This window comes from Hyperolius riggenbachi, chromosome 2 (assembly GCF_040937935.1).
Source record: "Hyperolius riggenbachi isolate aHypRig1 chromosome 2, aHypRig1.pri, whole genome shotgun sequence".
Lineage (NCBI taxonomy): Eukaryota > Metazoa > Chordata > Amphibia > Anura > Hyperoliidae > Hyperolius > Hyperolius riggenbachi.
Window position 1 is genome coordinate 8906423 of NC_090647.1, and position 72089 is coordinate 8978511.

General features: G+C 47.6%; 2 protein-coding genes across 2 annotated transcripts; both read left to right on the forward strand.

Annotated features, from left to right (window-relative positions):
• The first annotated feature begins 26459 nt into the window (after window positions 1–26459).
• LOC137544565 (putative uncharacterized protein DDB_G0282133) lies at window positions 26460–29027 on the forward strand. The gene has a single exon (XM_068265664.1). The coding sequence runs from the start codon at window positions 26460–26462 to the stop codon at window positions 29025–29027; it is 2568 nt and encodes an 855-aa protein (XP_068121765.1).
• Window positions 29028–29054: 27 nt separating this feature from the next.
• Window positions 29055–36771, forward strand: LOC137544566 (uromodulin-like). The gene is made up of 3 exons (XM_068265665.1): window positions 29055–29289; window positions 29357–30083; window positions 36399–36771. The coding sequence occupies exons 1-3, from the start codon at window positions 29055–29057 to the stop codon at window positions 36769–36771; spliced, it is 1335 nt and encodes a 444-aa protein (XP_068121766.1).
• Window positions 36772–72089: the final 35318 nt, after the last annotated feature.

Genomic DNA, 72089 nt, shown 5'->3' on the forward strand with positions numbered 1-72089 from the left:
CGATTGGTGGCCAACTGTCTTTTGAAGATTACCCCAGCTTACCGGTAGAGCGCATACACCTTTTTGGATTATACATAATTAGAGATGGCCCGATCCTCCGGACTTCCGCAAAAGTTCGGTTCGCGCAAACTTTCGTGAACCGCAATAGACTTCAATGGGGAGGCGAACTTTGAAAACTAGATAACTTTATGCTGGCCACAAAAGTGATGGAAAAGATGTTTCAAGGGGTCTAACACCTGGACGGGGGCATGGCGGAGTGGGATACATGCCCAAAGTCCCGGGGAAAAATCTGGATGTGACGCAAAGCAGCGTTTTAAGGGCAGAAATCACATTGAATGCTAAATTGCAGGCCTAACGTGCTTTAAAACATCTTGCATGTGTATACATCAATCATGGAGTGTAATTAGAGTACTGCTTCACACTGACACACCAAACTCACTGTTTAACGCACCACAAATAGCTGTTTGTGTAGTGACAACCGTGCTGGACTGGTGCGCAACATGGCCAGAGTGCAGGCGATGGCGGTTTTCAAGTCCATATGGTCGCCGGGCTGTGGTAGCTCAGTGATAGAACAACAGTGACTGTCCAGCTGATCAAATTTGGTCTGTCCACAATGAAGCAATGACCTTATTATCTTGCATGTGCCCCCCCCCCCTTCGAGACACTTATATGGCCGGCGGTCATTGCTTCATTGTGATACGCAAGCCCCTTCACCGTGGCACTTCACAGCGGCCTTAAAAATTCAGCAATCTACCTGGAGTCCTGGACTCTGTTGGTGGCGGCGGAGAAGGCAGTCAAGCGGCCTGCAGGCAGAGATGCTGTGTGGGGACTGACTTAGTCTTGGGGCAGGCAGTCACACGGTGTGCAGGCAGAGATGCTGTGTGTGGGGACTGACTTAGTCTTCGGGTCGGCAGTAGCCCTCCGGGATCCATGCCTCATTCATTTTGATAAAGGTGAAGTACTGAACACTTTTGTGACTTAGGCGACTTCTCTTCTCAGTGACAATGCCTCCAGCTGCACTGAAGGTCTTTTCTGATAGGACGCTTGAGGCAGGGCAAGACTGAAGTTGGATGGCAAATTGGGACAGCTCTGGCCACAGGTCAAGCCTGCGCACCCTGTACTCCAAGGGTTCATCACTGCTCACAGTTAGTGTTGGGCGAACACCTAGACGTTCGGGTTCGCGAACGTTCGCCGAACATCGCCGCGATGTTCGGGTGTTCGCGCCGAACTCCGAACATAATGGAAGTCAATGGGGACCCGAACTTTCGTGCTTTGTAAAGCTTCCTTACATGCTACATACCCCAAATTTGCAGGGTATGTGCACCTTGGGAGTGGGTACAAGAGGAAAAAAAATATTTGAAAAAGAGCTTATAGTTTTTGAGAAAATTGATTGTAAAGTTTCAAAGGAAAAACTGTCTTTTAAATGTGTAAAATGTCATGTTTCTTTGCACAGGTAACATGCTTTTTGTAATGCTAACCCAGCACAAGCAGCAGAAAACGTGATGGAACAGGAGGAGGCGCAGGATGAGAAGGCCACGCTTTTTGAGACACAACATCCCAGGCCTTGGATGAGGACAAATAGCGTGCGGATATAGCAATGCTTTTTGCCGCCATGCAGTCATAAATGTAATAAAGATGAGAGGTTCAATAAACAGGGACCGGCAACGCTAACCCAGCAGCAGCAGCAGCAGCACATGTGATGGAACAGGAGGAGGCGCAGGAGGAGAAGGCCATGCTTTTTGAGACACAACATCCCAGGCCTTGCATGAGGACAAATAGCGTGCGGATATAGCAATGCTTTTTGCCGCCATGCAGTCATAAATGTAATAAAGATGAGAGGTTCAATAAACAGGGACCGGCAACGCTAACCCAGCAGCAGCAGCAGCAGCACACGTGATGGAACAGGAGGAGGCGCAGGAGGAGAAGGCCGCGCTTTTTGAGACGCAACCCAGGCCTTGCATGAGGACAAAAAGCGTGCGGATATAGCAATGCTTTTTGCCGCCACGCAGTCATAAATGTAATACAGATGAGAGGTTTAATAAACAGGGACCGGAAACGCTAACCCAGGCCAGCAGCAGCAGCAGCACACGTGATGGAACAGGAGGAGGCGCAGGAGGAGAAGGCCACGCTTTTTGAGACACAACATCCCAGGCCTTGCATGAGGACAAATAGCTGACTGGCAGCAGTACAGTGGCAGTACAGAAATGCTATACAGTGGTGGGTGAGTGGTGTACCACTATTCTCAGCAGCGACACAGAGCACAATGCTATACAGTGGTGGGTGAGCGGTGTACCACTATTCCCAGCAGCGACACAGAGCACAATGCTATACAGTGGCGGGTGAGCGGTGTACTACTGTTCCCAGCAGACACAGAGTGGCAGTAAACACAATAATGCTATATAGTGCTGGGTGAGCGGTGTACACAGAGTGGCAGTAAACACAATGCTATATAGTGTGGCTGAGCGAGCGGTGTACTACTGTTCCCAGCAGACACAGAGTGGCAGTAAACACAATGCTATATAGTGTGGCTGAGCGAGGTACACAGAGTGGCAGTAAACACAATGCTATATAGTGTGGCTGAGCGAGCAGTGTACTACTGTTCCCAGCAGACACAGAGTGGCAGTAAACACAATACTATATAGTGTGGCTGAGCGAGGTACACAGAGTGGCAGTAAACACAATGCTATATAGTGCGGCTGAGCGAGCAGTGTACTACTGTTCCCAGCAGACACAGAGTGGCAGTAAACACAATGCTATATAGTGTGGCTGAGCGAGGTACACAGAGTGGCAGTTAACACAATGCTATATAGTGTGGCTGAGCGAGGTACACAGAGTGGCAGTAAACACAATGCTATATAGTGTGGCTGAGCGAGGTACACAGAGTGGCAGTAAACACAATGCTATATAGTGTGGCTGAGCAAGCAGTGTATTACTGTTCCCAGCAGACACAGAGTGGCAGTAAACACAATAATGCTATATAGTGCTGGGTGAGCGGTGTACACAGAGTGGCAGTAAACACAATGCTATATAGTGTGGCTGAGCAAGCGGTGTACTACTGTTCCCAGCAGACACAGAGTGGCAGTAAACACAATGCTATATAGTGTGGCTGAGCGAGGTACACAGAGTGGCAGTAAACACAATGCTATATAGTGTGGCTGAGCGAGCAGTGTACTACTGTTCCCAGCAGACACAGAGTGGCAGTAAACACAATGCTATATAGTGTGGCTGAGCGAGGTACACAGAGTGGCAGTAAACACAATGCTATATAGTGTGGCTGAGCGAGCGGTGTACTACTGTTCCCAGCAGCGACACACAATGACTGGGGGGACCCTGGCTAATGTGGCTGGAGCGCGAACTACCCTGCCTGCCTACCCAAAGCTAAACCCACAGACAAATGGCGGAGATATGACGTGGTTCGGGTATTTATTTACCCGAACCATGTGACAGTTCGTCCAATCAGAGCGCGTTCGGGTCCGAACCACGTGACCCGTTCGGCCAATCACAGCGGTAGCCGAACGTTCGGGGAACGTTCGGCCATGCGCTCTTAGTTCGGCCATGTGGCCGAACGGTTTGGCCGAACACCATTAGGTGTTCGGCCGAACTCGAACATCACCCAAACAGGGTGATGTTATGCAGAACCCGAACAGTGGCGAACACTGTTCGCCCAACACTACTCACAGTGTCTACATCCACACTTAAGGCCAGGTAGTCGGCTACCTGCCGGTCCAAGTTGGTGGAGGGTGGATCCGGAAGGGCTAAGGCGAAGCGTTGGACTAAAGAATGTCCGTATGTCCGACATCACCATGAGATTGCTGGAGCGTCCTGTCCTTGCCTGCGTGGACATGGGAGGAGGATTACTGGCAGTGGTACCTTTATTGCGTTGTGCTGTGACATCACCCTTAAACGCATTGTAAAGCATAGTTGCAAACTTGTTCTGCAAGTGCTACATCCTTTCTGCCTTCAGGTGAGTTGGTAACATGTCCGGCACTTTGTGCTTATACCGAGGGTCTAGTAGCATGGCCACCCAGTACAGCTCATACCCCTTGAGTTTTTTTATACGGGGGTCCCTCAACAGGCTGGACAGCATGAAAGATGCCATCTGCACAAAGTTGGATCCAGGCGTACTATCCATCTCCTCTTGCTCTTCCTCAGTGACGTCAGCTAAGTCCTCCTCCTCCCCCCAGCCACGAACAAATACCACAGGAATGTTAAGCAGCACAAGCCCCCTGCGACGCCTGCTGCGGTTGTTCTTCTGCCACCGCCTCCTCCTCTTCCTCGAAAACATCTGTGAATTGATCCCACAACGCTTCCTCCCGTAACTGTTCCTCTTCATGCTCCTCCACGGCTTGATCCACCACTCTACGCACGGCACGCTCCAGGTATGCGTACGGGATCAAGTCGCTGATGGTGCCTTCACTGTGACTCACCAGGTTGGTCACCTCCTCAAACAGCCGCATGAGCCTGCATGCATTTCGCATCAGTGTCCAGTTGTTGGGCCACAACATCCCCATCTTCCTAGATTGCGTCCTTCTACTGTAATTGTACAGGTACTGGGTGACGGCTTTCTCCTGGTCTAGCAGGTGAGAGAACATGAGCAGGGTCGAATTCCAGCGAGTTGGGCTATCGCATATCAAGTGTCTCACCGGCAAGTTGTTTCTATGCTGAATGTCCGCAAAGCGTGCCATGGCCGTGTAAGAGTGCCTGAAATGCACACACAACTTCCTGGCCTGCTTCAGGACATCCGCTAAGCCAGGGTACTTTGACACAAATCTTTGAATGACTAGATTCAGCACATGTGCCATGCAGGGTACATGTGTCAGCTTTCCAAAATTCAAAGCGGAAATGCGATTGCTTTCGTTGTCACACACCACGTTGCTGATCTCCAGCTGGTGCGGGATCAGCCACTGATCCACCTGTTTGTTCAGAGCAGCCAGGAGAGCTGCTCCAGTGTGACTCTCGGCTTTGAGGCAAGGCATGTCTAAGATGGCGTGACACCAGGTACTGGCATGCATCATAGGCCCTGGGAAGATGGGGCTGTCTAGCTGGAGAGGAGATTGCAGCACCAGTAGAGTTGAACTGCCACTCAGCCAAGGAGGAGGAGGATGACGACAGTGAAGAGGATGTAGCAGGAGGAGAGGAGGTGGCAGGAGGCCTGCCTGCAAGCCATGGAGGTGTCACAAGTTGGTCCGCTGCACAGCCACGTACTCCCTGCTTGCCAGCGGTCACCAGGTTGACCCAATGGGCTGTGTAAGTAATGTACCTGCCCTGACCGTGCTTGGCAGACCAGGCATCCATGGTCCGGTGGACCCTTGACCCAACGCTGTGTGCCAGAGATGACACCACTTGCCTCTCAACTTCACAGTACAGTTTGGGTATCGCCTTTTTAGAGAAATAATTGCAGCCTGGCATCTTCCACTGCGGTGTCCCAATGGCCACAAATGTACCTCAGAGTCCACCAGCTGGTATGGTAGCTGTCAGATGCTGGGCAAGGGGAGACTGGCAAAAATTGGCTTCTTCCACTCAAAGATTTCCTTCACGGACACCTGGCTGCTGTGGGCAGAGGAGCAGAGCAGGAGGAGGGTGGCTGTGAAGGTGCAAGGGAGAAAGCGGCTGAAGATGATGCACCTGAAGGAGGAAGAGGAGAAGGAGGGTGGCTTGTCTTTTGTGTGCTGCTTTTGCTCAGGTGCTCTTCCCATTGCAGTTTGTGGCTTTTCTCCAGGTGCCTTCGTAAGGCACTTGTCCCTACGTGAGTGTTGGCCTTTCCACGGCTCAATTTTTGGAGGCACAGAGAACAGATGGCATTGCACCGATCTGAGGCAGACACATTAAAACATTTCCAAACCGCTGAGCCCCCCTGGGGTGTTGGCACTAAGGTGGCATCAGCAGCTGATGTTGAAGAGCATGTTGGCTGGCTGTACATAGGTGGCGATACATGGCGCCGGACACTGCCCCCAGCTGTTTCTGACGACAAGCTCCCCCTGCTTCTTTCAGGAACTCATCTCCTGCTACTCCTCTCTGACTCCCCCTCTGAACTGTCCCCCTGTTCATCTCCTCTATTAAGAATATACATGGGATCCGTATCATCGTCATCATCCTTATCAACCTGCCCAGCTTCGCTTGCCTCAGACACTTCCAAAACTGCACCAACAGCAGGTACTTCATCATCCTCCTCCTCACACGTTGCGTCCATAGTGTCGCCTAACTCAGACATATGAGGTGGTGTAACTTGCTGCTTAGCGCCTTCATCTGGTTGTAACAGTAATGGCTGTGCATCAGTGATTTCCCCACCAAATAACTCCTGCGAACTGTCAAATGTAGTGGATGTGGTACTTGGAGTAGTGCTGGTGGCTGCAGAAGATGAGGTGTTCTGTGTTAAATAGTACACCATATCCTGACAATCTTGGGAGTTGATGGGACGTGCCTTCTTCTGAGCACTGTACTTTGGTCCAGGGCCGCAAGAAATCACATCAGCACGACCTCGCACAGACCTGCTGTGTGGCCTTCCTCTGGGTCTGCCTCTACCTCTGCCTCTACCTGCTACAGTGACACTGCGTGCGCTCACATAGGAAGGTGGGTGCACTGAAGTAAACAACAGGTGGTAGGTATATGCAGTGATGGGTATTACAATGTGCACCTGTCTCACACAGACAGGTAACGGACAGACACAGTGACACTGTGTGCGCTCAGCTCACGTAGGTAGGTGGGTGCATTGTGAACAACAGGTAGTTATATGCAGTAATGGGTATTACAATGTGCACCTGTCACACACACAGGTAGTCACTGAATGAGCTGGGCCTGGTTGGCAGTGGCATGCACAGTAGGCATTACCAAGGCTTTCTATGCAACACAAGTGTCAGTGGGACACACACACACACACACACACACACACACACTAAAAAAATAGATCACAAGAACAAGATTAGCTCTCAAAAGAGCTGTTGAGGGGTGCCATTTTAGCAATAAGAATCAGCAAGGAGCAAGCTAAGAAGCCTACAAGAGCCTAACTAATCTTTCCCTATGAGAGTCTGCCAGCAGCTGTCCCTTCTCTCACTATTGCAGGCACACGAGTGAGTAAAATGGCTGACGCTGCCTGCCTTTTGTAAGGGGGGAAAGTGGCTCCAGGAGGGAGTGTAGCCTGATTAGCTACAATGTGCTAATCACACATGATGCACTATGGGCGCAAACTAAACTTCTGGAAAAGTTTGTGGTTCTTCGCGATTACGAACCCCAGGAAAGTTCGCCAGGGACCGTTCGGGCCATCTCTAGTCATAATTATCATCTAGGAGATTTTCCATTAGTAATAAGATTACCATTATAGCCTTATAATATCTTATATCAGTCTTCACGTGAAACCTATTAGTCTCTCTGACACAGAGGAGGTGTCGGTGGCTGTGAACATCTGCCCAGCATCATGCCTGCAGGCTACAGACATACGTCAGGTGAGAATACACCCAATAATGAAACAATTATCCTCCATTCTCTGGCCTCTCCCAATAACTGAATAGCTGACAGGACTCACCCATCCACCGATCAGCACTGTAACTCTATAAATACTGGGGGACGGGGACACTGCAGCTACTGGAGGAAGCCACGGTGACCACGCAGGGTGACAAGGTAGGAAGACCTGTTCTGGAATCAGTGATGCTTGCAGGGTAAAGGGGAGGGAGGATAATCTCAGAGGTCTACAGATCATGTTGAGGAACACAGATGTGGAGCAGAACAATAGTGAGAGCAGGAAGTGACCCTGGTGCATCTCTGCAGGTATTACAGTTACATGGAATCAAATAACTCTTTTTTTATAAAATGCTCACCTATAGGAGAGAAGGCTCAGGATCTCATAGAGCCCACCTAGTCCTCCATTCCAGCTCTGTCACCAGTCATCAGCTAATTACGATTATGCAACATTTCACGTAAATTTTCGTATTTACGCTTATACATCATTACGATTTGTAAATTCAGTTGATTTCGAATAGTGATTCGTAATTTTGCCTAAAATTTTGCGTAATTTTCGCGTAATTTTGTGCCGACTTTAGCAGTGAATAGCAACGCCCCCAGACATGGTAGTGACACCAATATTGCTACATAGGTTAAGGAGAATATTGGGTATCCGTGAAGAAAATAGTTTTCCAAAAAGACCTTGTAGTTTTTGAGAAAATCGATTTTAAAAATGCTAAGAAAAAATGTTTTTTAAACTAAAAAATGACAGTTTAAAAGCCATTTTTCTTTGCATACTTAAAATTGATTTTCCTAAAAACTACAATGTCTTTTTGAAAAATTCTTTTTTTTGACTTGTACCCAATATTCTCCTTAACATATGTAGCAACTTTAGTAGCAAAATCATGTATGAGGGCTTTTCTATTAACCGGCACAAAATTTCACGAAATTGCGCAAAAATTACAAGAAAAATTAAGCGAAATTATGAAATATAACTATTACATACAAAAATAATTACGATTTTCCCTGAACTTTTGCATACGATTACGATGCGCAAATGCGAATTTCGATGCACCACTGGATGTCACCCCCGTTTCAGGTATACAACTACCAGGCCAAATACACCTTCAGATATCGTGGTGTTACCGAGTACTTCTGATAACGGACAACTCCATTCTGTGCATGCGCAAACCCACACTAGCCTACACTCACACATGCGCAAACCCACACTAGCCTACACTCACACATGCGCAAACCCACACTAGCCTACACTCACACATGCGCAAACCCACACTAGCCTACACACACATGCGCAAACCCACACTAGCCTACACTCACACATGCGCAAACCCACACTAGCCTACACTCACACATGCGCAAACCCACACTAGCCTACACTCACACATGCGCAAACCCACACTAGCCTACACTCACACATGCGCAAACCCACACTAGCCTACACTCACACATGCGCAAACCCACAGTAGCCTACACTCACACATGTGCAAACCCACACTAGCCTACACTCGTACATGCGCAGTACACTAGCCTACACTCACACATGCGCAAACCCACACTAGCCTACACTCACACATGCGCAAACCCACACTAGCCTACACTCACACATGCGCAAACCCACACTAGCCTACACTCACACATGCGCAAACCCACACTAGCCTACACACACATGCGCAAACCCACACTAGCCTACACTCACACATGCGCAAACCCACACTAGCCTACACTCACACATGCGCAAACCCACACTAGCCTACACTCACACATGCGCAAACCCACACTAGCCTACACTCACACATGCGCAAACCCACACTAGCCTACACTCACACATGCGCAAACCCACAGTAGCCTACACTCACACATGTGCAAACCCACACTAGCCTACACTCGTACATGCGCAGTACACTAGCCTACACTCACACATGCGCAAACCCACACTAGCCTACACTCACACATGCGCAAACCCACACTAGCCTACACTCACACATGCGCAAACCCACACTAGCCTACACTCACACATGCGCAAACCCACACTAGCCTACACTCACACATGCGCAAACCCACACTAGCCTACACTCACACATGCGCAAATCCACACTAGCCTACACTCACACATGCCCAAACCCACACTAGCCTACACTCACACATGCGCAAACCCACACTAGCCTACACTCACACATGCGCAAACCCACACTAGCCTACACTCACACATGCGCAAACCCACACTAGCCTACACTCACACATGCGCAGTACACTAGCCTACACTCACACATGCGCAACCCTACACTAGCCTACACTCGTACATACGCAGTACCCTAGCCTACACTCACACATGCACAGTACGGAGCAGCCAAAGCCTCCTGAGGGGTCCTGGACGTGTCACAATTTGTCACAAGTATTGCTTTAAAGAGGAACGCCAGTGAAAATCATGTCATAAAAAAGTGCTTCATTTTTACATACATACATACAATACATATGTATTAATGATTTAATCAGTGTTTGCCCATTGTAAAATCTTTCCTCTCCCTGATTTACATTCTGACATTTATCACATGGTGACATTTTTACTGCTGGCAGGTGATGTCACTGGAAGGAGCTACTGCTTGCTTTTTTTTGGCAGGTGGTTACAGCTGTTATTTCCCACAATGCAACAAGGTTCACAGACAGCAACTTGTCAGCACCATGGTCCTGACATCACTCTGTGGGAGGGGTTTCACCACAATATCAGCCATACAGCGCCCCCTGATGATCTGTTAGTGAAAAGGAGTAGATTTCTCATGGGAAAGGGGGTATCAGCCACTGATTGGAATGAAGTTCAATTCTTGGTCACGGTTTCTCTTTAAGTAATATACTCATATATTATAATGTGCCAAATGTTAGCCACCAGAAGAGATTCAGAGTGAGTGTCAGATGTAAATTGTTATCTACTATTCTATGCTGAAGCCTGGGACTCACTTATGCCTGATGGCGTCAGGACTCGATGTCTCGGGTGACAGTTTGTGGCCAAGTCTAAACAGATACATTGCTATCACCGTGTTCTGTTGCTATGGAGAGGGGAGGAGGGACAATATTACTGCATGTGATGGAGCAGCACAGAGCAGCCAAGGTGAGCAGAACAATGTCTTTGGTCTCTCCTTGGCTGAGATGATCCACCAGAAGTAAATGTTCACCGAGGCACTGGGGGCATCAGGGCCACAGTACACTATCTAAATATTAGCAAATGTATGAGGATAAGAGGAGCCCTCAGGGAGGACAGGAAGATGTTGGTGCCCCTTTCTTTATTGGTCCTCCCGTGTCTGTAAGGGCTGCTCCCCTGGTAGTTATGCCATTACTCTGTGCCATCCAGCCATACTTAATGCCATCCAGCCACACTCAATGCCATCCAGCCACACTTAATGCCAATCAGCCATGCTCTATACCAAGCGGCAACACTCAATGCCAATCAGCCACACTCAATGCCATCCAGCCACATTCGATGCCAATCAGCCATGCTCTATACCAAGCAGCAACACTCAATGCCAATCAGCCACTACTCTGTGCCAACCAGCCATACTCAATGCCGATTAACCATACTCTATACGAAGCGGCAACACTCAATGCCAAGCGGCAACACTCAATGCCAATCAGCCATACTCTGTGCCAATTAGCCATATTGTATGCCAAGTGGCAACACTCAATGCCAAGCAGCCACACTCAATGCCAAGCAGTAGCACTCAATGCCAAGCAACCACACTCAATGCCAAGCAGCCATACTCAATGCCAAGCAGCCATACTCAATGCCAAGCAGCCACACTCAATGCCAAGCAGCAACACTCAATGCCAAGCAGCCACACTCAATGCCAAGCAGTAGCACTCAATGCCAAGCATCCACACTCAATGCCAAGCAGCGACACTCAATGCCAAGCAGCCACACTCAATGCCAAGCAGTAGCACTCAATGCCAAGCAGTAGCACTCAATGCCAAGCAGCCATACTCAATGCCAAGCATCCACACTCAATGCCAAGCATCCACACTCAATGCCAAGCAGCCACACTCAATGCCAAGCAGTAGCACTCAATGCCAAGCAGCCACACTCAATGCCAAGCAGCCACACCCAATGCCAAGTAGCCACACTCAATGCCAAGCATCCACACTCAATGCCAAGCAGCCATACTCAATGCCAAGCATCCACACTCAATACCAAGCAGCCACACCCAATGCCAAGCAGCCACACTCAATGCCAAGCAGTAGCACTCAATGCCAAGCAGCCACACTCAATGCCAAGCAGCCACACTCAATGCCAAGCAGCCACACTCAATGCCAAGCAGTTTCCATTTTCAGCCATATTGTATGCCAAGTGGCAACACTCAATGCCAAGCAGCCACACTCAATGCCAAGCAGTAGCACTCAATGCCAAGCAGTAGCACTCAATGCCAAGCAACCATACTCAATGCCAAGCATCCACACTCAATACCAAGCAGCCACACCCAATGCCAAGCAGCCACACTCAATGCCAAGCAGCCACACTCAATGCCAAGCAGCCACACTCAATGCCAAGCAGCAACACTCAATGCCAAGCAGCCACACTCAATGCCAAGCAGTAGCACTCAATGCCAAGCATCCACACTCAATGCCAAGCAGCCATACTCAATGCCAAGCAGCCACACTCAATGCCAAGCAGCCACACTCAATGCCAAGCAGCCACACTCAATGCCAAGCATCCACACCCAATGCCAAGGAGCCACACTCAATGCCAAGCAGTAGCACTCAATGCCAAGCAGCCACACTCAATGCCAAGCAGCCACACCCAATGCCAAGCATCCACACTCAATGCCAAGCAGCCACACCCAATGCCAAGCAGCCACACTCAATGCCAAGCATCCACACCCAATGCCAAGGAGCCACACTCAATGCCAAGCAGTAGCACTCAATGCCAAGCATCCACACTCAATGCCAAGCAGCCATACTCAATGCCAAGCATCCACACTCAATGCCAAGCAGCCACACCCAATGCCAAGCAGCCACACTCAATGCCAAGCATCCACACCCAATGCCAAGGAGCCACACTCAATGCCAAGCAGTAGCACTCAATGCCAAGCAGCCACACCCAATGCCAAGTAGCCACACTCAATGCCAAGCATCCACACTCAATGCCAAGCAGCCATACTCAATGCCAAGCATCCACACTCAATACCAAGCAGCCACACCCAATGCCAAGCAGCCACACTCAATGCCAAGCAGTAGCACTCAATGCCAAGCAACCACACTCAATGCCAAGCAGCCATACTCAATGCCAAGCATCCACACTCAATGCCAAGCAGCCACACTCAATGCCAAGCAGCCACACCCAATGCCAAGCAGCCACACTCAATGCCAAGCATCCCCACTCCATGCCAAGCAGCCACACTCCATGCCAAGCAGCCACATTCCATGTTAAGCAGCCACACTCAATGCCAAGCAGTTTCCATTTTCAGCCCCTGAGGTTAATATCCCTAGAGTTGTCCTAGTTCTCTTGGTGACCTCTCTTTCTGGTGGCCTCTCGCTGGTTGCCTCCTTGCACAATCTCCTAGAAGGCGCCACATGCCATCAGTAAGAGCCGTCACTCCCTGACACACCCGTCTCAGCTGGCAATGGCTGTGGATGGGTGTGTTGGGTTGTAGCAGGTGGCGCACATTGTTCCTATAGCTTTACGTGGATGAGATGTCCCTGACATCTGTGTTGTGTCACCCAGAGTCACAGATACCAACACCCGACATCCTCACCCATTCTAAAATAATAACAGCAACAACAGCTAACCTCTCTGATTAAAATACTTGCCGTTTGCAATTTATCTTTAGATAGTGCTATTTTGTGATGCAACCTGCCAGAGGAGTAGGTGGCCAGAATTAGTTGGCGATAGTTCATGGCTCCTCAGGGTGTCTTTTAATGAGGTTCCAAGTCACTGTCCTGGCCCATATGCAATTCACTTTGTCACCTGTTTTCTCCTACGAGAAACATTTTCATCTTCGATTGAAAACAACAGTTTAGCGCTTCGCAATGGAAAAAGTATCAAAAAGTAGGTAAAAAGTATCCAAATTATTTTAAGCAATTTTTTTGCTTGTTAATGGTTTAAAAGTCATTTTATTGACAAGTTTCAAAATATCACCTAGGAGAGAAAAGAACAAATTACATATTGGCCCTGGACTCTCCGGCTCCCGGTAAGGGGAGAAAAGGATCTTCTGTGTGGGAACAGGAAAAAAGGGCACATGTGGCTAATAGGGAGGATCAATGACATGCATTATTTTCCAAATGTATGTAAATTTTATGCAAATATATGCAGGTTGAAAATGGACCAATCAATATAAGCTCAGGTTTAAATTGATTGGTTAATTTTCAAGCTGCATATATTTGCATAAAATTTGCATAAATTTGCATCAACTCTGAAGAATTTGCCTATCTGTGATCATCCCTAATGGCAAAAAGGGCGCAATATAGGCTGCCATGCAAATTTCCTTTTCACTTATTTTATCATTTCACAATTCGTTTTCAGAAGTATATTACGTAAAATTTCCGTTTTCAAGCTTATTATATTACAAATATATCGCTGTTTGTATTAACCTTGTTTTCAGAATTATAATGTGTAAATTATAGTTTTCAGATTTATTATTTTACTAATATATCGTTTTTAATATTAACACTATTTTAAGATTTGTAATGCGTACCTGATTGTAAGGCTATTTATTCTATTAACAATATATAACTTTTTCTATTCATCAGGTTATTTGTAGTGAAGTATTTTATGTTATCAAATATATTATTGTTCCTATGTGTGTAAGGGTGTTTATGCATGGGGGTGGTTAGGGTTAGGCACCACCAGGGAAGTGGTTAGTGTTAGGCACCACCAAGGGGTGGTTAGGGTTAGGCACCACCAGGGGGTGGTTAGGGTTAGGCAACCCCAGGGAGGGTTTAGGTGGTTAGGTACAGGGAGGGTTCTGTGTGAGACTACAGCTATGTATAGTTGCAGTAAAATATCTGCAATATCTACAATTGTATTAGTATGCTTAATGCCACCAGGGAGGTGGTTAGGATTAGGCACCACCAGGGGGGTTTTAGGGTAAGGCACCACTAGGGGGGTTAGGGTTAGGCACCACTAGGGGGGTTAGGGTTAGGCACCACTAGGGGGGTTAGGGCTAGGCACCACCAGGGGGGTCTTAGGGTTAGGCACCACCAGAGGGAGGGTTAGGGTTAGGCACCACCAGGGGGTTTAGGGGTTAGGGATAGGTACAGGGAGGGTTCTGTGTGAGAGTAAGGTTAGGTATAATTGCAGTATATATCTGTAATACCTACAATTGTATTCCTATGCTTAATAGAAGTTTAAATATCGTTTTTTGTTATAGACAGTATTTTGCGTTTTCATTACAATTAATTGAACGTAGCACTTGATCTTAAATTATAATATAGAAATGAAAAATATTGTTTTACATAAAAACAAGATCCTCACGCTTCCCCGTTCCTAGGTAAGTATCAGGTTCACTTTAATAAAGTACTTAAAGAGTAACTGTTAGGCATGAAAAACAAAATCAATTCTTTATTTCTATCTGTCGATCATATGAAAGGAATGCTAAAAAGGCAATGCATAACTTTCAAATCAATCTTACTTTTTTAGTGCAGAGATTAATCCTCATGTCCCCAGCTCCTTAGTACGGGGGGAGGAGTTTCTGCAGACACAGCTAGTTCAGCCTGATTGGCTGCAGCCAGTGTCACTCTCACTCCTTTTCCTCTCATTGGCTGCCTCCATGACTGTCCGTGTCTGCCCCTCCCCACACTGCAGCCCGACAGGCATCTCCGCTGATTAATGTGGGCAGTGGCTGCCACCACCGCATCGCATCCATGGGGACCCCTCTCCCTGCTACCATTTCCTTAGGGATTCCCTGCATTTACAATCAACCCTGTAGCATCCCCGAGGAGGGGGGAGTAAGGGAGGAAATGACCTCACTATTGGCTTCAGCTGAAGGGAGTAAAGATGGCCATTTCCAGCGAACAGAATTCTCTCATTTACCTTTTTTTATTTTATAAAGTTCACTGAAATCAACACTTGGACCGTGCAATACACATGTTATGTAAGTAGAGCTAGTATTTATCTACTTATATATGTTGTTTTTATATCTGGCAAAGAATGGCTGACAGCTCCTCTTTAAAGGGGAACTGAAGTAAAAGGTATACGGCAGCTGCCATATTTATTTCCTTTTAATCAATACCAGTTGCCTGGCAGCCCTGCTGGTCTATTTCTCTGCAGTAGTATCTGAATAACACCAGAAACAAGCATGCAGCTAGTCTTGTCAGATCTGACTTTAAAGTCTGAAACACCTGATCTGCTGCATGCTTGTTCAGGGGCTATGGCTAATAGTATTAGAGGCAGAGGATCAGCAGGGCTGCCAGGCAACTGGTATTGCTTAAAAGGAAAAAAAACATGGCAGCCTCCATATACCTCTCTCTTCACTTCCCCTTTAACCTATTTTGGTTCCTGGACGTAGAAACTACGTCCAGGAACCATGCACGCTACCGCGCGCTCCCGCGGCCATTCGCGCGCGTGCACGCGCACTCCCGGCCGCGGATTCGGTAGCCACGGAATCAATGTATCGGGCTACGGTGCCCGATCACTGGTTCCTCTCCCCCGCTGAAAAGGCGACTGCTTCTCTCGGAAGCTGTGCTTTTTCTGGCCGTTGCCTCCCCTCTGCGTCACTCTAAGCGCGTGTTACGCTTAGAGTGACGTCATGTAAACAAACTCATGGCCGCCATCTTGTGGCCAAAAAGTAAAACTACAACTAAAAAGTAAAAAAAATTAAAAACAACACACAATTACATTATAAATCTATAGTTTACATCCCACCCTCCCAAAAATACCCAAATAAAATGTTTAATATAAAAAAAAAAAAATTACAATAATAAAAAAAAACATGTAAATATTTACCTAAGGGTCTAAACTTTTTAAATATCAATGTAAAGATGAAATATTTCTATATTTTTTTTATTTTAAACTTGTAAATAGTGATAGATGCAAAACGGAAAAAATGCACCTTTATTTCCAAATACAATATTGTCGCCATCTATTGTGATAGGGACATAATTTTAACGGTGTAATAACCGGGACATATGGGCAAATACAATACGTGAGTTTTAATTATGGAGGCATGTATTATTTTAAAACTATAATGGCTGAAATCTGAGAAATAATGATTTTTTTCCGTTTTTTTCTTATTCTTCCTGTTAAAATGCATTTACAGTAAAAAGGCTCTTAGCAAAATGTACCCCCCAAAGAAAGCCTAATTGGTGGCAGAAAAAACAAGATATAGATCAGTTCATTGCGATAAGTAGTGATAAATTTATCGGCTAATGAATGGGAGGTGAACATTTCTCAAGTGAAAACGACGGAACGCGAATGGGTTAAGGAACAAAGTTATTGAGAGCTAGGCAATAATTTCAGTAGCTGCCAGAGACTTTTCCAATCCACAATGTTAAAAGTAGTACTGATCTGTGTTGTGGTTTTTACCCTGGGCAGTGGCCATATCTTGTATATTGAACACTGGGAGACTGCAGGCAGCAACAGGATTGGGTGTCACAGAAAGCAGCCCTGATGATTACAAATACAGGTTCACTTTAATAAAGTAGAAACATTTTAGACATGACTTCACATTACTACCCTCCTCCAGAGTACAAGTCTCTCCTCGTGCTGTATAAAAGCTGCCACCTCATGACCACCAGAGAGATTGTACGAGACCTCCTCTGATCTGTGCTTTGTCTTCCTGCAGAGACCATGAAGAAGATGATGAGATACCTCCTCAGCCTGGTGTGTCTGGCCGTCTGCATCCACCTCAGCACGGCTCAGCAAAGTGAGTGACCGTCCTTCATTTCCCTTTAATGCAGGGACTTACCAATCTCCGCACAAGGTGGAGGACAACCAGAACTGAACACTAGCATTGATCGAACAGTACTCTACACTGTTCGTTATTCCCCGAACATTAGGGTGTTCAGGTTCAGGTCGAGCACAGCCGAGCACCGCGTGGTGCTCGGCTGCCCTGTTCAGTCTCCTCCCCTTACTTATTGGCGCCCCTGCCTCACCACTGGCAGCAGCCACAGTGTCCCTGCCTCACCACTGCCAGCAGCAGCCACAGAGCCCCTGCCTCACCACTGCCAGCAGCAGCCACAGAGCCCCTGCCTCACCACTGCCAGCAGCAGCCACAGAGTCCGTGCCTCACCACTGCCAGCAGCCACAGTGTCCCTGCCTCACCACTGCCAGCAGCAGCCACAGAGCCCCTGCCTCACCACTGCCAGCAGCAGCCACAGAGTCCCTGCCTCACCACTGCCAGCAGGCACTGCCAGCCCACTGCCAGCAGGCACTGCCAGCAGCCACTGTGCCCATTTTTTTTTGTTCAGGCCTGCTCGGGTGCCCATTGACTCCAATTAGGCTTGGTGTTGAGCCAAATATCTCAAACATCTGGACCATGTTTGGCCGAGTCGCAGGGACGGATCTAGGGGGGGGGGGCAAGCGGGTCTCTTGCCCCAGATGCAGTTTGTTGAATTCTTAAAAAGGCGGCAAAATGAATGGCAGTTTAGGCGCCAAAACCTGACCTTTAGGCGCCAAAATCTGACCTTGCCCCAGGCGAAACTTGGTCTAGATCCGTCCCTGCCGAGTCGACCCGAGCCCGAATATCTGGGTGTTCGATCAACACTACTGAACACATTGCATGGTGATAGCTCCATGGCCAGGTTCTGCACATCTCCTGAAAGAGGATAATACTTGTATAGCAGAGAAATACCCCTCAGGGGAGCACAATTCATGTAATCCCCATAGAGTCTCATGGTAAGATACCATCTGCAGAATGGCATCTGTAATGCAGGTCAAAGAAGAGAAGGGAAGAGTGGAAACAAGAAGATTCTTCCAGTGTAATCAGCAACCAAAATCTGCACCTGTATTATTACAGCCTTAGAGCTTCCCGCTGCAGTGATAAGGCATAGAGAGTGATTCAGCTAGTGTTTCTTCCCTGGGGTTGTATCCACCAGAAAGGATAATACATCAGCATGTATTTCTAAGAACCCCAAACCCTCTTACACTGTTATTATAATGTTTCCCTAGAATGTGGACATGTTTTTAAATCTCATTACATGACAAAGCTATCATCTTCCATAGTTAGGTTGTGAAAAGACAGCCGTTAATCAATGTCATCCGGGAGAAATAAATAAATTATGGTAAGTCCAGAAAAAGGACAGCAAAAAAAAATACCATAAAAAAGTGGGATCAGCGCATCACCAGGCCGCCACCGATTGGCCTCAACTCAGAGATGCGCTGAGCCCCCCCAGAGACTGCAAACGCACCTTGAACCAAACAGAAGCTCTGCATATACACCAAAAGCATGGCTGTTAAGTGGGAGCAGCTGGCCGGAAATAAATTAAAACATAGTAAAGAGCTGAGCAGCGCTACTTAAAAACAGATGAATGCTTACCTGCAAAAGTGTGCAAGCCCCACTAATGGGATAAAATACACACTGAGCACACACATGACCTGTCTACCGCTTGGAGGATGTTGGTTTCCTCTAACAGCTTGCATGCAACTAGTTAGGTACTCGTCCCTCCCACTGTCGTAGAAGTCTTTCCTCCATGGGAGGGGACCTAACACTAACTAAATTATACCTAGGTATAATTTAGTTAGTGTTAGGTCCAATCCCCAGGGAGGAAAGACTTCTACGACAGTGGGAGGGACGAGTACCTAACTAGTTGCATGCAAGCTGTTAGAGGAAACCAACATCCTCCAAGCGGTAGACAGGTCATGTGTGTGCTCAGTGTGTATTTTATCCCATTAGTGGGGCTTGCACACTTTTGCAGGTAAGCATTCATCTGTTTTTAAGTAGCGCTGCTCAGCTCTTTACTATGTTTTAAAAAAAAATACCAAACGAACAAAAAAAATAAGACCTTACAAGGCTCCGGCCAACTAGGGAAAAAAAATTCCTCCAGGTGGCAGTCAGAGAATATCCCTGATAAAATGAGCAGGAGAGGGATCTGTGTGCCTGGACTTATTGCTGGGAGATGCACTCTACCAGATCAAACTGTGAACATGTAGTGCACCAGGTACAGTACACACATATCCAGTGTTGATTGGCCGTTGTAGGGCAGAATTAGTGTTAGGAGCTACTTTTTTAACACAAGGTCTATGGTGAAATGTATGCTGTCCATATTAAATAACTGATTTTGGGATAATGGAACAGCAGGATTGTTGCCATAGTGCCCCTTTAAGAGGGTTGAATATTGGAGTCGACTTATACACGAGGTTGGCTTATATTCGAGCATGTAATTACACAGGCTGGTCAGTGTTATTGTATGTCTGGGGTTTCCTGTACAAATAGGGTCAGAACAGGGAGGTTAAATAATGAATTATATTTTGGCACAATCAGACTAATTCATATGTTTTATTTCTCTTCTCTTTTGCAGCTCTCTCATCAAGTAAGTATGTCATCTGCTTATAATCCAACATGCAATCAAGGTAAAGTTTCTCTAAAATACTACTGCAGCCCAGAGTATGGAGTATATGGTGCAAAATCCTGCTCCCTCTAGCGTCTGATAGCGGATAGTACAGGGGGCATGCTCCCTCTAGTGTCTGATAGCAGGTAGTACAGAGGGCATGCTCCCTCTAGTGTCTGATAGTGGGGAGTACAGAGGGCATGCTCCCTCTAGTGTCTGATACCAGGTAGTACAGAGGGCATGCTCCCTCTAGTGTCTGATAGCAAGGAGTGCAGAGGGCAAGCTCCCTCTAGTGTCTGATAGCAGGTAGTACAGAGGGCATGCTCCCTCTAGTGTCTGATAGCAGGTAGTACAGAGGGCATGCTCCCTCTAGTGTCTGATAGCAGGTAGTACAGAGGGCATGCTCCCTCTAGTGTCTGATAGCAGGTAGTACAGAGGGCATGCTCCCTCTAGTGTCTGATAGCAGGTAGTACAGAGGGCATGCTCCCTCTAGTGTCTGATAGCGGGTAGTACAGAGGGCAAGCTCCCTCTAGTGTCTGATAGCGGGGAGTACAGAGGGCATGCTCCCTCTAGTGTCTGATAGCAAGGAGTGCAGAGGGCAAGCTCCCTCTAGTGTCTGATAGCAGGTAGTACAGAGGGCATGCTCCCTCTAGTGTCTGATAGCAGGTAGTACAGAGGGCATGCTCCCTCTAGTGTCTGATAGTGGGGAGTACAGAGGGCATGCACCCACTAGTGTCTGATAGCAGGTAGTACAGAGTGCAAGCTCCCTCTAGTGTCTGATAGCAGGTAGTACAGAGGGCATGCTCCCTCTAGCGTCTGATAGCGGGTAGTACAGGGGGCATGCTCCCTCTAGTGTCTGATAGCAGGTAGTACAGAGGGCATGCTCCCTCTAGCGTCTGATAGCAGGTAGTACAGGGGGCATGCTCCTTCTAGTGTCTGATAGTAGGTAGTACAGAGGGCATGCTCCCTCTAGTGTCTGATAGCGGGGAGTACAGAGGGCATGCTCCCTCTAGTGTCTGATAGCAGGTAGTACAGAGGGCATGCACCCTCTAGTCTCTGATAGTAGGCAGTACAGAGGGCATGCTCCCTCTAGTGTCTGATAGTGGGGAGTAAAGAGGGCATGCTCCCTCTAGTGTCTGATAGTGGGGAGTACAGAGGGCATGCTCCCTCTAGTGTCTGATAGCAGGTAGTACAGAGGGCATGCTGCCTCTAGTGTCTGATAGCAGGTAGTACAGAGGACAAGCTCCCTCTAGTGTCTGGTAGCAGGTAGTACAGAGGACATGCTCCCTCTAGTGTCTGGTAGCAGGTAGTACAGAGGACATGCTCCCTCTAGTGTCTGATAGCAGGTAGTACAGAGGGCAAACTCCCTCTAGTGTCTGATAGCAGGTAGTACAGAGGGCATGCTCCCTCTTGTGTCTGATAGCAGGTAGTACAGAGGGCATGCTCCCTCTAGTGTCTGATAGCAGGTAGTACAGAGGACATGCTCCCTCTAGTGTCTGGTAGCGGGGAGTACAGAGGGCATGCTCCTTCTAGTGTCTGATAGTAGGTAGTACAGAGGGCATGCTCCCTCTAGTGTCTGATAGTGGGGAGTGCAGAGAACATGCTCCCTCTAGTGTCTGATAGCGGGGAGTACAGAGGGCGTGCTCCCTCTACTGTCTGATAGCGGGTAGTACAGAGGGCATGTTCCTTCTAGTGTCTGATAGCAGGTAGTACAGAGGGCATGCTCCCTCTAGTGTCTGATAGTGGGGAGTACAGAGGGCATGCTCCCTCTACTGTCTGATAGCGGGTAGTACAGAGGGCATGCTCCCTCTAGTGTCTGATAGCAGGTAGTACAGAGGGCATGCTCCCTCTAGTGTCTGATAGTAGATAGTACAGAGGGCATGCTCCCTCTAGTGTCTGAAAGCAGGTAGTACAGAGGGCATGCTCCCTCTAGTGTCTGATAGCAGGTAGTACAGAGGGCATGCTCCCTCTAGTGTCTGATAGCAGGTAGTACAGAGGGCATGCTCCCTCTAGTGTCTGATAGTAGGTAGTACAGAGGGCATGCTCCCTCTAGTGTCTGATAGTAGGTAGTACAGAGGGCATGCTCCCTCTAGTGTCTGATAGCAGGTAGTACAGAGGGCATGCTCCCTCTAGTGTCTGATAGTAGGTAGTACAGAGGGCATGCTCCCTCTAGTGTCTGATAGTAGGTAGTACAGAGGGCATGCTCCCTCTAGTGTCTGATAGTGGGGAGTGCAGAGGACATGCGCCCTCTAGTGTCTGAAAGCATGTAGTACAGAGGGCATGTTCCCTCTAGTGTCTGATAGCAGGTAGTACAGAGGGCATGCTCCTTCTAGTGTCTGATAGCAGGTAGTACAGAGGGCATGCTCCCTCTAGTGTCTGATAGTAGGTAGTACAGAGGGCATGCTCCCTCTAGTGTCTGATAGCAGGTAGTACAGAGGGCATGCTCCTTCTAGTGTCTGATAGCAGGTAGTACAGAGGGCATGCTCCCTCTAGTGTCTGATAGTAGGTAGTACAGAGGGCAAGCTCCCTCTAGTGTCTGATAGCAGGTAGTACAGAGAACATGCGTCCCTCTAGTGTCTGATAGCGGGTAGTACAGAGGGCATGCTCCCTCCAGTGTCTGATAGCAGGTAGTGTTTAATAGTAGGTAGTACAGAGGACATGCTGCCTCTAGTGTCTGATAGCAAAGAGTGCAGAGGGCAAGCTCCCTCTGGTGTTTAATAGCAGGTAGTACAGAGGGCATGCTCCATAGCAAGGAGTGCAGAGGGCATGCTCCCTCTAGTGTCTGATAGTGGGGAGTACAGAGGGCATGCTCCCTCTAGTGTCTGATAGCAGGTAGTACAGAGGGCATGCTCCCTCTAGTGTCTGATAGCAGGTAGTACAGAGGGCATGCTCCCTCTAGTGTCTGATAGCAGGTAGTACAGAGGGCATGCTCCCTCTAGTGTCTGATAGCAGGTAGTACAGAGGGCATGCTCCCTCTAGTGTTTGATAGCAGGTAGTGTTTAATAGTAGGTAGTACAGAGGACATGCTGCCTCTAGTGTCTGATAGCAAAGAGTGCAGAGGGCAAGCTCCCTCTAGTGTTTGATAGCAGGTAGTGTTTAATAGTAGGTAGTACAGAGGACATGCTGCCTCTAGTGTCTGATAGCAAAGAGTGCAGAGGGCAAGCTCCCTCTGGTGTTTAATAGCAGGTAGTACAGAGGGCATGCTCCATAGCAAGGAGTGCAGAGGGCATGCTCCCTCTAGTGTCTGATAGTGGGGAGTACAGAGGGCGTGCTCCCTCTAGTGTCTGATAGCAAGTAGTACAGAGGGCATGCTCCCTCTAGTGTCTGATAGCAAGGAGTGCAGAGGGCATGCTCCCTCTAGTGTCTGATAGCAGGTAGTACAGAGGGAATGCTCCCTCTAGTGTCTGATAGCAGGTAGTACAGAGGGCATGCTCCCTCTGGTGTCTGATAGCGGGTAGTACAGAGGGCATGCTCCCTCTAGTGTCTGATAGCAAGGAGTGCAGAGGGCAAGCTCCCTCTAGTGTCTGATAGCAGGTAGTACAGTGGGCATGCTCCCTCTGGTGTTTAATAGCAGGTAGTACAGAGGGCATGCCCCATAGCAAGGAGTGCAGAGGGCATGCTCCCTCTAGTGTCTGATAGTGGGGAGTACAGAGGGCATGCTCCCTCTAGTGTCTGATAGCGGGGAGTACAGAGGGCATGCTCCCTCTAGTGTCTGATAGCAGGTAGTACAGAGTGCAAGCTCCCTCTAGTGTCTGATAGCAGGTAGTACAGAGTGCATGCTCCCTCTAGTCTCTGATAGCGGGGAGTACAGAGGGCATGCTCCCTCTAGTGTCTGATAGCAGGTAGTACAGAGGGCATGCTCCCTCTAGTGTCTGATAGCAGGTAGTACAGAGGGCATGCTGCCTCTAGTGTCTGATAGCAGGTAGTACAGAGGGCATGCTCCTTCTAGTGTCTGATAGCAGGTAGTACAGAGGGCATGCTCCCTCTAGTGTCTGATAGCAGGTAGTACAGGGGGCATGCTCCCTCTAGTGTCTGATAGCGGGGAGTACAGAGGGCATGCTCCCTCTAGTGTCTGATAGCGGGGAGTACAGAGGGCATGCTCCCTCTAGTGTCTGATAGCAGGTAGTACAGAGGGCATGCACCCTCTAGTGTCTGGTAGCGGGGAGTACAGAGGGCAAGCTCCCTCTAGTGTCTGATAGCGGGGAGTACAGAGGGCATGCTCCCTCTAGTGTCTGGTAGTGGGGAGTACAGAGGGCATGCTCCCTCTAGTGTCTGATAGCGGGTAGTACAGAGGGCATGCTCCCTCTAGTGTCTGGTAGTGGGGAGTACAGAGGGCATGCACCCTCTAGTTTCTGATAGTGGGGAGTACAGAGGGCATGCTCCCTCTAGTGTCTGCTAGTAGGTAGTACAGAGGGCATGCTCCCTCTAGTGTCTGATAGTGGGGAGTGCAGAGAACATGCTCCCTCTAGTGTCTGATAGCAGGTAGTACAGAGGGCAAACTCCCTCTAGTGTCTGATAGCAGGTAGTACAGAGGGCATGCTCCCTCTAGTGTCTGATAGCAGGTAGTACAGAGGGCATGCTCCCTCTAGTGTCTGATAGCAGGTAGTACAGAGGGCATGCTCCCTCTAGTGTTTGATAGCAGGTAATACAGAGGGCATGCTCCCTCTAGTGTTTAATAGTAGGTAGTACAGAGGGCATGCTCCCTCTAGTGTCTGATAGCAAGGAGTGCAAAGGGCAAGCTCCCTCTAGTGTCTGATAGCAGGTAGTACAGTGGGCATGCTCCCTCTAGTGTCTAATAGCAGGTAGTACAGTGGGCATGCTCTCTCTGGTGTTTAATAGCAGGTAGTACAGAGGGCATGCTCCATAGCAAGGAGTGCAGAGGGCATACTCCCTCTAGTGTCTGATAGCGGGTATTACCTAGTGTCAGTAAGAAAGGAGTCATCTTTTATTGGTTTAGTCCCACCCTGCATCTTCCAAGAGGAAGAGATGTAACTCCAGTAGTGCAGCGCCCTCCCTCTGCAGAGTGCTGCTATAGCAGGACATAATTCAGCAGCAGCAGCAAGGCAGCAAATAAAGCCCCCACTATGTCATGTTGGTGTTCAAGCAATAGGAAGACTCCTAAGGATATATATATAGGGTTGTGCATTGCAAATCATATGAGATGAACGTATGCTCTTCACAGCTGTTATACAGGGATGAGCAGACCAATTTCCCAGTCATGACTCGTGCAGCCAATGTTCACGATTAATTGCTAACCCCCTATACATGATAACAACACCAAATGTGGTCTGTGCATCAAGGCTAAGCCAGGGAGCATGTCAAAGATGCCAAACACACAGTCTAAAGTAAGTGTAAAAAAGAAATACCATCTTCAAAATACTGTCGTCACATTTTGTTGTATTGCAAACTCAGATGAAGCTGCCCACACACCTAAAAATAATCAAAGCTCTGTTTACTCAACTTATAACAGCCATGAGAAGAGATGCAACAACAAGAGTTCTGAGAATAAATAAATAACAAGTGAGATGGATAAAGGGTCAACCCTCCCATAAAAATGCTGATAAACTCTATCACCCATCCATTGCACACCAAGCTGATTGGCTTCAGCCTCTGATCAACTATAGTTACTTTGATTTCAGCATCGAAGTACACATCAACAGAACATTCCAGTGCTTGGAAGTGCAACTAAGAGTAAACAATTACATGTGGGTGGCAAGGCACTGTCAGAAGATCAGAGGGATACACTTATGGACAGGCAGGAGGTAGATTAATATAAATACATTTTAAAAATCCTTTATTAATCTCTGATCAGTAGAATCTGTTGTGTTTGGGATCGCTAGAGGGGTGAATGGTCACAGAGCCTGCCAAGAGGTTGATGGTACCTTTGAAGCAGTTACAGGGATTTATGAGTGGTCGTTGTATGCATGTGGAGATAATATCCCAAATCATGTGGTTTGTACAAGAGGGCAGAAAGTTTTGAATTAGGATAACACCATTTATTGGCTAAAAGAAAAGAAAAAGAGTATGTTTTTGACCTTCTCCAAAATGTCCTGCTTTAACAGAAGGCTTACACTATTCAAAACTGAAAAAGACAAAGACCCATGTGCAATTAACTTTATCTCCTGAATTTTCTCTTAAGAGATAATTTTTCATCTTCATTTTAACCAGCCCCGTTTCTAGGAGCGGGCAGACTGGGGGACCGCCCAGGGCGCTGTGAGGGAGGAAGGCGCAGTAAAGGAGAGGGGAGCAGTGGCAGCATATGGGAATCAGACACAGGGAGAGGGACTGACTCCTCCCTCCCTCTCCTCGGGTCCCCCTCTGTGCTCCCCCCTACATTGAATTGATCTATTGCAGTGGTGGCGGGGAGTTAGCTTATTAATTAAGTGAGTTATTAATAACTCACTTTCCAGGCTCCGTGCGATGCTCACGTGCCATCGGGCTGCTCTCTCTGTGTATGTTGCTGCTTACAGGAAGTACTACTACACTACTTCCTGTGAGTGGCTATGTACAGAGAGAAAGCATCCCACAGCTGCACCATGTATGACCACAACTCTTCACACAACTGCAACACGTATGACCACAACTCTTCACACAACTGCATCATGTATGACCACAACTCTTCACACAACTGCATCATGTATGACCACAACGCTTCACACAACTGCAACATGTATGACCACAACGCTTCACACAACTGCATCATGTATGATCACAACTCTTCACACAACTGCAACACGTATGACCACAACTCTTCACACAACTGCATCATGTATGACTACAACTCTTCACACAACTGCAACACGTATGACCACAACACTTCACACAACTGCATCATGTATGATCACAACTCTTCACACAACTGCAACACGTATGACCACAACGCTTCACACAACTGCATCATGTATGATCACAACTCTTCACACAACTGCAACACGTATGACCACAACTATTCACACAACTGCAACACGTATGACCACAACTATTCACACAACTGCATCATGTATGACCACAACTCTTCACACAACTGCATCATGTATGATCACAACTCTTCACACAACTGCAACACGTATGACCACAACTCTTCACACAACTGCATCATGTATGACCACAACTCTTCACACAACTGCATCATGTATGACCACAACTCTTCACACAACTGCACCATGTATGACCACAACTCTTCCCACAACTGCATCATGTATGACCACAACTCTTGCCACAACTGCATCATGTATGACCACAACTCTTCCCACAACTGCATCATGTATGATCACAACTCTTGCCACAACTGCATCATGTATGACCACAACTCTTCCCACAACTGCATCATGTATGATCACAACTCTTCACACAACTGCACCACGTATGACCACAACTCTTCCCACAACTGCACCACGTATGACCACAACACTTCTCATAACTGCACCACGTATGACCACAACTCTTCCCACAACTGCATGATGTATGACCACAACTCTTCCCACAACTGCATGATGTATGACCACAACTCTTCACACAACTGCACCATGTATGACTACAACTCTTCACACAACTGCACCATGTATGACCACAACACTTCTCATAACTGCACCACGTATGGCCACAACACTTCTCATAACTGCACCACGTATGACCACAACTCTTCCCACAACTGCATGATGTATGACCACAACTCTTCACACAACTGCACCACGTATGACCACAACTCTTCCCACAACTGCACCATGTATGACCACAACTCTTCACACAACTGCACCATGTATGACCACAACTCTTCCCATAACTGCACCATGTATGACCACAACTCTTCCCACAACTGCACCACGTATGGCCACAACTCTTCCTACAACTGCACCACGTATGACCACAACTCTTCCCACAACTGCACCATGTATGACCACAACTCTTCCCACAACTGCACCACGTATGACCACAACTCTTCCCACAACTGCAACACGTATGACCACAACTCTTCACATAACTGCATCATGTATGACCACAAATATTCACACAACTGCATCATGTATGACCACAACTCTTCCCACAACTGCACCATGTATGACCACAACTCTTCCCACAACTGCATCATGTATGACCACAACTCTTCCCACAACTGCAACACGTATGACCACAACTCTTCACATAACTGCATCATGTATGACCACAACTCTTCCCACAACTGCACCATGTATGACCACAACACTTCTCATAACTGCACCATGTATGACCACAACTCTTCCCACAACTGCACCATGTATGACCACAACACTTCTCATAACTGCACCATGTATGACCACAACTCTTCCCACAACTGCACCATGTATGACCACAACACTTCTCATAACTGCACCATGTATGACCACAACTCTTCCCACAACTGCACCATGTATGACCACAGCTCTTCACACAACTGCACCATGTATGACCACAACTCTTCCCACAACTGCACCATGTATGACCACAACTCTTCCCACAACTGCACCATGTATGACCACAACTCTTCCCACAACTGCACCAAGTATGACCACAGCTCTTCCCACAACTGCACCATGTATGACCACAACTCTTCCCACAACTGCACCATGTATGACCACAACTCTCCCCACAACTGCACCACGTATGACCACAACTCTTCCCACAACTGCACCATGTATGACCACAGCTCTTCCCACAACTGCACCATGTATGACCACAACACTTCTCATAACTGCACCATGTATGACCACAGCTCTTCCCACAACTGCACCATGTATGACCACAACTCTTCCCACAACTGCACCATGTATGACCACAACTCTTCACACAACTGCACCATGTATGACCACAACTCTTCCCACAACTGCACCACGTATGGCCACAACACTTCTCATAACTGCACCATGTATGACCACAACTCTTCCCACAACTGCACCATGTATGACCACAACTCTTCACATAACTGCACCAAGTATGATCACAACTCTTCCCACAACTGCATCATGTATGACCACAACGCTTCCCACAACTGCACCATGTATGACCACAACTCTTCCCACAACTGCACCATGTATGACCACAACTCTTCCCACAACTGCACCACGTATGACCACAACTGCACCATGTAAGACCACAACTCTCCCCACAACTGCACCATGTATGGCCACAACTCTTCCCACAACTGCACCACGTATGGCCACAACACTTCTCATAACTGCACCATGTATGACCACAACTCTTCCCACAACTGCACCATGTATGACCACAACTCTTCACATAACTGCACCAAGTATGATCACAACTCTTCCCACAACAGCACCATGTATGACCACAACTCTCCCCACAACTGCACCACGTATGATCACAACTCTTTCTACAACACAATTCCATGTTCAGGATGACTGGTGATCTCCACATTACCAACCCGCTTACATTATTATTTTCTCTTTCAAAACAGATGTCAAAACATGCCAAGATTGTAACTCTACAACAACAGCCACCTGTGTGAATCACACAAGCTACATGTCATGTTCCTGCAATAGTGGATATGTCGGGGATGGTCTGAACTGTACACTGATGTTATACTGTAGTGGGTCCAACTGCTGCCCTTCTGGATTCAACTGGACTGCACAGACAAAAACATGTGTGGACATCAATGAGTGTGCCAGCCCTACACTGAACAAGTGTTCTCCAACAGACACCTGTGTCAACAAGAACGGCAACTACTTGTGCATTACCAACAGAACTGCCCCGTGTGGAGGATCCGGAGCCACACCCTGCAGCAGTGACCAGGACTGCCTGAGAATCAGTGGGGCACCTCAATGTGCTGATCCTTGTTCCAACTACCAGGTGCTCAATGGAACCAATCGGCTGGCCACCATCAACTCCACTGGAAGATTTGCAACAGATGAGAATCTCTTTGGCTGGTTCCGCTATGCTGGCACTGGTCTTAGTCTAAAAGAAGGGTGTGTGGGGCCCCTGAAGTGCGGATCCCTGGAGCCAAACACTCTCGGAGGAATCCACCCAAAGATCGGAGATGGAATCAAGATGGTGCCTCTGCAGACCAACAGCGTGGCCTCCGGATGTAGCACAGGGGCCAAAATATCAGTGAAGGCCTGTCCAGGTGGTTACTATGTGTACAAGTTCTCTGGATCCCTCAGATCTGATGTTTACTGCACAGGTGAGTCAGAACCCATTACAGCAACACACCAGATTGCCTAAGGTGGCAATTTAAAATGAAAAAAAATTACAAATCATACAGTGAAAAAGAGTATAACCAAATTATAATGGTTGAAAAAAAGTCTCATGAGAAGTTCAGGAAAAACTGAAATGTCCATAAAGTGTCTCTTATGTACACAATATGGTGTTCAGATGCTTGCAAGAAACTGGGTGATGGCTGATGGGTGAAGCTGATTTAAGTCTAAATGATAAATATGGTTGGGCGTCATATGAAAACGACAAATTATTATGGTGGTAATGACCAGTGATGCTCAAATCCGGATCCGGGAGACACCCGGATAGTTGTTATCTGGAGATCTCCCAGTAAACCTGTGTGGGGTGGGCGGGGGGGTCAATCTTACCTGTCTGATGTCTAGACATTCAACTTCCGGGTTGAAGGAGGAAGTGTTTATGGTCACGTGATGCGCATGGACCGCATCGTGGAAGGCACCAGGGACGGACGAAGAAGATGTCAGACAGGTAAGCTTGACCCCCCCCCGCCCACCCCGCACAGGTTTACTGGGTGATATCCGGATAGCAACTATCCGGATTTGAGCATCACTAGTAATGACAATAGTAAAACATTGGAAAATGTTACCAATATTATACTACAACTAAACCTAACCCTTCTCTCACACATTACCCTCCTCCACTCTGATGCCCAACCATAAGCCTAACCCTACACCCCCCTCTTGACCCGGGATGGTCGTAGTCAGCCAACTTAGCTATGCTGGAGCTACGTGTAGTTTTACACAATTACGCTTCGCCAACCTACGGTTCTGTAATCAAATATTCTCGACGTACGCATTTCGTAGACTACGCGATTACGCGTAGGGCGAAGTGTAGTGCATGCGGACGTTTATGCTTTTTGCGGAAAAATTTCTGCATTAATTCCCCTTTAATTACTTTTCCCGCGACCTATTCCATGCGTACATTCCCTTTTCCAATGCGTAATTATGTATGCATACAACTAGCAATACTATTTCTGGGCATGCGCGACTGTAAATTTGATCTGTACACGTAAAAATATACGCGATTACTGCATTCATAGTTTACTTTGCAATACACATGTTAACTACGTGTAGCAGGCATAAACTACGCATAGCGGTACTTCCTATGTGTAAATGCGTAAGTGTAGTTCTGAAACTTCGCCTATGAACTATGATGCGTAGATACGAAATATGATGCGTAAATTCTCACTGGCGCAGTTTCTGCTCATCCCTGCTCCTGACACCGAATCCTACAACCTCCCTTTCTTTAGACTTAACCCAAACCCCCGCTCCCCCCCCCCCCCCGTCCTGACACCTAACGCTACCTTCTTGTTGCCTAACCCTAAAACCCCTCTTCCTGACGCCTAACCCTAAAACCACCCTTCTTGTTGCCTAACCCTAAAACCCCTCTTCCTGACGCCTAACCCTAAAACCCCACTTCCTGATGCCTAACCCTAAAACCCCCTTCCTAACACCAAACCCTAAAACCCCCCCTTCCTAACACCAAACCCTAAAACCCCCCTTCCTAACACCAAACCCTAAAACCCCCCTTCCTGACACCTAGCCCTAAAACCCCCTTTTCTGATGCCTAACCCTAACCCCCCCCCCCCCCCTTCTTAACTGTATAATTTTCAAAACTACAAATTTCAACACGAGAAGCAGCACTTCGACCTGAAGTCACCCGTGTGCACCCCCGCCACGCACGCTATGCGTCATCACGCCGGCTGGAGTGAGAGTCATGCGCATAAATGGTTTAGTCTTAGAGAACCACGCATGCGCAGGATTGTCACGCTGGCCTGTGTGTTGATGCATAGGGGCCAGCGTGATGACGCATAGAGGCCGGCGTGATGACGCATAGTGGCCGGTGTGATGACGCATAGTGGCCAGCGTGATGATGCATAGCGGTCGACGTGATGACGCATAGTGGCTGGCGTGATGACGCATAGTGGCCGGCGTGATGATGCATAGAGGCTGGCGTGATGACGCATAGTGGCCGGCGTGATGACGCATAGCGGTCGGCATGATGACGTATAACGGCCGGCGTAATGACACGTAGCAGCCGGCATAATGACGCGTAGCGGCCGGCATGATGACGCATAGAGGCCGGTGTGATGATGCATAGAGGCTGGCGTGATGACGCATAGTGGCCGGCGTGATGACGCATAGCGGTCGGCATGATGACGTATAACGGCCGGCGTAATGACACGTAGCAGCCGGCATAATGACGCGTAGCGGCCGGCATGATGACGCATAGAGGCCGGTGTGATGACGCATAGCGGCCGGCGTGATGACGCATAGCGGCCGGCGTGATGACGCATAGCGGTCGGCATGATGACGCGTAGCAGCCGGCGTAATGACACGTAGCGTGCACGGTGGGGGCGTGCACATGTGACTTCAGGTCAAAGTCATTAATGAATTGAACCAGGGGGACCTAGAGAGCAGCCAGGAGAATGCCGGGGGACCTCACAGGCTATGGTGGGCTAGAGGAAGCCCCAGGTAAGGCAAATTCTGATTTTAGACTGAGCTCAGGGTCCCATTAAAGGTTGTTAAATAGAGATGCTCAACTCTGAATTTGGGTGAAACCCAGATAGTAGCTATACGGATTTCACCCTGCTAATGACAATCAACTGTGCGGGGTGGGGGGGTGTCAATCTTACCTGTCTGATGTCTTCTTCAGTCCGTCCCTCGGTACCTCCCACGATGTGGTCTATGCACATCACGTGACTACTAGGGATGATCGGAATGAACAAATTCCGTTCCGCCGGAATTCGCAGATTCCGCCAGACCCAAATTCCGTCGCTATGAGAATTGCGTCGGATTTTTACGAATTTCCACGGAATTCCAGATTCCGGCAAAAAAATTATAATAATTGCAAATGGAACTTTGTTTATGCTATATGGTAGCCCACAGACCCTATTAACTGTTCCCTTTGTCCTTTATTCTCCTTCCTCACTCTCTCCTCCCGGAGGGAGGAGGGTCTCATCTTTCAGGGAATTGTAGTATTTCAAAAGCCAGCTTACATACCTTGGCTGGGAATTGAACCCAGGTCTAGTGCTCAGTAGGTAGCTCTCTTCACCACTACACTACATGCTGAAGCCAGCCTAGATGTACCATTATGATATATCCAAGAGAAAAATTAGCTTGCTTAGGGAACTGTAGGATTTTAAAAGCCAACTCACATACATTGGCCAGGCCCAGGAATTGAACCCAAGCCTACTGCTCTGTAGGCTGCTATCCTAACCATTATACCACCAACACAACACACCACAATGCTGCATGCTGAAGCCAGGCTAGCATGTACCATTGTGATATATCCAAGAGAAAAATAAGCTTGCTTAAGGATCCTAACCATTATACCACCAACACTACATGCTGAAACTTCTTGGAGTAGACTTACTTCATCCCTCCAAAAGACACTCATACATCCCCATAAAATCATTCAACAGCAACTGCGTGCACAGTCTTTGTTTACACAGTCTCTGTGGCACAATTGGTTAGCGTGTTTGGCTGTTAGCTGAAAGGTTGGTGGTTCAAGCCCACCCAGGCATGGCCTTGCCTTTTGTGTTCAACAGTTGTCCGAAGAGAACCCCAGATAGCCAGGTAGATTCATCTCTCTCTCTCTCTCTCTCTCTCTCTCTCTCTCTAGTAGGGATGGTCACCGCTTTCCGCGGAATTGTATTTTCCGCAATTTTAGGCGGAAATTGGTCATTCCGTTCCGTTTGGTCGGAACGGAATTGCTTTTTCAATCTGGCGGAATTCTTAAATTGCCTGTGAAATTCTGCCGGTATCCGTTGATGGTTTTAAGCTGAAAATTCTGTTCAATGGCATCAAGTCCTAGAGAGAAAGAATGAGAGCTAATTTTTTTCTTGAGTATATCACATTGGCCTCAATTAACTAAGCTTAACTCCTTTCTTTAATAACTCTTCTGAGGTGTTTTACAGTTATCACAATTATATCACCATGGAGATAACTGTAAAATAGCTCAGAAGAGTTATTAAAGACAGGAGTTAAGCTTAGTGAATTGAGGCCAATGGTACATGCTAGGCTGGCTTCAGCATGCAGAATTGTAGTGTGTTGTGTTGGTGGTATAATGGTTAGGATAGCAGCCTACCGAGCTCTAGACCTGGGTTTGTTTCCCAGCCAATGTGAGTTGGCTTTTGACATGCTACAAATCCTTAAGCAAGCTCATTTTTCTCTTGGATATATCACAATGGTACATGCTAGGCTGGCTTCAGCATGTAGCATTGTAGTGTGTTGTGTTAGTGGTATAATGGTTAGGATAGCAGCCTACCAAGCAGTAGGCCTCGGTTTGATTCCCGGCCAATGTGAGTTGGCTTTTGACATACTACAAACCCTTAAGCAAGCTCATTTTTCTCTTGGATATATCATAATGGTACATGCTAGGCTGGCTTCAGCATGTAGTGTTGGTTGTGGTGTAGTGGTGAAGAACGCTACACTCAGACCTGGGTTCAATTCCCAGCCAAGGTATGTAAGCTGGCTTTTGAAATACTACAATTCCCTGGAAGATAAGACCCTCTGGGAGGAAGGGATTAGAAATACCTGTTATTAGGCAGAAATCAGTTTGGTGGGGAAACAAATTTGAATTCCGTAAAATTTTGCGGAATTTAAATATTTTCCGCGGAATTCCGTTTTAGCCCTATAGCAATTCCGTTCCATCATATCGGAACCGGAATCTCCAAATTCCAGCCGGCATCGCGGAATCCAGCGACCATCCCTAGTGACTACAAACACTTCCTTCTTCAACCCGCCGCGTGGAACTGCACCCCCACTGCTCCCACCATCTCTGCACCCCCCCACAGTGCTCCCACCAAATCTGCACACCCTTCTGCTCCCCCTTTGCTCCCACCACCGCTGCGTCCCTTTAGTAAATTTGAACCCCAGTGAATTTTGATTGGCTATTGTAGGCTCCACCTACTTTTCTGAATATTAATCCCAGTCACCCAATGACCAACTGTGTCAAGTTTGAAGACCCTGCCATTAACAGTGTAAGAATGGCTGCAGTTTATATTTTCCCATGTAAAAAGTTAGTTGTTTATGGCTCCGCCCACTGTTTCTAACCTTGACATGTAGTCACTCAATGACCAACTTTATGAGCTTTGGGGTCCTTGGCATCAATAAGTTGCATTTTTCCATTGAAATTAAACAAATCTTATTGGCTGTTTGTGGCCTGTCCCCTTTTCAGAATTTAAACCCCAGTCTCCCAGTGACTGATTTGAGGCTTCTGCCATTAAGAGTGTAAGAATGGTAGCAATGTAAATAATCCCCTTGAAAATCAATTGGTGAATTTTGATTGGCTGTCGTAGGCTCCACCCACTTTCCTGAATCTTAATCCCAGTCACCCAGTAACCAAGTGTGACAAGTTAGAGAACCCTGCAATTAACAGTTTAAGAATGGCTGCAGTTTACATTTTCCCATTTTAAAATGAATGGCTGAAATTTGATTGGTTGTTTATGCTCCGCCCACTTTTCTTGGATGTGTAACCTCTGGCACCAAGTGACCAACTGTGCCATGTGTGGGGACTCTGGCTTGATTACTGTGAGAATGGCAGCCTTTTACATTCTTTTCCATTGACATGAATGGGTGAAATCTGATTTGCTGTTTGTAGCTCCGCCCAGGTGTGCAGGGGGGACGCGAGACCCCCAGAACATATCATCCCAGGTAGTAAGGGATCTGTATACCAAGTTTTGTTCAAATCGGTCAAGGCGTTTTTGAGTGATTGCGGCACGTACACGCACACACGCAGATACACACACACACACACACACACACATCCGATTTTATATATACAGATTTTATTTATTTAATTTCTGGTTGGATTTGATGGACAAATGTCCTTTTTCAACCAAATGAACTATGTAACGACATGTGAATACTGTTAAAGCCTTCACACCTGGCAGATAATCTTTTGGACAGTGCAGGGATTGCCCAGTCATTTGGTGATCTTTTAAAAATAGCTCCTCAGACTAAAAAACATCTAAAATTTTCATCCTGAAGGCATCAGAGAGCTTTTGATAATGGCATGCTCATACCACTCACTCAACAACACAGATCAAATGAAACACATTATAGAAGATCCTCTCTAATGATATTGTGATAATTTACTCCTGAGTCTATTTTTGGGTGTACAGGTATATATCGTATACCAGCTGTACAAAAAGGTAAAAATGTTTTCTGTTATATTTTAGATCCTGTGACAAATACACCCACAACAGCAACTGTGACATCTCCGGCTACTTCTCCAACGACCACAACAAAGCCAACTACAACCAGCACTACAACGCCAACTACAACCAGCACTACAACAACAACTACTACTCCAACTACAACATCAACTACTACCCCAACTACAACCCGAACCACAACATCAACTACTACTCCAACTACAACATCAACTACTACCCCAACTACAACCCGAACCACAACATCAACTACTACTCCAACTACAACATCAACTACTACCCCAACTACTACCAGAACTACTACTCAAACCACATCAACCACTACCCAAACTACAACATCATCTACTGCGGGAATCATTTCTTCTTCATCTACAATGACTCTTCCCCAACTTGTTTCAATCTTACAAGACTTCTTCACAAAGCTGCAGCTACTTATCTCTGGCACTCTTCAAAAAATCCAGTAACCCTCAAGTCATAAACACCCCCAACACAAGACCCAACACAAGACCAGCATCCACAACACCGGGGTCTCCTCTGACTCTGTCCGGTCATCGATTGTCATAATCACCCCAACACAAGACCAGCATCCACAACACTGGGGTCTCCTCTGACTCTATCAGGTCATTGATTGTCATAATCACCCCCAACACAAGACCAGCATCCACAGCACCGGGGTCTCCTCTGACTCTGTCCGGTCATTGATTGTCATAATCACCCCAACACAAGACCAGCATCCACAGCACTGGGGTCTCCTCTGACTCTGTCCGGTCATTGATTGTCATAATTACCCCAACACAAAACCAGCATAGATAACACTGGGGTCTCCTCTGACTCTGCCAGGTCATTGATTGTCATAATCACCCCAACACAAGACCAGCATCCACAGCACCGGGGTCTCCTCTGACTCTGTCCGGTCATTGATTGTCATAATTACCCCCAACACAAGACCAGCATCCACAGCACTGGGGTCTCCTCTGACTCTGTCCGGTCATTGATTGTCATAATTACCCCCAACACAAAACCAGCATAGATAACACTGGGGTCTCCTCTGACTCTGCCAGGTCATTGATTGTCATAATCACCCCCAACACAAGACCAGCATCCACAGCACTGGGGTCTCCTCTGACTCTGTCCGGTCATTGATTGTCATAATTACCCCCAACACAAGACCAGCATCCACAGCACTGGGGTCTCCTCTGACTCTGCCAGGTCATTGATTGTCATAATTACCCCCAACACAAAACCAGCATAGATAACACTGGGGTCTCCTCTGACTCTGCCAGGTCATTGATTGTCATAATCACCCCCAACACAAGACCAGCATCCACAGCACTGGGGTCTCCTCTGACTCTGTCCGGTCATTGATTGTCATAATTACCCCCAACACAAGACCAGCATCCACAGCACTGGGGTCTCCTCTGACTCTGCCAGGTCATTGATTGTCATAATCACCCCAACACAAGACCAGCATCCACAACACTGGGGCCTCCTCTGATTCTGCCAGGTCATCGATGGCCATAATCACCCCAACACAAGACCAGCATCCACAGCACTGGGGTCTCCTCTGACTCTGCCAGGTCATGGATGGCCATAATGACCCCAACACAAGACCAGCATCCACAGCACTGGGGTCTCCTCTGATTCTGCCAGGTCATCGATGGCCATAATGACCCCAACACAAGACCAGCATCCACAGCACTGGGGTCTCCTCTGACTCTGTCCGGTCATTGATTGTCATAATTACCCCCAACACAAAACCAGCATAGATAACACTGGGGTCTCCTCTGACTCTGCCAGGTCATTGATTGTCATAATGACCCCAACACAAGACCAGCATCCACAACACTGGGGCCTCCTCTGATTCTGCCAGGTCATCGATGGCCATAATCACCCCAACACAAGACCAGCATCCACAGCACTGGGGTCTCCTCTGACTCTGCCAGGTCATGGATGGCCATAATGACCCCAACACAAGACCAGCATCCACAGCACTGGGGTCTCCTCTGATTCTGCCAGGTCATCGATGGCCATAATGACCCCAACACAAGACCAGCATCCACAGCACTGGGGTCTCCTCTGACTCTGTCCGGTCATTGATTGTCATAATTACCCCCAACACAAAACCAGCATAGATAACACTGGGGTCTCCTCTGACTCTGCCAGGTCATTGATTGTCATAATGACCCCAACACAAGACCAGCATCCACAGCACTGGGGTCTCCTCTGATTCTGCTGCCAATAAATGTTTTTATGGTGACACGAGCATTGGTGCCCACCCTCTCTGTTACTCTCCTCTGATTCTGTCAGGTCAGCAGTTTTCATAATCACCCCCTACACAAGACCCATCCACAACACTGGGGTCTCCTCTGCCTCTGCCAGTATGGTGGATTGTTGATGTCACTGGAAAAGTCAGTTGACTGAAAACCTGCTGAACTTTCTACTAGTTAGGCCTTCTTCACACGCGTCAGAATTCATGTGCATTTTTTGTTTTTGCAAATTCGTGTGCACTGCACATCTAATGCAAGTTAATGGCAATGCATTTAACAGGCATTATGCAAATTATTGCATCCATATTATTGGCAAAAAAAAACTGCCTATCTTTTCCATTGTTGCAAATTTTTTTCCATATTTTTGCAACAAAAATTTGCATTAGTGAGCATGAGCAACCTAATTATTGTAAATGGGCGAGTTTCTAATTTATACAAATTTTCATATACGATTGTATTTTAAGTAAAAAACTGCTGCATTTTTTTTCGCATTCCGTATGCAATGTATTGCACACAATGCAAAAAATTGCATAGAAATAGTAATTTTGTCACAAGGCAGAAAAATGAAAATTAGGGCCATTGCGAAAAATTGCAAACAAAAATTCACAATAGCTGCACATGGAATATCATATTTTTATCTCAAAAAATGTGCATGTAATTTTCCTATTGTGGAAAGCAATGCTACAGTGCAAACAGCCTAAATGTATGCTTTATTTTTCGGAATGGACATGTGAATGGCACGCGATGCAAGTCAATGGAAATGTGCATTTCGGATGCAAAAATTTTGCATGCGAGTGTAAAGTTAATTACACACAAATTCATGTAAGTAAACTTCATTGACATGCATGGAGAAACTGGAATGCAAAAATTTGTATAAAAAATGCAAACTAAAATAGTCTGTTTCCACTCAAGTGCCATGTCCATTTCAGAACAATCGGACGCAGCATCCGTGCCACTGAGAAGCCGCAGCTGAATCATGAATGGGATTGGTATGCCTGCAGCATGCTGTCTGAATCGCACAGAAAGCCTATCTGTGGAATACCCAGCGTTTCCCCCTCTGACTCGGATGCCGGGAAATGCTGTATATTCTGCACTAGTGGAAATGGGTGCAAAAAGAAGATGCGGATGCAGGAAATTGAAAAAGGCAGAAAAAACGTGCAAAACAGCGTATGAAAATCGCAAGGATAAGTGTGAGGGCACCCTGAGATCACATAAATAAAACTAAATACCCAAGAAATAATATTATCATCTCACATTCCCCCCTCCTCCTCCCCCCATTCCTTCCTTCTCCCCCACCCCATTCTCTCCTCCTCCCCGCCCCATTCCTTCCTCCTCCCCCCCATTCCTTCCTCCTCCCCCCCATTCCTTCCTTCTCCCCCACCCCATTCCCCCCTCCTCCCCGCCCCATTCCTTCCTCCTCCCCCATTCCTTCCTTCTCCCCCCCCATTCCCCCCTCCTCTCCCACCCCATTCCCCCCTCCTCCCCGCCCCATTCCTTCCTCCTCCCCCCCATTCCTTCCTTTTCCCCCACCCCATTCTCTCCTCCCCCCCCCCATTCCTCCCCCCCCCATTCCCCCCTCCTCCCCCGCATTATTAATCAGTAGATGAACCCAGTAAATGTGGAGATTCAGGTAAAATCAATAGAGGAAATCGTTGTGGTTATAGCTGGGTTTTGAATGGGCGTTATTCTAATAATATAGTAATATTATATATAATAATTAATAAATAGTATATTAATGATATTATTCAGTGCAATAAAATCAAGAGCTTAAATTATCAATGTAATTCTAAAGACATACCAAGGCAATCATCAGAAATATAATTTTCAATAAAATGATTGAAAGCACTTCCGTTGTCTTGTCACTTGTTTCACTGCTCTGTGGGGAGGTCCTAGAAAATATAGGAGGTGGAGCTAAAGATACTATCCCCTCATGGGAGGAGCAAGCAAGAGCTGGGGAGGAGTGTGTAGATTATACACAGTAAATTCACTCCCCATTCACTTGTCATTATTATTATTATTGATTTATAAAGCGTCAACATATTCTGTGGTGCTGTACAAAGGCCTGGCAGATCTGCCTTCCTTCCGTCCTTATGCCCCAATTTACCACCATGCTCTTCATCACCTATAGACAAGCCCCCGCGTGAATGGGGGACGGAATTACGACTACCCGACTACGGTTACCCCCGGGACTTCAGCGTGCAAAACATAAGGGCTGAGGCCGGGAAGACAGAAGTACTACTGGATAGTGTAATGGTTAAGGGCTCTGCCTCTGACACAGGAGACCCGGGTTCAAATCTCGGCTCTGCCTGCTCAGTAAGCCAGCACCAATTCAGTAGGAGACCTTGGGCAAGACTCCCTAACACTGCTACTGCCTATAGAGCGCATCCTAGTGGCTGCAGCTCTGGTGCTTTGAGTCCGCCAGGAGAAAAGTGCGATATAAATGTTGTGTGTTTGTTGGGTTTGTACTACCAGAACCAAACTAGCAAAACAAGGAGGCTGGGTAATATCATGTAATAGTGTAGGATGCACTAGTGGAGGAGACTACACAGATCACAGCAGGAACTATGAAGATAAAGCTAGGAAGTGAGCAGGCAGCTGTCCACTCCACGGGAGCTATGATGATACAGCAAGGTAGTGAGCAGGCAGCTGTCAGCTCTACAGGAGCTATAGACTACAGAGCAAGATTGCTCAGAGCTACTGCAGCTCTGAGCTTCCAATAACTGACACAATAAACGAGACACAATGGTTGCTCAGTGTGATCGCAGCGCTGAGCATCTGATGTCCAGCACACTGAATAGACAAGGACAGACAACAGACATACAGAAGGAATGTTTGCCAATCTAACTGCTGCCCCAGTGATAGCAAACATCCACACAGGCATGGACAGGACGAACAGGAAGGAGCGTAACTAATAGCAACCGCAGCTATAGATACGTCCACAGGATCAGAACTAGCTGGAACACTAGCCAATCACCACCATAGTGAGGCTGTGTCCAGGCAAGCAGGGATAAAAGGACAATGATGTCCACATGCAAGGCTAAACAGGACAAGGTCATTCACAATTCAATTACACAATTCAATTAATATTCAGGAAAGTGGGTGGAGTCTACAACAGCCAATCAATATTCACCTATTGATTTTCAAGGGGAGTATTTACATTGCTGCCATTCATACACTCTTAATGGCAAATGCCTCAAATCTAGTACAGTCAGTCACTGGGAGACTGGGGTTTAAATTCTGAAAAGGGGGTGGGCCACAAACAGCCAATCAGATTTGTTTAATTTCAATGGTAAAATGCAACTTAATGATGCCAAGGACCCCAAAGCTCATAAACTTGGTCATTGAGTGACTGCATGTCAAGGTTAGAAATAGTGGGTGGAGCCAAAAACATCTAACTTTTTTACGTAGGAAAATATAAACTGCAGCCATTCTTATACTGTTAATGGCAGGGTTCTCAAACTTTGCACAGTTAGTCACTGGGCGATTGGGATGAATTTTCAGAAAAGTGGGTGGAGCTACAGCAGCCAATCAAAATGCACCTATTGATTTTCATGGGGAATATTTAAACCGCTGCCATTCCTACACTGTTAATGGCAGAGGCCTCAAACCTGCTACAGTCAGTCATTAAGTGACTGGGGTTTAAAATCACTAAAGGGGCGGAGCCACAAACAGCCAATAAGATTTATTTGCTGGATAAACTGCTTCCATTCACACAATTTTGATGCCAGGAACCCGAAAGCTCACTAACTTGGTCATTGAGTGATTGTGTGTCAAGGTCACAAAAAGTGGGTGGAGTAAAAAACAGATTTCCCTGGGAAAATGTAAACTGCAGCCCTTTGTTAATGGCAGTGCTCTCAAACTTTGTACAGTTGGTTACTGGATGACTGGGATGAATATTCAGAAAAGTGGGTGGAGCCGAGAAAAGCCAATCAATATTCACCTGTTGATTTTCAAGGTAATATTAAAATTGCTGCCATTCTTGCACTTTTAATGGCACAAGCCTCAAACCTGGTACAGTTGGTCATTGGGTGACTGGGGATCAAATTCAGAAAAGGGGGCTGAGCCACAAACAGCCAATCAGATTTGTTTTTATTGAAGCCAAGCGCCTGAAAGCTCACAAACTTGATCATTGTCCAGGTTACAAAAAGTGGGCAGAGCCAAATACAAATTTCACTGGGAAAATATAAACTGCAGGTCTTCTTACACTGTTAATGGCAGGGATCTCAAACTTTGCCCAGATGGTCACTGGGTGACTGGGATTAATATTCAGGGAAGTGGGTGGAGCCTATAATGGCCAATCAAAATGTACCTGTTGATTTTCAAGGGGAATATTTAAATTGCTGCCACTGTCAATAGAAGATGCCTCAAACCTGCTGCAGTTAGTCATTGGGTGCCTGGGGTTCAAATGCTGGAGAGGGGCGGAGTCACAAACAGCCAATCTAATTTGTTTAATTTCTATGGGAATATACAAATTATTGATGCCAAAGCTCACAAACTTGGTCATTGAGTGTTTGTGGGTTAGGGTTAGAAAAAGTGGGCGGAGCCGACACCAGCCAAATACATACCCGGGCAACGCCGGGTCATCAGCTAATATATATATATAGTGTAGTATCTATTATGAGGAATCTTGGATTCTTCTTCCAATCTGAAGCCCTCTGCTTTACAAGTAGACTATTTTTCAGGCTAATAACAATGTCAGGATCATCAGTGAGTCACTTTTAAGGACAGACCTCTCCATGCTGGTTAAACCATTTGGACCATGATGTTAGTCTTCACATGACTTGCTGAATTCAGAGCACCACAGATGGTGACCTTAAAGGGAAGATCCGCGCAGACTATAAAAAACAAACTGCACTTACCTGGGGCTTCTTCCAGCTCCTGGCAGTCGATCAGTGCCCTCGCCGCAGCTCCTCTCCCTCCCGCCGTCCAGCAGGGAAGAAGCTGACCTTGCCAGGTCGGCTTCCGGGTCGGCTTCTGTGCGCTCCACGGCGGGGGTCACGTGGTGCAGGGACATCATCGGGTCTCTACTGCGCAGGCGCAGAACTACTGCGCATGCGCAGTAGAGACCAGATGATGTCACTTACACCATGTGACCCGCGCCGTGGAGCGCACATGAAGCAGACCCGGAAGCCGACCTGGCGAGGTCTGCTTCTTCCCCGCTGGACGGAGGGAGGGAGAGGAGCTGCGGTGAGGGCACCGATCGACTACCAGGAGCTGGAGGAAGCCCCAGGTAAGTGCAGTTTGTTTTTTATAGTCTGCGCGGATCTTCCCTTTAAGCCTTGTATGGGTAAATAAACTATTGATCTTTAAATGATGAACATTTAATTTTAGGCAAAAGTAATTTCTGCAACATTTCCTCACTGAAAACAAAAATTCAGATTGTGTTGATCCAGAAGTCAATTCAGTTCTCAAACCTTCCCGATAGTTCCGGGGAAGCTCTGTCTGTATCAGGATATTCCTTTTCTTCAAGGCAAATGAAAACTTATCACCACATCCATCGGTATTTTAACTGTGAATTCACTAAAGAAGCTTGCCTTATTAAGGTGTGGTTATGATAAGTTCTCACTGTGAGAGTAGACTGGAATGAATAGTAACTGGAATGAATGTAGGAGGCACCCTGAAATCATATCACTTAAAAAAAAGCATGAATGGGAGTTTAGATTAAAAAAGTGTAAATACTTAATTCAATCACAGCACTTATGACAACGCGTTTCTCGGCGAAAGCTGATTCCTCAGGTCACATACATGCCAGAAGCGTATGGGTCCGGGTCAGAAGCACCTTTAAATGAATTTAATGCATTGTCATAAGTGATGGGATTAATTGAAGTATTGAAACTTTTTTTTTTTATATTAAAACTCCATGCCAGTCATCATTTCTTTACTCTCGTTCCAGTTTCTCCTCTGCACTCTACGTCAGCAGGATACTCACCCCACAACCGGATTGTAGGGTGATTTCTTATTTGGAGCCGCGACCGAAAAGCCCATCTGAAACGCCAAAAAGAGGGTGTGTGACGTTATTCCAAGGGATTCAACAGACTTCCTAGGGAGACAGGAAAAAGCACAGAGACATCAGGAGCCCCTTATGGTGTAGTATGTCAAGTGCTGATCACGTGGCCTTAAATACAGTGACCAGATTTTTCTGGGTCCAACCTGGGACGGGGAAGGGGGGGTAATGGAGGGCATGTTGGGGATCAGGGGCACGCTGAAAGATGGGCGTGGCCATGACATTGTATGGGCGGAGCATAACCGTAACTCCAAAGCAGCAAATATAGCCAACTATGACCATTAAATAATAAATGCAGCAACAGTTACCCCAGATACCAGTATATAAATGCAATGTGGGCAAAATTTCAGCAGAAAATAAACGCAATTTGGGCCACATTTCAGCAGAAAACAAACGCAATTTGGACCACATTTCAGCAAAAAACAAACGCAATTTGGGCCACATTTCAGCAAAAATCAAAGGCAATTTGGGTAACATTTCAGCAAATAACAAAGGCAATTTGGACAACATTTCAGCAAAAAACAAACGCAATTTGGGCCACATTTCAGCAGAAAATAAACGCAATTTGGGCCACATTTCAGCGAAAAACAAACACAATTTGGGCCACATTTCAGCAGAAAATAAACGCAATTCGGGCCACATTTCAGCAAAAAACAAACACAATTTGGGCCACATTTCAGCAGAAAATAAATGCAATTTGGGCCACATTTCAGCAGAAAACAAACACAATTTGGGCCACATTTCAGCAGAAAATAAATGCAATTTGGGCCACATTTCAGCAAAAAACAAACGCAATTTGGGCCACATTTCACCAGAAAATAAACGCAAATTTGGGACACATTTCAGTAAAAAACAAACGCAATTTGAGACACATTTCAGCAAAAAACAAACACAATTTGGGACACATTTCAGCAAAAAAAAAATAAAAAATAATAATTTACTCACCTGGCAGAAGCCTTCTCTCCTGGCCTCTGGTGCGCAGCTCCCCATACGATCCTCCTGCAATCTTCCGCGCTGACAGGCAGAGCAGGGCTATGGGAAGATGGCGCCCGAAGCCCTGTACTGCAGACACAAATAGTCTCCAGTACAGGGCTTCGGACGCCATCTTCCCGTAGCCCTGCTCTGCCTGCCGGAGACTATGCAGGCTGGAGTGGGGCTGCGGGCTATGAACTGGCGTGGCATTTATTAGACGCCGTGGCCAGTTCAAGCAATTGTACGGTGGCCAGAGTCCCGAGGCCGGGACATCCCGCGGCTAAAAGTGGGACGTTTCCCGGGACCTCATGCAGCCTGGGACAGGGACCCCGAATCCGGGACCTGTCCCAGGTAAAGCGGTACGTATGGTCAGCGTACATTAAGGAGCAACATAACACTCACAAGTGTGGGTTGCACGACTAGCAACCGCAGTACGGAGGCAGGTGAGGAAATCCCATCCTCACCCGGGTTCTTTAGTCATCAGATATGTGGGTTGCGCTCCAGAAAAAAGCAATCGTTCAGAAATTGAACACTAGACTAACCCCCCAAAGCAGCTGGGGGGCTGTGACATAACAACGGGGAGGGAGAAGGCGCTCAAAAAAATAGGTGGTAGTGGAAGAACTATATTATGTGACTAAAAATAGCAAAAAATATAAATCATAAAAATGGCTTACCTCAAAGGAAGGGGCAAAGCCAATTGCAAACAAATAGTTTATTATTCATCAGAGAGTCACTGTCAATGATAACGCGTTTCGTGGAACACAGTCCGCTTCCTCAGATCAAACACAAAGCAGTGTCTTTATACAATAGACAGTAAGTGTTGAAGTGCCTAAAACCCTACTTTTAGGTGCTCCGAACTTACTGTCTACTTTGCCCCTTTCTTTGAGGTAAGCCATTTTTATTATTTATATCTTTTGCTATTTTTAGTAATATAACCATAGATATACCGTTTATCCACCACCACCTATTTTTGGGGAGCCTTCTCCCTCCCAGTCATCAGAAAGGCCGAGGGGGGGCGGGACTTCCCCCCATGCCCATGCCAGTGGTTGCCTTTGGAAGTAACCCTCCCTTGTGAGTATATTTCTACGTTCACACAGTATTAACTTTATCGGGCGATATTACACCATATCCGGCTCCCGGCGTCCGTGTGTCTTTTTCTGTCTCTACTAGTGTTGATCACAGTGATGTCCATACACGGTACAATAAAAATGTTACATTTTCCCGTTTATTCAACCAAAACGATTGAATCAAATGAAAGTTTAAAAGAATCTTTTTTTTCGATTAAGAAAAAATAATCAATTATCCCTTTTTTTTCAATAAAAATGGGGTCGAACATGTTGGAAAAATCTTTATATTCGATCTAAGGGTATAATTGAACAAAATGATCTAATTGAAAAAAATGAAAAAATTGTCCCTTGTATGGGCACCTTTAGAGTGTTGTCTTATCACTCCAGTCACTCTGCGACCCCCAAAAGCAGATTGGCAGCCGCAGAGTGGCTCTGTTGTTCCTCTGCACCGCCATATGGCGTCATCTCACAAGAAGCGCGATTTGACGGGAGCTTCCACGAGCGCAAGCTCTCATCACTGTAAACAGCGGGGCACAGCGATCAGCCTGCCAGCGGCTGATTAGTGCTGGCCGGCTGGTTTTTAAAGTTATATACAAAAATGTATTTATAGAAAGCTGACATCTAACGCAGCACTGCACAGAGTATTGTCTTGCCACTTAACTGTCCCTTGGAGGGGCTCAAAATCTAATACTTGCCATAGCAATATGTTTATATAAGTATTGTGTTGTGTATTTAACTTAGTCTAGGGCTAATTTGGGCAGGAGGGGGAAATAAAAAAATAGTGTTTTTTTAATTCAAAATATAGGTGTTCTTTTATTAATAAAATGAAAATAGCAGCACTAATCAATTACCACCTATTAGTGAGAAAAAAGGGGGTACAATTTATTTGTGTGTAAAGTTGTATGGCCGAGCAATAAACTGTTAAAGTTGTGAAGTGCAGAATTGTAAAAAATGGCCTGCTCATGGGGGCTCAAGATAGGTTAAGTTATCACCTCTGTAGTTATTCTTGGAAGGATATATACAGTGTGATGGCATACAAGACATGGAAGCCATCTTGTATGACCTTATGGGGGAATCCATTTTGTGTATGTCCGTATGCTGTGTGTGAAATACTACCCTATGTAAACCTATGCATTGTAGTTCATTTGGAGAGAGCAAAGACTTTCTATCTCTTATGCAAAGGGACGAGAGTTAGCATCCCCTCTGAAGACTACACATAATGACATGTAAACACCTGACCCAGCCGGCAGCCGCCATTCAGTAGCACACTAAAAGGAGGAGGCTGGCCTGAAAGCATTAAGCTATGGTCAATGCAAACACTGTATTGTCATATGTAAACATCACCTAGACCATCTGGTGTCTCAGAGTCGGCAGAGATGGGATGATGCAGGAAATGCAGATATTTGCATGTAAAAGTAAGTCTGGATGTACCAGAGATGATGACACCTGTTTTTATAGGATAGGCGGAAACAGGAGCCCCAGGTTACATTCCCTCCTGTAAAAATCAAGATTCAGAAAGCGTAATCCCCAGGAGGTAGCAAAAAGCTCGGATATACCCCTAATTGATCATCAGAGGCGCGTCCTTCTGCACCCAGAATTAAGCATTACACGGGGTAACGTTTATTTCTATTTTACTCCCTTTTTATTTTATAGCAAATTGTCTTGTTCTAGGTCTTTGTCATTTTACTGTTGTTTTTGTGAATATTGTTGTATTTATTCCACCTTTTGGAATATTATATTTTTTTTTAATAAGTTGGGGCTTCTGTGTACTAAGCGGAGATTTCCATCTCCCCGAGAGAGACTGCAGAGTATTGTGTTACAGACCAGAGTCGTATTGTATGCACATGGACACATAACGTTAGCTCCCTTGTGCGATTGGTAAGATGCACTGTCTGTCCCAGGAGAGGACGTCAGGATGTGTGCTCCTAATCCATTGATAGGTTTGATGCAATGAATGGGTTTGCATGTCTGCACTATGCATGTTACAGGGCCAGAGTTAGGACACCTATGTTTACCTGGGTACTTCTGCGCAGTATAGGTGACTAAGCATAAGAATGCATTTTTCTGTGAACTAAAACCCTGGCTTTTAATTTAGCTGTAGGGATAACAGTTGTGCCTGGATGAGTGAATCTGTGAATGCATTTGTTTGAACATTTGCATGCGAGAGTGCGAAGGGTTAATAGATTTTTGCTGTTTTCTAGCCACACCCCCTTCAGCACCTCCCTTTCCTTAATAACTTATATAATGTCCTAACTAGAGGCGATGCGCCTGGATATATGTATTGTATTGTATGCTCAGACTGTTCTTTGCTACCGTGTGGCTTCCTTGTAGTTTTGCCTAAAGCTTGCAACTGATCCAAGATACATGACGCCAGCCTGAGGGTGAGCAGCTCGACAGCAGTGTATGAAATTGTCATAAGGGTCCTAGACAGGGACAGATAGGAATCTGTTCTGATTTTACTAATGCTCTGCTCCCGCACTATGACCATAACTTACTAAACTTCTCTCTCTGCTCCCCTCTTCTTACTATGCTGCCACAAGCACGCTCACATACTCGCAGAAACTACCGCAACATTGACATGCAATCTGTCTCTGATGTCATGGCTCCTCTCCGCACATCATCCTTCACTGACCCAGACTTGGCAGCTACACACTACGTGTAACGATTGGGGAATTATTTCCGTGGTCAGCGCACAGGACGCGTGCCGACACTACGGAAATCCTCCACAAGCGTGTAAATTGAGAGAACCCAGCTATGGTGCTATGCACCTGTAGAGGGAGATTCCCACTGGCAGATGGAGCTGTGGAGTGCCGACGAACACAGCCTCTGCCCTGCCACAGATGCCAGATGGGAATTGTACGAGTTAAAGCAATGCAGGGCAAGATAGCCCTTAAAGAGAGAGAGAACACGGAGACAGAATGTATGTGTGTCCACCAATCTAGTCGCCACCCAGCGACGGTGAACACACAACAGCGGAAATGAAGTGAGAACGCAATCGACAGAGTGGCGATTGCCAATAGTGACACAAGACTGAACTAGACAGAGCACAAGTATAAAGAAAGAGCACAGAGACAGAATGAATGTGTGTCCATCAATCTAGTCGCCACCCAGCGACGGTGAACACGCATCAGCAGAAACAAAGTATGAATGCAATCGCCAGACTGGCGATTGCCAACAGACACAAGTCCGAGCAGGACAGAGCACGAGAGTAGCAAAAGGCACAGCAAGCAACAACAATTAGAACATCAAGGAAAATAACAAACGCTAGCTAAACGCGAACACCGCATTCATTCGCAACAGCGAACGCGTTTTAGACACGATCACCGCACGTTAGGCGCCCAGTGATAAGCGTGCCACCCTAACTAACCAATACAACACAAACACGAAATAACAGAAACTGTGAAGAAACGCGGAAAAGCCGCCGCATGGACGCAAGCTGAGGCGGCTGTTTCCGCGGCTGGCATAGCGGAACGCGGAGAAACCGCCGCGTCTGACGCGGCGGTTTGTACGCATAGGCCTGCCTCTCTCAGTAAGGTGGGATGCGGAGGAAACGCCGCACGCTCAGACAGCGTGGCGGCGGATTCCGCATCCCATACAGCTACAACATTACAACACATGACTGGTGTGGCTGGGACTGATAGTCCACACTGGTTTAGGAGGACGCGTGCGCGCGCAGAGAGGCAGGGCCTTTATGGCAGTCAGAGGAAGGTCAGCTGACCAGGCCGGTCAGCTGACAAGTGCAGCAACTTTCATTGGTCCAGCACTTAAGGGAGGTGCTGGAGAGCACTGATGTATATATACTGGGCATTCATCTGGTGTCTGGCGTTGTGATCACTACGTGGTAGCACTCAGACCTTGTCTGTATCTGTGTTCTAGCATAATTTCCAAAGGTGTTGATGGCCAAGGATCTCACACCTTAGCGTCAGGAATATTGAACTGTATTATTTGTTATGACCTTCTGCCTGCCTGACCATTCCTTTGAACTCTGATTCTGTACCTTGCTACTTCTGATCTCCTGTTGCCAAACTCTGCTCGTTCCTGGACTCTGTATTTGCCTCCTGATTCTGTACCTTGCTACTTCTGATACTCTGTTGCCATACCCTGCCTGTTCACTGGATTCTGCACCTGTCTCCTGAATCTGTACTTGATCTGTCTGTGTGTTGACGACCTGGCTTGTCCGACCTCGAGAACTAGCCTTACTGTCAGGGGCAGTTCCCAGACCTGTGAGTGACGTCCTCTCACTGGTGTCGCTCCTACTCTGTCCTTCCCACCTTCAGCCTGGCTCCTCCCCCGGGAGAGTCTAGGCCTACGGAAGGAACATTCCTCTGTGTGTACTCAAAGTATTACTGTTGCATAACATTCACTCGTTACTCAGGTGTCCAGAGGTTAGAGTATATATCTGATTATCGGTGATACTGCAGATCACCAATAATCGGGTATATTCTGCATTCTCGGTGATACTGCAGATCACCGGTAATCAGACCCTCTCTGTGTTACACCGATCGTTACAGAAACAAGTCAGATTGAATCTACTGCTCTTCCGCAAGAGCGAGTGCGATCCGTACATGGGAACAAAACTGAAAGGGTCCACTGCTCTTCCGCCACCTGTTCTTTGAATCCTATCCCTCCCCATCCCATTCCGCAGCTATCCTCATCCCTCACCGTTGTCCTAACATCATTGTTCAACCTATCCTTCTCCACTGGTCTTTTTCCATCCTCACTCAAAAAGGCCGTTGTAACACCACTACTAAAAAAAACATCTCTAGATCCCACTGTGCTCACCAACTACCGTCCAGTGTCACTTCTCCCATTTGCATCTAAATTACTTGAATACCATATTCATGCTGAACTAAGACAGTATTTATCTGATAAATAATTCTCTGCTTGATCAGTTCCAGTCTGGCTTTCGGGCAAACAGCTCCACAGAAACAGCCCTTACTAAAGTGGCCAATTGTCTTCTTACAGCTAAATCCAAAGGCTATTATTCCAAACGCATCCTTCTTGATCTGTCATCAGCGTTTGATACTGTTGACCACACTTTACTCCCACAGAATCTTTCATCTATTGGCATGTACCATCTACAGCAGCTGAAAAAGTTTGGCCTACCTCAAAATTTAAGGGTGCAGTTCTACACTGCAATCATCGAATCCACCATAACATCATCTATGACTGTATGGTTCAGCTCCTGCTCAGCATTAGAAAAGGGGAGGCTGCAGCGCATCATCCGATCAGCGGAAAGGATAATTGGCTGTAGCTTACCTTCCCTGCAGGAGCTTTACACTAGCAGGTGCAGAAAGAGAGCAACCAAAATTGCCTCTGACCCCTCCCACTCTGCTCACTCCATCTTCCCCAGATTGCCTCTGACCCCTCCCACCCAGCTCACTCCATCTTCCCAAGACTGCCTCAGACCTCTCTCACCCAGCTCACTCCATCTTCCCCAGATTGCCTCTGACCCCTCCCACCCAGCTCACTCCATCTTCCCAAGACTGCCTCTGACCCCTCCCACCCAGCTCACTCCATCTTCCCCAGATTGCCTCGGACCTCTCTCACCCAGCTCACTCCATCTTCCAGCGCATGCCTTCAGGAGTAAGATTCCGGTCAATCGCTACCAAAACCTCCAGACACAGGAACAGCTTTTTTCCTCAAGCGGTAGCCATACTTAATGCTGAACCACGTTAGAGCTGCTAGGACTTGATAGTAATCAGCACAGAACTGTAAATGAACAATTCTCACATTGCTTACTGCCACTATACTTATAATGTCCTTGACTTGTAATATACACACTGCCTGTCCTTGTATTGTTTTTGTTTGTGTTTGTTAAGCAACTGCCAAGACAAATTCCTTGTAAGTGCAAACTTACTTGGCGAAATAAAATTGATTCTGATTCTAATTCTGATTAAGGGCCTCGTCTCTCCTGGATATCTTCATATCTCTGGAAGGTCTTTCACTGTCTCTTACTCAGATCAGACCTCCTCTTCACATCCTTTATCTATGGAGGTACCTCAAGGCTCTTTCCTGGGCCCCCTCTTCTTTTCCATCTACATGCACGGTCTTGGTAACTTAATCAACTCATTTGGCTTTCAATACCACCTATACGCAGACGATACACAACTGTACCTCTTGGCCCCAGACCTTAACTCCCTCCTCACATGTGTTCCTGACTGCTTGTCTGTTATGTCATCTTTCATGACCTCTCCCTTCTTAAAACTCAATATGAATAAAACAGAACCAGTGGCGGACACAGCCAGCAGTGGGCCCCTGTGCAAAATTGTAATTGTGGGCCCCCTATGACCTGCGGCGCGCTACGCGCGCCACGGCAAAATATGGGCGTGGCTACAACCTAATAGTGGACAGAACCTGGGCGTGGCAATGACCGGATGAGGGCGGAGCTAACTGTAACTTAAAGCGAACCCGGGCTGAGGGTTTATTTCCTTTTAAACAATACTAGTTGCCTGGCGGCCCTGCTGATCTATTTGGCTGCAGTAATAAACTGAATTACACCAGCAACAAGCATGCAGCTTAATCTTCTCAGTTCTGACAATATTGTCAGAAACCCCTGACCTGCTGCATGCTTGTTCAAGGTCTATGGTTGAAAGAATAAGAGGCAGAGGACCAGCACGGCAGCCAGGCAACTGGTATTGCTTAAAAGGAGAGAAATATGGCAGCCTCAAGATTATTCTCACCTCAGGTTCCCTTGAAAAGTGCAACACAAAGACAGTGGGCCCAAGTTTTGGTGACCCTTTCCCCAGAAAATTCACATAATTGTGCAGGTTTTCTCAAGAAAATACACATCATGTCGGCAGATATGCCCAGAAAATACGTGCAATCATGTCGGCAGATATGCCCAGAAAATACGTGCAATCATGTAGGCAGATATGCCCAGAAAATACGTGCAATCATGTCGGCAAATATGCCCAGAAAATATGTGCAATCATGTCGGCAGATATGCCCAGAAAATACGTGCAATCAAGTCGGCAGATATGCCCAGAAAATACGTGCAATCAAGTCGGCAGATATGCCCAGAAAATACGTGCAATCAAGTCGGCAGATATGCCCAGAAAATACGTGCAATCAAGTTGGCAGATATGCCCAGAAAATACGTGCAATCAAGTCGGCAGATATGCCCAGAAAATACGTGCAAACAAGTCGGCAGATATGCCCAGAAAATACATGCAAACAAGTCGGCAGATATGCCCAGAAAATACGTGCAATCATGTCGGCAGATATGCCCAGAAAATACATGCAATCATGTCGGCAGATTTGCGCAGAAAATACATGCAATCATGTGGCAGACCTGCCCAGAACATACACCTGCTAATATAAATAAAAAAACAAAAACATTTACTCACCTGCAGCAGCAGACCTCCTGTCCCAGCCTCCATCCGGCGCGCAGCTCCCATGGGTGGTTGGGTGGATAGGTAGCCTGGTGGGTGGGTGAGTGGGTGGGTGGGTTGGTAGCCTGGTGGGTGGGTGGGTTGGTAGCCTGGTGGGTAGGTAGCCTGGTGGGTGGGTGGGTAACTAGCCCGGTAGGTAGGTAGGTAGGTAGCCTGGTGGGTGGGTGGGTAGGTAGGTAGGTAGCCTGGTGGGTGGGTTGGTAACTAGCCTGGTAGGTAGCCGGGTGGGTGGTTAGGTAGGTAGCCTGGTGGGTGGGTAGGTAGCCTGGTGGGTGGGTAGGTAGGTAGCCTGGTGGGTGGGTTGGTAACTAGCCCGGTAGGTAGCCGGGTGGGTGGTTAGGTAGGTAGCCTGGTGGGTGGGTAGGTAGCCTGGTGGGTGGGTTGGTAACTAGCCCGGTAGGTAGCCGGGTGGGTGGTTAGGTAGGTAGCCGGGTGGGTGGTTAGGTAGGTAGCCGGGTGGGTGGTTAGGTAGGTAGCCGGGTGGGTAGGTAGGTAGGTAGCCTGGTGGGTGGGTGGGTAGCCGGGTGGGTGGGTAGGTAGTCTGGTGGGTGGGTTGGTAACTAGCCCGGTAGGTAGCCGGGTGGGTGGTTAGGTTGGTAGCCGGGTGGGTAGGTAGGTAGGAAGCCTGGTGGGTGGGTAGCCTGGTGGGTGGGTGGGTAGGTAGGTAGGTAGGTAGGTAGCCGGGTGGGTGGGTAGGTAGCCTGGTGGGTGGGTTGGTAACTAGCCCGGTAGGTAGCCAGGTGGGTGGTTAGGTAGGTAGGTAGCCGGGTGGGTAGGTAGGTAGGTAGCCGGGTGGGTAGGTAGGTAGGAAGCCTGGGGGGTGGGTAGGTAGCCGGGTGGGTAGGTAGGAAGCCTGGTGGGTGGGTGGGTAGGTAGCCGGGTGGGTAGGTGGGTAGGTAGCCGGGTGGGTGGTTAGGTAGTCGGGTGGGTGGTTAGGTAGGAAGCCTGGTGGGTGGGTAGGTAGCCGGGTGGGTAGGTAGGTAGGAAGCCTGGTGGGTGGGTAGGTAGCCGGGTGGGTAGGTGGTTAGGAAGCCGGGTGGGTAGGTAGGTAGGTAGCCGGGTGGGTAGGTAGCCAGGTGGGTAGGTAGCCGGGTGGGTGGTTAGGTAGTCGGGTGGGTGGTTAGGTAGGAAGCCTGGTGGGTGGGTAGGTAGCCGGGTGGGTAGGTAGGTAGGAAGCCTGGTGGGTGGGTAGGTAGCCTGGTGGGTAGGTAGGAAGCCTGGTGGGTGGGTGGGTAGGTAGCCGGGTGGGTAGGTAGGTAGGTAGCCGGGTAGGTAGGTAGGTAGCCAGGTGGGTAGGTAGCCGGGTGGGTGGTTAGGTAGTCGGGTGGGTGGTTAGGTAGGAAGCCTGGTGGGTGGGTAGGTAGCCGGGTGGGTAGCTATCCGGGTGGGGGGCCCGACTCCTATCCTCCCTCCCTCCCTTCCTCACCTCGGGGGGCCCCCTCCCGATATGCGCGCCGGGAGAGCGAGCGGCAAATGCAGGAAGTCTTCAGGGCTCTCCAGGCAGACGTTAGAGGCCCAGCCGCTTAGTCTCCAATATGTCTCCAACTGGAGACATATCGGAAACCAAGCGGCTGAGCCCTCTAGCGGATGCCTGGAGAGCCCTGAAGACTTCCTGCATTTGCTGCTCGCTCGCTCCCTCTCCCGCCGCGCATATCGGGAGGGGGGCCCCCCGAGGTGAGGGAGGGAGGGAGGATAGGAGTCGGGGCCCCCCGGGGGGAGAAAATTATAAAAAAATATATATAAAAAAAAAAAATATAAAAAAAAAGAAAATACTTAATGGGCCCCTGAAGAAAACGGAACTTCAGGGGCCCTCGTGCGGCGGCACGGCCTGCACGGCCGTATGTCCGCCACTGAACAGAACTAATCACCTTTCCACCATCTCTGTCCACCTCTCTGCCTGATATAGCAATTAATGTTGATAAAACCCCTATAACTTCAGTTCCTAAAGCACAGTGCTTAGGGGTAATATTTGATTCTCCTCTCTCATTTATTCCTCACATTCACTCCCTAACCAGCTCCGGTCATCTCCAACTCAAAAACTTAACTCGCATCCGACCTTTTCTCACTCAGGACACAACTAAAATGTTAGTACATGCTCTTATAGTATCTCGTCTGGACTATTGTAATATATTGCATGGGGGACTACCAACGAACCGACTGGCACCGCTCCAATCTGTACTGAACTTGTCTGATTGTCTCATTCATCTCTCTTCCTCTGCTGCTCCTCTCTGCAGGGGAGGACTGGCCAGGGGGGGAGGGGGGAGATTTCCCCCCAGGCTGCCTCTCATTTAATGATTTAGGGCTGGCCGATCCACCAATCTTTTCGATAATTATTATTGAATCAGATGAAAACTTGTGCTGCCACAAACATACCCAATCGACGATTTGACTGATTTCGGGTGGAAATTAGTTGAATGTATTGATCTGAGATGCTGGGAAATCTCAGGTCGATGTGGTCGATCAAGTGCAGCAGTCACGAACGATGAATGTGATGGAAACCCGGGCCATTGTCCCTCAAAATATATTATGTGCCCCCTGATGCCTGTGCATTATACTTTACCTGTCACGCTGTCCCTCAAGTGTCCTTGCTGTATTTCTGCATTGGCGCCCACGTGACCGTCGGCATATAGCATGTGGGGCGCATGTGTGACATCATTTGGGCTGGGGCTGCGGTTAAAACGGGCCTCTAGTTTGTACTTTCCCTACAGGCCAAAAGGCCTCAGTCCTCCCCTGCCTCTCTGTCAAGCTCTTCTTTGGCTGCCAATTACCCAGAGGATCCACTTTAAACTCTTAACCCCAATAAAGCTCTCCATAATCTCTCTCCCCGGTACATCTCCTCACTAGTTTCCAGATACCAACCCAACCGCAATCTCAGATTTGCACATGAGATTCTTTTGTTCTCCTCTAGAATGACCTCCTCGCATTCATATATACAAGACTTCTCACAGGCCTCACCCCTCCTCTAGAATGCCCTTCCACAGCACATCCATCACTCTCCAACCTTTGAAATCTTTAAACGCTCCCTTAAAACTCACTTTTTCCTACAGGCATATGCTCTAGCTTAGGCTGGTCCCCTTCAATCTCTCAAGTTGTACTCCTTACTAGATAACCTAAACACGCACTGCGCCTGCATGTATACTGCATACTCCCTCACCTCTTGTTTCTACCATTCCTTTAGATTGTAAGCTCACAAGGTCAGGGCTCACTCACCCTTTTGTGTCTTGGATTTTGTTGTTCATAGCTGTCAGTGTAATCAGCAGTTCTGTATTTTGTATCCGTGTCCATATTTGATGTATAGCATTGTCTGTATCATTATGTATCCCTTGTTTGTTTTCCTACTTTGTACAGCGCCACGGAATACGTTGGTGCTTTATAAATCAACAATAATAAATAATATTAACTGCTAAAATCAGAGCCGTTGACTTCAATGTTATTCCCAAAGCTTCATCTATAATCAGCCAGCAATTATGCATACATTTCAAATCCAAATGTTAAATTAAATTGGCCAGCAATTTTATGGAAAAGTTTGGCAATCAAAATTGGCAAGATTTGCCATGAGTCTGAAGTTGAAAGTCTCTCTCGCTCATCCCTAGATGCATCATTTACATCCTTCCATTTCCTTGAGATATCTTTATACAACCTCTATATACACATAATCCAGCATGGAGGGGCTCAGTGAAGGTGGCAGTGAAGGTGTGGAGGTGTCTGATGGGGTCACACAGGGCATAAAAGGAGATCTGCCCAGCCTCATAATCCAGACATATCCTGACTCTATCACTGGGGATCCCATCAGGTAACCGGAGCTGTTTCCTGTCATGTATCACTGAGTACTGATTAACTCTTCTGTCCAAACCCCAGGATTTGTGATTACATCCAATCCCTGACTGATCTCTTCTCCTGGCTATACTGGGGTAACACATCCCGACTCTCCACCTATCTGATCCCCCAACATCCACTTCAGTTCCCAGCAATGTCGCCCTGAGGAGAAACCCAGGCTGCTCAACACCTGAGGCCAATGCTGGAATCTCTCTGGTGTTTCTAAGAAATGCTGGCTTTTTATTAACCAGGATGCAGTTTTTCTGTCATCTGATACAGTGGGATGCGAAAGTTTGGGCAATATTGTTAATCGTCATGATTTTTCTGTATAAATCGTTGGTTGTTACAATACAAAATGTCAGTTAAATATATCATATAGGAGACACACACAGTGATATTAGAGAAGTGAAATTAAGTTTATTAAATTTACAGAAAGTGAACAATAATTGTTTAACCTCCTTGGCGGTTAATTTTTTTTGCCTAATTGGCAAAAATCCTTTTTTTTTAAATTTTTTTTTTTTTTGTTTCATGTAAAGTTACCAGAGTGGTAGCTACATGAAACACCACTAGAGGGCGCATGTGTCCCTCTAGTGCGATCGTCGCCGGCATCTATAGCAAACAGGGGAACGCGTATATAACGCGTTCCCCTGTTTGGCTTCTCCTGTCGCCATGGCGACGATCGGGATGACGTCATGGACGTCAGCCGACGTCCTGACGTCAGGCACACCCGATCCAGCCCATAGCGCTGCCCGGAACTCATTGGTCCGGGCAGCGCAGGGCTCTGGCGGGGGGGGCCCTCTTTCGCCGCTGCGTGCGGCCGATCGCCGCAGAGCGGCGGCGATCAAGCTGTGCGCGCGGCTAGCAAAGTGCTGGCTGCGCGCACAGCAATTTACAGATTAAAAATCGCCCCACCAGGGGCTGAGATCTCCCCCTGCGCGGCATAGCCCGAGCTCAGCTTGGGCTTACCGCCAGGGAGGTTAAACAAAATTAGACAGGTGCATAAATTTGGGCACCACAAAAAATAAATGAAATCAATATTTAGTAGATCCTCATTTTGCACAAATTACAGCCTATAAAGGCTTCCTGTAGGTTCCAATGAGAGTCTGGATTCTGGGTGAAGGTATTTTGGACCATTACTCTTTACAAAACATCTCTAGTTCATTCAGGTTTGATGGCTTCCGAGCATGGACAGCTCTCTTCAACTCACACCACAGATTTTCAAATATATCCAGGTCTGGGGACTGAGATGGCCATTCCAGAACGTTGTACTTGTTCCTCTGCATGAATGCCTTAGTGGATTTTGAGCAGTGTTTAGGGTCTGTGTCTTGTTAAAAGATCCAGCCCCGCTGCAGCTTCAGCTTTGTCACTGATTCCTGGACATCGGTCTCCAGAATCTACTGATACTGAGTGGAATCCATGCGTCCCTCAACTTTGACAAGATTCCCAGTCCCTGCACTGGCCACACAGCCCCACAGCATGATGGAACCACCACCATATTTTACTGTAGGTAGCAGGTGTTTTTCTTGGAATGCTGTGTTGTTTTTCTTCCATGCATAATGCCCCTTGTTATGTCCAAATAACTCAATTTTAGTTTCATCAGTCCACAGCACCTTATTCCAGAATGAAGCTGGCTTGTCCAAATGTGCTTTAGCATACCTCAAGCGGCTCTGTTTGTGCTGTGGGCGGAGAAAAGGCTTCCTCTGCATCACTCTCACATACAGCATCTCCTTGTGTAAAGTGTACTGAATGGTTAAATAATGCACAGTGACTCCATCTGCAGCAAGATGATGTTGTAGGTCTTTGGTGCTGGTCTGTTGGTTGACTCTGACTGTTCTCACCATTCGTTGGAGAGAGAGAGAGAGAGAGAATTTTTTTCCAGTGGAACGGAATTTGCTGGTTCTGATCATCCCTAATTTACATTCCTGTAGATCCTCCTGGTGGTCCCAGGCTTGTGTGATGCAGCCACGGCAGAAGTTGTGACCACACGGCAAGGTCACAGGATCTCTGTAGATCTCTACACAGATGGAGCAGCGCAGCTCAGAGGTCACATCAGCAGATGCCACATTGCCACACCTGGAAACAAAAAATTAAATGTTATGTAACTCCAGTCACATGACGAACAATGTGAAGTTCATCACACTGTCTTTGATTGTTAATTTGTAACTCATCTTGTATGAAAAATGCTTAGGAATGTATTCACTAAACATCATTAACATTTACATGCGCAGATAGGGGGCGTTTGTGGAACAGCTGGTCCCTCTTTAACCCTCCTAATCTGCTCTGACTGGTGGCAGTATGTAGTCACAAAAGGGATATGCTTACTGGACCTTGCCACTGACCTCCTACTGACCTGCCTAATCAACCGTTCTCTATCCAGATCAGGAACATCAGACATCCGCCGGGCGGATCGTTCAGAAACAGCCTTATCAGTCCGCCGACAGACTGTACACACGCCGGACTCTCTGCTGAAACCCGCCCAGCGGGAGGTGACGACGGACCCGTCGTTGCCTTTAGTACGGCGTGTGTACGAGCCTTTAGGAATTGACCTTTCTTGACACAACTGGCATGAAAACTGTCTGTCCTCAGAATTAACATTATTCCGCTCAGTGGGTTTGGAAAACAGTTTATTCACCAAATGTATACCCTGCTTAATGATGGACACATCTAAATAATTCACGGATAAACAAGAACATTCAGCAGTGGCTGGGCTTAATTGTGGGATGAGATGTGTTTGCTGCACACACCAGGGGCGTAACAATAGACCCTGCAAGGGATGCAGCCGCATGGGGGCCCAGAAGCCACAGGGGGCCCGTCCTGAGAGACAGACAACTAAGGGCATGGAGAAAAAAACTTTCTGCTCTCTGCACAATTGTTCTAATTACTGCATCTGCTCAGCCACTAATAAGAAATCATACAAAGTTTTGCAGACAAAGATTTGTAAACCGTCCCTATTCAGTGTGCAGCAGACTCTTCTGTACAGCGTCCTGCCCCCAGGTTGGCAGGACGGGCCCCATCCAAAGTTTTGCAGGTGGGCCCAGTGATTACTAGTTACTCCCCTGGCATGCACCATAGGTTCTAACTTCTCAGGTGAACCTTGTCGCAGAATTAAAATGCCATAGACAAAACTCTGGCTGCATGTAGGCTGCATGTCCTCCCACTGATGTGACCACGCTCACAAGACCCAATCACCTCTACGCGTTTCCGTAGCAAAGGCTACACTCGTCAGGGCGATGAGTCTTTGCTAGTGAACAGTTTAAATAGTGCTTGGTGTCCCGCATCATTCGGGGAAGGCTTCAAGTTCAATTATGCAAAGTGTTCACTCCCATGTTGCACATCATGCCTTAGTGTACTTTAGAAAGTTTCTTATGCTTACAACTCCTGATTTTAAAAGATAAGAATAAAAAATATATAAAAATGGATTTTCATAATGTTGCATTTACTACATAAGCATTACACATATTCAAAGAAAGACTCCCCTAGCAATGACTCTTCTACTAACTTCCTTAGCTGTAACCACGAGCTAGACCCGGGGTGGAAAGCCGCAGCTCAGAGCGGTAACACCGAGCTACACTTGTGGTAGTCATCGGGAGGTCCATGCAGAGCATTGGGCACAGCAGGCGTTCTCTCACCTCCCGGGTGATCCAGACACTGGCAGCCACTCCTCTTCCTGTCCACGGAGGCTCTGCATCCCCCTGGTGCGACTGTCATCATGACGACAGATGACGATCTTACTACCGGAGGACGGAGGGAGAACTGCAGCGCTGGATCCCAGGAAGGTGAGTAAGTGCCGGGGCTGCTCCAGGCTCTATTTGTGGTATGATTTTTTTTCTTTCTTTTAGGCCCTAAAATCAGGAAAGAATCATACTGCCAGTAGGTCAACTTAAAGAGAAACTCCACCATCCCCACATAGTATTAATTCATCTCTATGGAAATCCATTATTATCTTAAAGGAATACTTAAGTCACCTAAAAAAAATGACTTTTACTCACCCGGGACTCCCCTCAGCCCCCTGCAGCTGAACGGTGCCCTCGCCGTGTCCCTCCGATGCACCTGGACTCGCCGGCGGCCCCTTCCAGGTTTGGCCGTCACCGGCCGACAGGCTGGGAACGCGGCTGATTATCCGCGTCCCCATCCGCAATAGCGCCCTCTATAATGCTATTGCGGCCGGGGACGCGGATAATCAGCCGCGTTCCCAGCCTGTCGGCCGGTGACAGCCAAACCGGAAGTAGCCGCCGGCGAGTCCAGGCGCATCGGAGGGGCACGGCGAGGGCACCGTTTAGCTGCAGGGGGCTGAGGGGAGCCCCGGGTGAGTAAAAGTCATTATTTTTAGGTGACTTAAGTATTCCTTTAAAGCAGTGGCGGGTCCAGAAATCTTTTTTAGGGGGTGCTATGCAGGTGCTGGACCAATTTCCGGGGGAGCTGACGACCTAAATGGGTGTGGCTACAACCTGCGGCCATGACCGGATGAGGGCGGAGCTAACTGTAATTTAAAGTGAACCCGGGGTGAGAGTGATATGGAGGCTGCCATATTTATTTCCTTTTAAACAATTCTAGTTGCCTGGCAGCCCTGCTGATCTATTTGGCTGTAGTAGTGAACTTAATTACACCAGAAACAAGCATGCAGCTAATCTTGTCAGTTCTGACAATATTGCCAGAAACCCCTGACCTGCTGCATGCTTGTTCAGGGTCTATAGTTGAAAGAATTAGTGGCAGAGGACCAACACGGCAGCCAGGCAGCTGGTATTGCTTAACCACCCTGGCGTTCTATTAAGATCGCCAGGGCGGCTGCATGAGGGTTTTTTTTAAATAAAAAAAAAACTATTTCATGCAGCCAACTGAAAGTTGGCTGCATGAAAGCCCACTAGATGGCACTCCGGAGGCGTTCTTCTGATCGCCTCCGGCGGCCAAAAGTGACACGGAAGGCCGCAATGAGCAGCCTTTCGTGTTTGGCTTCTCCTGTCGCCATGGCGATGAGCGGAGTGACGTCATGGACGTCAGCCGACGTCCTGACGTCAGCCGCCTCCGATCCAGCCCTTAGCGCTGGCCGGAACTATTTGTTCCGGCTGCGCAGGGCTCAGGCGGCTGGGGGGACCCTCTTTCGCCGCTGCTCGCGGCGGATCGCCGCAGAGCGGCGGCGATCGGGCAGCACACGCGGCTGGAAAAGTGCCGGCTGCGTGTGCTGCTCTTTATTTCATAAAAATCGGCCCAGCAGGGCCTGAGCGGCACCCTCTGGCGGTAATGGACGAGCTGAGCTCGTCGATACCGCTAAGGTGGTTAAAAGGAGATAAATATGGCAGCCTCAATATTATTCTCACCTCGGGTTCCCTTTAAAAGTGCAATGCAAAGACAGTGGGCCCAAGTTTTGGTGACCCTTTCCCGGGAAAATTCACATAATTGTGCAGGTTTTCTCAAGAAAATACACGTAATGTGAGCAGATTTGAACAAAAAACACGTTCAATAATTTGGCAGATCTGACTTCAATATGGACAATCGTTGGCAGATCTGACCCCAATATGCAAAATCGGTAGCAGATATGACTCCATTATGGACAATCGTTGGCAGATCTGACCCAAATATGCACAATCGGTAGCAGATATGACCCCAATATGGACAATCGGTAGCAGATATGACCCCAATTTGCACAATCGTTAGCAGATATGACCCCAATATGGACAATTGTTAGCTGATATGACCCCAATATGCACAATCATCAGCAGATATGACCCCAATATGCACAATCCTCAGCAGATATGACCCCAATATGCACAATCCTCAGCAGATCTGACCACAATATGAAAAATCCTCAGCAGATATGACCCCAATATGCACAATCCTCAGCAGATCTGACCACAATATGCACAATCCTCAGCAGATCTGACCACAATATGCACAATCCTCAGCAGTTCTGACCACAATATGCACAATCCTCAGCAGATCTGACCACAATATGCACAATCCTCAGCAGTTCTGACCACAATATGCACAATCCTCAGCAGATCTGACCACAATATGCACAATCCTCAGCAGTTTTGACCACAATATGCACAATCCTCAGCAGTTCTGACCACAATATGCACAATCCTCAGCAGATCTGACCACAATATGCACAATCCTCAGCAGATCTGACCACAAAATGCACAATCCTCAGCAGATCTGACCCCAATATGCACAATCCTCAGCAGTTCTGACCACAATATGCACAATCCTCAGCAGATCTGACCACAATATGCACAATCCTCAGCAGATCTGACCACAATATGCACAATCCTCAGTAGTTCTGACCACAATATGCACAATCCTCAACAGTTCTGACTAGTGTTGGGCGAACAGTATTCGCCACTGTTCGGGTTCTGCAGAACATCACCCTGTTCGGGTGATGTTCGAGTTCGGCCGAACACCTGATGGTGTTAGGCCAAACTGTTCGGCCAAATGGCCGAACTAAGAGTGCATGGCCGAACGTTACCCGAACATTCGGCTAGCGCTGTGATTGGCCGAACGGGTCACGTGGTTCGGGTAAATAAATACCCGATCCACGTCATTTCTCCGCCATTTGTCTGTGGGTTTAGCTTTGGGTAGGCAGGCAGGGTAGTTCTCTCTCCAGCCAGGCTAGCCAGGGTCCCCCTGTCATTGTGTCGCTGCTGGGAATAGTAGTACACCGCTCACCCACACTATATAGCATTGTGTTTACTGCCACTCTGTGTCTCTCTGCTGGGAACAGTAGTACACCGCTCACCCTGTATAGCATTGTGCTCTGTGTCACTGCTGGGAACAGTAGTACACCGCTCAGCCACACTATATAGCATTGTGTTTACTGCCACTCTGTGTGTCTGCTGGGAACAGTAGTACACCGCTCACCCTGTATAGCATTGTGCTCTGTGTCGCTGCTGGGAATAGTAGTACACCGCTCAGCCACACTATATAGCATTGTGTTTACTGCCACTCTGTGTGTCTGCTGGGAACAGTAGTACACCGCTCACCCTGTATAGCATTGTGCTCTGTGTCGCTGCTGGGAACAGTAGTACACCGCTCAGCCACCACTGTATAGCATTGTGTTTACTGCCACTCTGTGTCTCTGCTGGGAACAGTAGTACACCGCTCACCCACCACTGTATAGCATTGTGCTCTGTGTCGCTGCTGGGAACAGTAGTACACCGCTCAGCCACACTATATAGCATTGTGTTTACTGCCACTCTGTGTCTCTGCTGGGAACAGTAGTACACCGCTCACCCACCACTGTATAGCATTGTGCTCTGTGTCGCTGCTGGGAACAGTAGTACACCGCTCAGCCACACTATATAGCATTGTGTTTACTGCCACTCTGTGTCTCTGCTGGGAACAGTAGTACACCGCTCACCCACCACTGTATAGCATTGTGCTCTGTATCGCTGCTGGGAACAGTAGTACACCACTCACCCACCACTGTATACCATTGTGCTCTGTGTCTCTGCTGGGAACAGTAGTACACCGCTCACCCACCACTGTATAGCATTGTGCTCTGTGTCGCTGCTGGGAACAGTAGTACACCGCTCAGCCACACTATATAGCATTGTGTTTACTGCCACTCCTCCTGCGCCTCCTCCTGTTCCATCACGTGTGCTGCTGCTGGGTTAGCGTTGCCGGTCCCTGTTTATGGAACCTCTTATCTTTATTACATTTATGACTGCATGGCGGCAAAATGCATGCTATCCGCACGCTTCTTGTCCTCATGCAAGGCCTGGGTTGTTGTGTCTGAAAGCGTGGCCTTCTCCTCCTGCGCCTCCTCCTGTTCCATCACGTGTGCTGCTGCTGGCTGGGTTAGCGTTGCCGGTCCCTGTTTATGGAACCTCTTATCTTTATTACATTTATGACTGCATGGCGGCAAAATGCATGCTATCCGCACGCTTCTTGTCCTCATGCAATGCCTGGGTTGTTGTGTCTCAAAGCGTGGCCTTCTCCTCCTGCGCATCCTCCTGTTCCATCACGTGTGCTGCTGCTGGGTTAGCGTTGCCGGTCCCTGTTTATGGAACCTCTTATCTTTATTACATTTATGACTGCATGGCGGCAAAATGCATGCTACCTGTCCAAAGAAAACAGACATTTCCCGCATTTAAAAGACAGTTTTCCCTTTGAAACTTTAAAATCGATTTTCTCAAAAACTATAAGCTCTTTTTGCTAAATTTTTTTTCATCTTGTACCCACTCCCAAGGTGCACATACCCTGTAAATTTGGGGTATGTAGCATGTAAGGAGGCTTTACAAAGCACGAAAGTTCGGGTCCCCATTGACTTCCATTATGTTCGGAGTTCGACGCGAACACCCGAACATCGCGGCCATGTTCGGCTAACGTTCGCGAACCCGAACATCCAGGTGTTCGCCCAACACTAGTTCTGACCACAATATGCACAATCCTCAGCAGATCTGACCACAATATGCACAATCCTCAGCAGTTCTGACCACAATATGCACAATCCTCAGCAGATCTGACCACAATATGCACAATACTCAGTAGTTCTGACCACAATATGCACAATCCTCAGCAGTTCTGACCACAATCAGCACCACCTGTTGAAAAAGAAAAACCCATTTACTCACCTACAGTCAGAAGACCTCGGACTTGATTTACAAAACGGTGCTAACTTTAGCACTGGCCCTTAGCACGTCTAAACTCAGTTGAAATGTGAGAAGTTGTGATCATGTGCAAAGTACCGTGCGCAAAGTTTTGCGCGCGCACTGCACAGAGCGCAGGGCGCTCCGCGTGAAGTGCCCACTAAAGCGTATGGGACTTAGCACGTGCATAGGACTTTGCGCGTGCAAAACTTTGCGCGCGGTACTTGGCGCACGATCTGATTGAGAAAACCGGTGCTAACCTACTTAGCACCCTGGTTAGCACGTCTAAAGACTTTAGACGTGCTAAGTAGGTTAGCACCGCATACTAAATCAAGCCCCTCCTGTCCCGACCTCCTCCTGTCCCGACCAGCTCCCACGATCCTCTACCTTCCCGACGTCACGTGACTTCCTGCCTGCAGCCTGCATTACCCGCGCTGAGAGCAGGGCTACGGGAAAATGGCCGCCCGAAGCCCTGCAATGCAGACTCGAAAAGCCATCGGAAGCCATCTTACCGTAGCCCTGCTCTGCTGCTTCGGGCTGCCGCTGTGAACTGAACTAAGATGCCTGAAGTCAGTTCACGCCAGGGGGTGCTTTGGGGGTGCTTGGACAATTCTAGGGGGTGCTTGAGCACCCAAAAGCACCCCCCTGGTGCCGCCCCTGTCTTAAAGGGAACTCCAACCTTGATTGCTGTTCCATTATTCAAAGTAATCCACCTATTTCACTTATATTGCGACTAATCAGGGGCGCCGCCAGCATACAGGCGAGGGTGTCCAGCCCAGTTTAACTTGTATAGGGGCAGTTCCTGTGCCAGATACACAAACTCTGGCAGAACTCTGGTCCTGCCAATTTTCCGGCACCCATAAGTCCAACAGAGATATAAGATTGATATTCATCCTCAGCATAAATTTACAAATCTTCTGATACTAAACATGAGGACCATGGATGACTCGTAACACAGTTTTTTTACTTCAACCTTTTGTAGCGCTAGTTCTGGGGATCCAGGTTCTTGAAAATCTCTCAGGACTAGAATCACATAAAGTCCAACACACACTGTGAATGTGGAGGACCCGGCAGCTTTGTAACACAGGAAATATGACAAATATAGAAATTTATGGATTATTTTATAGATTACAGTTCACCGTGAGGTCATCTGCTCTCTGAAGCAGCCAGCTGAGGAGATTGTTTTTCTTTGATCTCCCATCAGCTGCATAGCCAAGGGACAAAACCTGCTGAGATTGGAGTCGAACAGTCTAGAGAGGGATGCCTAGGTTGCTTCTGTCATCTTGGAAGTGTGAGGGCCGGTGATTTATGGGGGCCCTTGACACAGCGGGGTGCTTGGAGGGTTCTCGGAACTTTTGCCAAGGGATCTCTAATGACCTCTGCATGGAAAGGCTCCTTAATGACTCCAGCCATATGGTAAGGGAGAAACAAAGTTGATTTACAATGTCATTTTTTCTATTGCAATGGAATGTGCGCTTGTGACTCAAATGACGTATTCACGGTTTTCTCGGGGACCACATGGGCTTCACACACACCCATTCTCTCCACCCATAACTAGAGTGGTCACCATGACTTTCTCCGCCCCTAGCTAGTGTAGCCACTCCCACCCCCTCTACACATAACTAGAGTGGTCACTGTGATGTTCTCCTCCCATAGCTAGTGTAGCCACTCCCACTCCCTCCACCCATAACTAGAGTGGTCACCATGACTTTCTCCTTCCATAGCTAGTGTAGCCACTCCCACTCCCTCCACCCATAACTAGAGTGGTCACTATGACTTTCTCCTCCCATACCTAGTGTAGCCACTACTACTCCCTCCACCCATAACTAGAGTGGTCACTATGACTTTCTCCTTCCATAGCTAGTGTAGCCACTCCCACTCCCTCCACCCATAACTAGAGTGGTCACTATGACTTTCTCCTCCCATAGCTAGTGTAGCCACTACTACTCCCTCCACCCATAACTAGAGTGGTCACTATGACTTTCTCCTCCCATAGCTAGTGTAGCCACTACTACTCCCTCGTGACACGTGACACGTGCCAACTGCCAAGTGACAGTCAGACAGCGGAGGAGAAGACACTAGTGCACACTAACTGTCACACTGGCACTGCTCACAGCACAGCAGTTCTGTAAAAAGCTAACACAGTAGTACTACTACTCTAACAACTACTAGCACCCTGACTGCAGTACTACAGTACTAACTACACAATAACACAGTAATCCTATCCCCTAATCCCTAACCTAACCTATACTGTAGCTAGCTAAGGCTAATAGCTGACCAGCAGGCAGCAGCTGGCCTGGTCTGTGCACAGCACACACACAGACACATAGCAGCTGCCTAAAGCACACACTCTGACTGTCACACAAATGACATCAAGCTAATTAATGATTTAACAATAGTGTAGTGATAGTGAAGGGGTTAATCACTGAACAGCTTTCGGTTTATAACTGTGTACAGCCCTTGCTAGGCCAGCAGCACTGGAGCACACACTCTGACTGTCATACAATGACATCAATCAAGCTAATTAATGATATAACAATAGTGTAGTGATAGTGAAGGGGTTAATCACTGAACAGCTTTTGGTTTATAACTGTGTACAGCCCTTGCTAGGCCAGCAGCACTGGAGCATGTCTCTCTGTGAGCATTCAACAAGCTAAGACGATATGTCACATCATGGCAGCCCTCCTTATTATACAGGGGGGCTGGCCAGTGTTCCTTTCTGGGATTGGGTGCCAGGGTTTAGGCTGGGAGCCCTCTGATTGGCTCAATGAGGTCAGGTGGAGCTGGCCAGAGTTCCCCTCTGTGATTGGTTGCTAGGGCTTCTGCTGGGAGCCCTCTGATTGGTTCCAGGACGTCATCTCCTTAGTTACAGTATTTTGGATCCGGATATCTGCAATATCCGCGGATATCCGGGTTATGCGGCCAAATATCCGCAGATAGCTAGCCGGATTTAAAAACAAAATCCGGAATCTGAATCAGAATTATATATCGTAAAAAAGTTTGGATATCCGACTTACACGGATATCCGGAATCCTGATGAGCAGTACTGATCTACAGCACTGGGACTGATCCTGTAAAGTGAGCCTGTGTAATTAATAGCACATTAGGTCAGTTTTCACATGATACCTGTCAGTCTCTGTAAAGACCAGCATTATGCCTGCAGGCTATAGTCATACGTCAGGTGACAATGCAGCCATTATAATGACAAACTTACTCTAAATCCTCCATTGTCTTGTCTCTCCCAATAGCTGTGAAAAGCTGAAATACTGGCAGGACTCACCCATCCAGCGGTCTATAAATACTGGGGGACGGGGACAGTGCAGCTTCTAGAGGAAGCCACGGTGACAACGCTGGGTGACAAGGTAGGAGAAGGCTCTGAGGAGAGGGACAATACTGTAAAGGTGACAATACTTGCTACAACCAAATCGTTCATTTTTTTTTTTCCAGATATTTGACAAACCGATTAATTGAGCAGAAAAGACAAATTGAACTTTTCTTTTCATCAACAAATCTCAATTAACTTTGTAAAAATGTTGGTAAAATACCTGACTGGATAACTGGACATGATGATAGATTATATGTGATCAGTGTATAAAATCAATTGTTTTTTTAAATTAAATGTAACAAAAGAAAAACTGAACCATGAATGGTCACTGGTACAGATCTGCAGAGCAAAGAGGCACACTCCATACCAAGAGGCACACTCCATACCAAGAGGCACACTCCATACCAAGAGGCACACTCCATACCAAGAGGCACACTCCATACCAAGAGGCACACTCTATGCCAAGAGGCACACTCCATGCCAAGAGGCACACTCCATGCCAAGAGGCACACTCTATGCCAAGAGGCACACTCCATGCCAAGAGGCACACTCCATGCCAAGAGGCACACTCCATGCCAAGAGGCACACTCTATGCCAAGAGGCACACTCTATACCAAGAGGCACACTCTAAGCCAAGAGGCACACTCCATGCCAAGAGGCACACTCTATGCCAAGAGGCACACTCCATACCAAGAGGCACACTCTATACCAAGAGGCACACTCCATGCCAAGAGGCACACTCTATACCAAGAGACACACTCCATGCCAAGAGGCACACTCCATACCAAGAGGCACACTCCATGCCAAGAGGCACACTCCATGCCAAGAGGCACACTCCATGCCAAGAGGCACACTCTATACCAAGAGGCACACTCTATACCAAGAGGCACACTCCATACCAAGAGGCACACTCTATACCAAGAGGCACACTCCATGCCAAGAGGCACACTCCATGCCAAGAGGCACACTCTATACTAAGAGGCACACTCCATACCAAGAGGCACACTCTATGCCAAGAGGCACACTCTATACCAAGAGGCACACTCCATGCCAAGAGGCACACTCTATACCAAGAGGCACACTCTATACCAAGAGGCACACTCTATACCAAGAGGCACACTCTATACCAAGAGGCACACTCTAAGCCAAGAGGCACACTCTATACCAAGAGGCACACTCTATGCCAAGAGGCACACTCTATACCAAGAGGCACACTCTATACCAAGAGGCACACTCTATGCCAAGAGGCACACTCTATGCCAAGAGGCACACTCTATACCAAGAGGCACACTCTATACCAAGAGGCACACTCTATGCCAAGAGGCACACTCTATACCAAGAGGCACACTCTATACCAAGAGGCACACTCCATGCCAAGAGGCACACTCCATGCCAAGAGGCACACTCTATACTAAGAGGCACACTCTATGCCAAGAGGCACACTCTATGCCAAGAGGCACACTCTATACCAAGAGGCACACTCCATGCCAAGAGGCACACTCTATGCCAAGAGGCACACTCTATGCCAAGAGGCACACTCTATGCCAAGAGGCACACTCTATACCAAGAGGCACACTCTATACCAAGAGGCACACTCTATACCAAGAGGCACACTCCATGCGAAGAGGCACACTCTATACCAAGAGGCACACTCCATGCCAAGAGGCACACTCTATGCCAAGAGGCACACTCTATACCAAGAGGCACACTCTATGCCAAGAGGCACACTCTATACCAAGAGGCACACTCTAAGCCAAGAGGCACACTCCATGCCAAGAGGCACACTCCATACCAAGAGGCACACTCCATGCCAAGAGGCACACTCCATGCCAAGAGGCACACTCCATACCAAGAGGCACACTCTATACCAAGAGGCACACTCTATGACAAGAGGCACACTCTATACCAAGAGGCACACTCTATGCCAAGAGGCACACTCCATGCCAAGAGGCACACTCTATACCAAGAGGCACACTCTATACCAAGAGGCACACTCCATGCCAAGAGGCACACTCCATGCCAAGAGGCACACTCTATACCAAGAGGCACACTCTATACCAAGAGGCACACTCTATACCAAGAGGCACACTCCATGCCAAGAGGCACACTCTATACCAAGAGGCACACTCTATACCAAGAGGCACACTCTATACCAAGAGGCACACTCTAAGCCAAGAGGCACACTCCATGCCAAGAGGCACACTCTATGCCAAGAGGCACACTCCATACCAAGAGGCACACTCTATACCAAGAGGCACACTCCATGCCAAGAGGCACACTCCATACCAAGAGGCACACTCTATACCAAGAGGCACACTCCATGCCAAGAGGCACACTCCATGCCAAGAGGCA

Coding starts and splice junctions, on each gene's coding strand:
- LOC137544565 (XM_068265664.1), top strand. CDS start 26,460: ATGTATGACCACAACTCTTCACACAACTGCAACACGTATGACCACAAC.
- LOC137544566 (XM_068265665.1), top strand. CDS start 29,055: ATGTATGGCCACAACTCTTCCCACAACTGCACCACGTATGGCCACAAC. Junction 29,290..29,356: donor TTTCTACAACACAATTCCAT/GTTCAGGATGAC, acceptor CTTTCAAAACAG/ATGTCAAAACATGCCAAGAT. Junction 30,084..36,398: donor GATGTTTACTGCACAGGTGA/GTCAGAACCCAT, acceptor AACTACAACCAG/CACTACAACGCCAACTACAA.